We start from the raw sequence: 71,717 nt of genomic DNA, 5'->3' as shown, positions 1-71,717 counted from the left end.
GATCCAGAAGTCTCTGTAAGACGATGACCAAGGTGCACGCCACCACACCCCTCCATGGTCCTGCTCAAGTCCCTCCTGAGCCCCGAGGGCAAGGACAGCCCCCGGGAGGGCTGACCACAGCATGCTTCCATCCACATGCACACTTCTTATGTTGGCAAAGGCAGAACTGAGTGTCGCCCCCACTGCAGCCTTTCCAAACCTTTGCTGGGGATCTCCTGACTCAGAGCTCAGTTCAGGGTCTGCAGGCCTTCAGGGAAGATGGTTCGATGTTTATTGCCTGGACATTAAAGGATTTGAGGGTCTTTGCTCAAAGAACTAAAATGTAGCATTTTCGTTGTTACTCCATGATACGGCCAGTGATTGGAGGATTTTGATTCCCAGGGTGGCTGCATCAGATGTGCTGAGTGTGAAGCCAAAACCCCAAAGCCAGCAAGAATTACATCGGCTTTGCTTTTCTTTATGAGAAAATGGCCTATAAAATGTTATCGCGCAGCTCCCAGTGTGGCCAATGATGCCTAATTAACAGGAACCCCTTAGGTACGGGAGCCAGAGGTGGGCAGCCAGCAAGTGTTCTGGCAGCCAACACCCGTCCTCACCTACGTCCAGCGCACCTGCGGCCAGCTTCACTGAGGCAAGGAGTGTGGTGTGCAAACTGGAGCGATGGGTTGAGAGAGGCCAGGAAAGCCCAGTGCCAGTGTGGAACGAAGTCATGGTGGCGAGCTGGCCTGGACCAGCCGTGCTGGCGGCCCCCACTTGTAGCCAGGCCAGAAATGAAGGTCCAGGCCAGGGCCTGTGACAGGTCACATGTGGGGCCTGGGGCCAGGAGGGTCAGAAAGCCCCCATTTCTCCTCTGAGAGGATGTGTTCTGAAGGATGGTGGTGCTAGGAAGAGGGAAGGCTGGAACTTGAAGGACAGCTATGTGACGCCCTACCCCCAGTCGCACAGGGCGTCCTCTCGCAAAGCATGCTCTCCCACACCCAGCACCGCCTGGAGAGCAGCCCAGGTCCTGCCGACACTGGGGCCTCGGCTGGGGGCTGTGCCGGGCTCCAAAGATGTTCACCACCCCCCTGGCTTCTGCAGGCTTGCTGCTAGCGACATCCTGCCCAGCCACGACCACCCAGGCTATCCCCAGACATTGCCAAATGCCCCTGAGGGCACGATGAACCCCAGGAGAAACCCAGCATTGCATGCTCTTCCGAGTGACCGCTCTTGCCGAGAACAGTTCACTCCCCACATGGTGAAGCCGGAAAACCACGTCTTCCAGCGTGAAAATAAGCCTCTCGACAGCAGGCGGGGCTGAGGGTGTGAGATAATCACTCTTCTCTGTTGCCCTCAAAGGTTCATCACACCAGCTGAGCTCAAACACACTTTTCTTTCTCAGAGGTTCCTACCGTGGCCTGTCCCAGGGGCCCGTGCTCAGGGCCACTGTTCACAGGAAGGAACTGGGACAAATCTTCCCCCCTTGCAGGCAAATCACAGAGAAAACAAGGCGAGGAAAGAAGAGGAGAGAAAATATGGAGAAATGAGCCTGAGCAGGAGGAGGCGAGGCTGATTGCAAAGGCGTCCATGCTCACCGCTCAGGAATAAAACCCGGCTTCCTACGAAGGCCAGTCTGTGGGGCTCTCATACATGAAGGTCAGTTCACGGTGGACAAAGGAATGTACAGGCCAGGGCTGCAGGCCTTATGCAACCTGCGATGACTTGGCTTGCCACCAGAGCGGCCCAAATTAGTTGTAAGGCAGGAGGAAATGATGGCAGCTTTGGAGAGACCCAGCGAGTCCGTGGTCCAGGCCTGGGTGCCTTCGCAGCCCCGACCTACATCCACAACCGTGAGACCCTCCCTGCTGACCAAGCTTTGCCTCCAGGGCTGGAGGAAGCAAGTCTGACATCACCTGCTGCAGAAACCGTGAGCTATCAGGACAAAGTCCGGACCTGCACCACGGTGGGCAAGATGCACTCGGGCAGGTTAAGAAGCAGGGGGGCCAAGAGAGTCAGCGTTGGCAAGGAAAGGCAGTGCTCCATCCCTGAAGTGGTGGGAAAGCAAGAAAATGTAGCCAGGGCCCCGGGGGCCTCCTTCCAGCCCCAGCAGCCCAGCAGGACACAGTGAGAACAAGGTCATCTCCACGACATGTTGTGCTTGGAAGTTGGCGGAAGTTTCCAGGGTCTTCTGACCCGCGTGCCTGAGTGGAAAACAGGCCCCATTTCTTGTTCTCAGCATTTCACACATTCATAAGGTGTGAGGTTACTGGCTGAGCTATTCGAAAGAACTCAGAAGAGCAGAAAAAAGCCTCGGGCTACAGACTGCCAGGAAGAGAATGTAGCATGTGCAGAAAATAAGGAATTAATGTCTAGCATATATAAAGAGCTCCTAGGAATCAATAAAAAAGCCAAACCACCCCCCAAAATACATTCATCTATGCAGAGGTACAAATAGCCCACATAAAACACGACACTTTCAATATTATTAGTTATCAGGGAAGTAAAGATTTTAAAAATATGCTCTAATTACCAGATGGTCAGAAATTCAAAGGGCTGAAAAAAGCAAGTACTGGAAAGACTGCCTAGAAGGAGCACAGTCTCGGGGGGCATTTAAATGAGTGAAGTCTGTTTTCCAAGGCAATTTATGAGTTCAGCAGGGTGTGGAAAGGCATCAGTTGTAGCAAGGGATGACAAAGGCAACAACCTACATGTCATCGATATGAGTTAAACAAACTAGCCCAACACCCAGTCTGGAGGACCTTATGCGGTTTTTCTCAAGTGAGTGCACCTGTACGTTCTGATAATGCATATGCTCCAAGTCACAGGAGGTTTAAAAAGCAAGTTGCAAAAATATATGTATAATCAATCCCATCTGTGCTAAAATATTGACCTCGGATCACGTATCCACGCAAACACATGGAAAGGTGCCAAGGGGGCCGGGGGTCGATGGGACCCTCAGGATTTGTTTGACGGGACTTCTGATGGTGACTTACAGTGTGGGAGAGAGAGAGGGGATCATGGAATGTGCGGGATGTCTTACTTCCATGGGGGGCCGCGTGTTGTCATTCCGGGACGGGAGACCCTGAAAGGACACGTCCTGGGCTCTGACGCCAGCCAGGGAGGTGTCGCTGGACTCAGGCCACAAAGCGCTGATCTACACTCTTCTCAGGTCTCGTTTAAACTGTGGGTTATTTCTTTTTAAAGGAATTTTCATCATGCATTTGATGAAATGGGCATGTCATTTCTAAGAATGTCCAGAATCTCCTGACAGCCCTGCTCGGCATCTGTCTGCTTCTCCGGAGTCTAAAGCACCTGCGTGTGACTCCACAGCACGGATATGTGGCCCCGTGCTCTGGGGGACGACCAGAGGCCGAGGCGGTGCAGTGTGGCTGGACAGGGCACGGCGACGGTGGCGATGGGCAGACAGGACACCCGGGGCTCGGACTCCGCCCGTGTGTGGCCCGGCCCCTCCCGTGTCGGAAACACACGTTCCTGCCATCCTGCCGTGAGGCTGCCTCATGGACAGAGGGAGCGGACACACTTACCTGCATTGGCACCTGGATCCCCTCCCCCAGCAGAGCCGCCGCCACAGTGGCCATGGGGGCCAGCCGGCAGGCACAGCCCCGTCCAAGCACGGTGTCTCTTGTGGGAACATGGCCTGTGCCAGGCCCACCTCGGCATGGAGCATGTTCTCTGTCCTCCTGACTCACTCCCCAGTCTCTACAGTGTTTTCTTCCATACTTATTTCCAGAAAATAAAGGACAGCAATAGGCAGGTCCCCAGTTTCACATGTCTTATGAGGACCACAGGTTTCATGGCTCGAGACAGAGCCTGTCTGGAGGCCACGTGAAGGGAGCAGCTCAGCAGAGGCCAAGGGCAGTGGTCTGGCCTGGGCTAGGGCTCTGCTGACTGTGGACAGGGAGAGGACAGTGTGTGGCTGTCTCAGGACAGAGGTCTCCTCCCAGCGGGGCAGGCTCCCCTCCTCTCTTAGGTCATGGTCCCCAAATGGGGCTGGGCGGTGGTCAGGGCGGCTCCCAGCACTGGGGATGTCCCCCGGGACCTGGCAAGGGCCCTGTCTGCTCTGTGCGTGCTGCATCCCCTACAAGTGCCCTGAGGGAGTGGTCCCCCTCTTTAGCACATGCTTTATCCCGGAAGGTCTCACAGCCCAATCCAACCTGCAATGCTTTCCCCATGGAGCTGTTATGAAGATCATTGTGTTATTCCCCAAGACAGGGCTCCCTATTCACTGTGGGACAAGAGGCTGCCCTGGAATGGGGCTCTGGAGAGCACAGTTACTTACGCACGAGCCCCCAGTGGAGGTGTCTGCACCCTGCTCTGGGCCGGCCCCCAGCCCAGCCCCCAGTCAACGCCGCGGGTCCTGGCACGGCCAGCGGAGAGCTGGGACACCACAGGAAACTGCTCCACTCAACCTCCACACGGCCCAGAGGGATTTCTCCTCACCTACTGTGTAAATCAACTGGCTCACACCTCAAATGGGTGTTTCTTCCCTGTGATTCAATTCATATCAAGCATTAGCCAGCGCTCAGGATGAGAACTGCCATGGTAGACCAGTATAGCCCACCCGCGGTGGGAGCCGGCCGCAGCCCTGCCCCGAGAACAGACGGGATGCGTGTGGGTTCCGTCCCTCGTCCCTGGAAACACCAACCCCGCCTCTTACCAAATAGCTCCTGGTCGGGGGCTGGTGGGGTGCTGTCTGTGGGAGCAGCAGTCTCCCCTGTACCTATCCGTGATGACAATGGCTTGTCCCTCCAGGACCCAGCCCAGTTCTGGACATTCGGTCCATGTGGAGCATGGAGGGGCACACTATCAGAGTGGGACTTTCCATGCACATAATCCTGGGTGCTGGGCCCACATAGCACAAAAAAAAACCCGGGTGGGAAGACTGATAAGGTGTGGCCCTCCCTCCTCCCCGCCTCCCCATTCACCGAGGCCTGGGTGGCTAAGAAAGGACTGGGGCCAAGTCGTCCCAGGGAGGCGGAAGCAGGTGGGGCATCTCTGTTGCCCTTTCCCCCAAAACGCAGTTTGAAAACATACAGTAAAAGAAAAAAACAGGAGTTTTTAAGATCCTATATCAATTACATTAAAAAGTCCAACTGGTTTTTTCTTTCATACCAGGGATGAGAGCAGTTACTCTCTATCACACAATCGCTTATTTTAAACCCTGGGGAGTCACCTCCGAAATGACAGGTCCTCAGTGCCTACTGAAGCCTCTTCCCACACTCATCCACGCCACTCACACAGCCAGTCTCCAAGGCATTTGGAGAGACTGAGCCAGAGGACACCATGAAGTGGGAATGGATTCTGGATGATTTAAACACAGGAAGTGAAAGAGAACAAAAATGATGTTCTCCCTGGAAGTTCGGTTTTAAAGCTGGAGAGCGTCTTGACAGAATTCAATCTTCCTACATTTTGCAAAAGAGAATTATTGGCAATAACAACAGGTTTTCTGCTCTCTCCTGAGTCACTCGCTTCAAATGCAGAAATATTTACCACAATGGCGGGAAAACAGCCCAAAGGGAAGCCATCATACAAACACGGACCAGCGGTACCCGGAGGAGAGTTTTCCGTAAGCACACGCATGGGTTTCCAGATGTCTCTTTAGTCATGTGGTGGGTTATCTCGAATTACGGGATGACTACTGGTAACCCAGCCATCCTACAATGTGAACGCCCTCGTTTGCACACCCCAGACGTCGAGGTCCCAACTCCTGCTTGGCCAAATCAGCTGCCGCCCAAGAGACCAACGGCCTGTTTGAGACCAAGAAAATGCAGCCTGTTTGCACAACACACACGACTGTGCTGAGCAAAGCGAGGTGGGCTGATGTTTCCCCAACACCCAAGCCGGGTTCAGTTTGCCCTAGAAGCACCCGTGACCCCCAGCAGAGCTGAGCGGTGGACCTCCAGGTCTGTGAGCAGTGGGAGCAACCTCCCGTGTCTCTCTCAGAGCTCGGTATTGCAGGGAAGGGGGAAGCTCTAATTCATTTCAGATGACACTGACAGCTGCCGGTAAGGATCCCTTCTGTGATCTGTCATATTTGTGCTGAGTCACCACAGGAAAAATCGTGGGAGTTTATCCTGCTACCTTTTTTCCTCTTTGGTGAAGTATGAAAAGGGAAAAATGTGTTGATAGTTTGGTTTTGTTTTTTTTTTTCTTTAAGCAAAATCCAAGTAAGAATATTTAGAACCATGTGAAAGAGAGGCTGCTCACCTGATCACATGTGTTCTGCTAGAAACAGGCAAGCCATCAGCCCCAAACTACATCGGCACCCAGGAGAGGTGCCCAGTGAACGTGCTTCTGGGTCAAGAGTGGGGCATCCAAGGGAGGGGATCAGTGCCGTGCAGGGGATGAAGTTTTGGGGCTGGCTTGGCTCCAATAGCCAGAGTTGGGGTGCTCTGGGTTTCTACTGTGAGGTCAGGACCTAAGTGGGATCCTGGAGATGAAACATAAGGAAAACATAACTCCTGATATGGAAACAAAAGTGTGAGCCAATGTGGTACATGGTTTATTGATTGCCTGTGCCAATCTCTTGATCTCTTGGAGAACAAGAAAAGCTGGTGAGTGACACCGTCTGGGCTGTGTGATGGAGATGAGGGGGACAGACTGGCCGGCCACCTGACTACGGAAAGAATGGGACTTACATCCTCTCCTGATGCAGTTCCCCATGGCCTCCCACCTGGGCAAGATGGAACAGGCAAGCCTGCTCCACTCCTGTTCCTATAACCCATTCTCTGAGGGCAGCACGGGGGTTCTCAGAAATCCCAATCGATGGTGTGCTCCTGCTTAAGACCTTCCAAAGCCTTCCCAGTAAGAATTGAACCCAGATTCCTGCGGACCTCTCTATCTGCAAACAGCCTCCTTCCTCTGATTCACCATGCCCAGCCACGAGGACTGCTTGTCCGTTGAGGACGTCTGGTGCATCCTCGTTTCAGTCCCTCTGCCTGTGCTGCTCTCTCTGCCAGAAATGCTCAGACTCAGGGCCTGAACCCAACCTCCTCAACCCCTAGGACCTGTCCTGAGCTCACAGTCAAAGCAGCAAACAGTCCCCATCACACCACCCTGCTTTCCTCTCTGGATCGCGCTCCCCTGCATGAAATCATCTTGCCCATGTATTTACTTGAGGGTTTTGCCTCTCCTCCTAGAATGTGACTCCATGAGAAGAGAATATGAGCATAAATGCCCAGGAAAGCACTGGGTCGAAGCAGGGGCTCGATAAACATTTGCTGGACGGAAGAGCAGAGCGTGCATAAGCGTGACCCCGAGGAAACAGGTACCTTGCACAGCTCCCCTTTTGGGTCCCGGGTCTTTCTTCACCACCGTGGTACCCGCCTTTGCTACACACAGAAGTCACTGTGAAGGGCAGGACCCCCTCCTCAGGAGACACCAATGGTGGACACCCCGACCGCCGTCTTTCTTGCTCCCCACTTGACCCCCAAGTGTACGGATGACTCCAACTCTTCTTGTAATTGTAGTTAAAGGTGAAAGTCAACCGGGCAGAGTGGGCTCTCAGTCAGAGGAGACACATAAATCAGCAGCAGCGTCCCAGTGAGGACGCCCGACGCTGTTCCAGACCCGGCGCCCAGGTCCTCCCACGGGTAGGGCTTCTGCATCGACACCGGCTTCTCTCAGCTCCCACTACACTCCGCTGTGTAGAAACAAACCCTGACGGTTCAGTGAAACATTTTATCCCCCGTGAAACATGACTAGGGAATCACGGGGATAACAATGCACGTAAACACTGGAGGGTCTGGGTTTCGGCAGAGTAATACGTGCTACGTGGTATCAGGAGGCTTCAAAGCTACTCTGGGTAAGGGAAGAAAGAAGAGAATGGCATGCTGTCCGTTGTCCGCTTCCCCGGGGGAAAACCATCCCGCGGACAGAGGCAGGCGTCCTCTGACAGGTCAGTAAGAAGGGAGACAAGGAAGGCTGGCACAAAACGCACGTACACATCTACTCAGGTTTCTCATCGGGAGAATGTTAAGTCTTAGGGGAATTTGAACATTCACCAAGGCAAAGCCCAGACTGAAGACAACAGAGAGAGCGTCTCTGCACCCAGCGTCACGGTACGTGAGGGGCTCTACCCCAGGCTCCTCAGACAGTCTCACTTGCCACCCAACAGGATGGAGCATCAGGACTCATGCAGGTCCCCAGCTCTACTGGCAAACCAGCCTGCTTCAAGGCAGTGTGCCCTCACCTCGAGATTCAGTGACTCACCCTCCTGTAGTGCTGCTGATTTTGACCCTGACCTCATATCACCAATTCTAGATGCAGGAAAGCCTTACCCTGAGTATGTGTCTACGAATTTGTGTTAGCATTACAGAGATCACCAAGAAATAAAAATATTAATGCCAAATACAGGACACCAGGAAACAAGGATTCAGCCCAAAGTGGCAAAATGAAAACTTAATATAAGAAATGTCAGAATGGGGGCTCCTGGGTGGCTCAGTGGGTTAAGCTGCTGCCTTCGGCTCAGGTCATGATCCCAGGGTCCTGGGATCGAGCCCCCCATCGGGCTCTCTGCTCCGCGGGGAGCCTGCTTCCTCCTCTCTCTCTGCCTGCTGCTCTACTTGTGATGTCTCTCTCTCTCTGTGTCAAATAAATAAATAAAATATTTTTTAAAAAAAGAAATGTCAGAATGTATAGAACTTCATAAATTAATAAGCAAGAGGGAAAAGCACCACTTCCTTCTTTATGAGTTGGCTGTTTGGCCCCTGGCTACCTTGTCACCGGGAAAAAATGGCAAAGCTAAACCCAAGAATACTGGAGGACATTCACAAGAAAGGAACAGACATGAAATGCCCCCAAGTTGCTGCTCTCTTTCCATTTTAGCAACCTTAATGTACATCCGTGTTTTACTCTAAATTACCTCGAATCTTTTTGGGATGTAGACAGAAGAAGAAAGACAAACAAATATGGAAAACCTGAAAGACTAGCTAAGCCATTCCCAATGCTGAAGCAGTTCCAGGGAAAATGTGTGAACTGGGGGCATAATCAACAGGATTCTCCCTCACTGCGATCCCGGAGGGAGGGAAGCCTTGGGGCGAGGACCTTCACGGAGACTGAGGACCATGGAAATACACAGAGCAACCAAGGCCCGTCCTAGCGCTGCTGGGAGGCCAGCATGAGCTCCTCTCCCTCCACTGGGCGCTCCCTCCCCCTGCACCACCGCTCTTGGAGAACTGGCAGGGAGTCCCGGGACCGCTGGGGTCTGTCACACCACCACAGCTCTGTCCAGAAGCCGGCGGCGTGCTCTCTTCACTCCTCACATGGGGAAAATCCTTTACATCTAAGTCTGGATTTCAGGGAGCCTCTCGCAGCTGTGCCCCTACAGAGGTTAGCCTCCTGTTCCTCCAGCTGATGGGACTGACTGCTGTCGCAGCGACCGGCACTCTGCCATGTGAGACACATGCAACGGCCCGTGCCCTCTTGGAGCAGAAAGTCTAGGAAGGACACATCAAAATTCACTCCTTTGACAGGACGCCTGGGCGGCTGAGTCCAGCTGAGTGTCTGCCTCTTGGTCTCGGCTCAGGTCATGATCTCGGGGCTGTGAGGTCAGGCCCTGCATTGGGCTCTGTGCTCAGCAAGGAGTCGGCTAGAGTGTCTCTGCCCCTCCCCCTGCTCGCACATGCGTACACAAACACTCTCTCTCTCTCAAATAAATCTTAAATAAAGGGATCTTTGAAAGGCACAGCCACCAGAAGAGCGACTAACAGTTTGAGCCAAGATGCCAGAACAGAGATGACATGGAGGCCGCCCGCAGCACATTTGTGAGCAAGATGCCCCCCTTGTCACAAGCACTGAGGGTCTGGGGTCATCTGCTCCTGCAACCATAACCTCCTGATGCTGACCGATGGCAGACGGTGGAAGGTTTTTATGCCGGAATGGGGGTGCAGGACGCAGGGACACGGGAATAATTACACAAACTCTTGCTGCAAGATCTCACACACACGCACACGCACACACACGCACACGCACGCACACGCACACACACAAGCACACGTCTGCACGTGTATTTTCCCACGTAACTATCTAAGAGTTCTAGTTAAATATTGTTCTTTTTATGTTCTTGGCTCCCAGACAACCTCTTGATATCATCGGAATGAAAATTTCTTTTTGGCAACAATGACTAACCTGGAGTTTCTTTGACCTTAATTCACAGGCCTTCAGCATCTCGTGTTCTGGCCTAGAAAGGTATCACCGACTCTTCCGCGTGACACCTGCCAGGTGAAAACAGTCCTCGGGAACACAACGCATCCCAGACAAACAAACAAATGCTCACTCTGCAGGGGCGGCTGCTGCGAGGGCGCCCACCTCTGAGGCGATCTCACAAACCGGCACACATGGGCACCCGCAGAAAGCGGAGGTCGACTCCTCACGGTCCATCTACTTAGTGACTAACGTGGTCATCTGTGAGGGTCAGAGAGAACGCAGACTGGACAGCATCAGGCCATGGCTGCCTGATTTCAAATATTTAGGATTCTTTGAGTCCTTAAAAAAAATAAATAAAGGCTCACTGTACAACTGCGTAAATTTCACTTAAGATGCCTCCTCTGTGTCCAACCCGGATTGCCAGGCAGAACTGTAGAACAGGGATCCTTCACACGCGAATCCATCTGCCTTTCCTAACCAGGTGCCCCCAGGCCCGGGGGTCTGGGGGAAGCACTGTCAAGTCCAGAGATGACCAGAGGGGTGGCCGTATGGGGTCATCACCTTCTGCATCTGGCTTCCAACCAAGGCAGAGCAAATGGTCTGATTCCTAATGTCTGATCGTTATAACCTGCGCTCTCGCGGGAAGCTGGAGCACACTGGCCTTCAGACCCGAGGCACGGAGCTGGCTGTCATCCATAATCCGGCACAATGTCAACTCAGCCGATGGGCCTCATGCACGACAGCCTGTGCATTTTAAACAATTTTACGAGCCCTAGGCCCTTGGATTAAACAATCAGGCTTCAGTACGCACCCCGCCATCCCCTAGAGCCCAGGCCAGAAAAGGCGCCCCTAGTCCTTGGGAAACACTTATCCCGCAGCCTGCTCGGGGGAGGTGGGCGGGCCTGAGCCCTGCACACTTGGTCTGGGCACCACACAAGCTTCCACTGTGCGCCTTGAAGATGTCCTGCACCAAACATGGTCATGAAAACGTAGCCAGCAGACGGGTTCACGAGACCTCCACAAGTCCCTTCCCATTATTCAGCGTCTATTAATAGCACACAGCAATTAACCAACAATGGTGCTTTCCACTGTGGGGGGCAAGCTTCGTACAGGTGATGTACTTGCCAGTGTACTTGTCTGCCAGTTCCCGAGGCTGCCGGGACACACGATCCGAGCTCCTTCCTCAACCTGAGTTCATGTTAAGTAAATATGTGCACATGGACACGCGGGAAGCCTTCTCCTGGCTGTTCAGCAAACAACGGTAATGCCACGTTTTGGCTATTTCCCAGCTCCCCGACTGGGTCACGGTTAAGCCCTAAGACTGTTTTCTTTGTCACTGGAGTCATCTCTTTCTGCCCTGAGTTCACTCAGCTGAAGTGAAAATTCAATAAAACAACAACTGACATCCACGGGACCCAGCGATGGGCTGCATTTGGTGCCAAACACCGTCCCACCTCTCTATGCATCACAGCCAAGGGCAACACCGCCACCAGTAACGTTTCCTCCTGCGAAATGTGGGAAGATTCCTGGAGGCACCGGCAACACCAGCTGCTGGATGGAGCGCACGTGCCCGGGGCTTCCCCTTCGTCACCCAGATCAGGAAGGGCACTAATGCACAGCGGGGGACCCTCCCTCTCAGGAGGAGGGACGGCCGGACCTGGGGTTTTCTCGAACGCCTCCTCTCGGGACCTCATAGGGCTGTGGCCACTTGCCGCTGCCGCGCTGTGGAAAACCGTCTGTGCCATGGAAGACACAAGGAAACACCTCAAGAGTTCACAGTCTACACTTGATCATGGCGCTCTGGTTGGCGTGGACCTCACTGGGCCCAGCACAAGACAGGATAATTCAGACTCACTGTGCATGGCTCTACAAGGAAGGGGCAGCAAACATAACCAAAATGGGCCACAACCATGCTTCATTTTAGGGCGTACTCTCAAGGATTGGTCCAGCGATGGTTTTATGATGAGTGCATTTTAATACCAGTTCTCACAGGACCAGATCTGGGAAATTCAAAACGCCATGCCACGGACCAACCCCTTTGGCAATACCCCAACAGACGGCACCTAACCTTGCTTTACTCCCCCAAATGGCGGCTTCATTACATGGTAAACAGGGGCATCGGCCGCTGCCGGCGCTGGAAGGCCCTGGGGTGAGGGACTCGTCTGTGAACATCTCCTGGATGGCAGCCGTGCGTTTCTGAGATCTCTGGGCCAGAGCGACTCTCCTCCTCTAACCACCTGCTGTACCCCAGATGTCTGTCCCTCCCTTGCTCATTCTCCTTCCACACCTCTGGACCCTCTTGCTGGGATGACTTATATTGTGTTGTTGCACAGTATTTTCCAGTCGCCCCTTCAATTTCAGGTTTAAATGATGGATTACACTTACCTGGGATTTTAAATTATGTCAAAGAGGCTTTCTGGGAATTACGATTTCTTAATTAACTCATCTTCTTAAACTCACTAATACTCTTTATATTCATAAAATGAGCCTGGAAACAATGATATGGCATTTAAAATCTGCAAGCAAGTAACTCTTTAAAGGTTGTGACTAATTCTGAGGGCTTTTCCCTTCCGACACCCTAAACTGGCTGCTGTAGATGGGGTGCTGAATTCACCGCTCTGACCCGGCAGGGGGAGGGGTCCCTTCTCAAGTGCTCCATCAGACGATGAATCACTCCGAGCCGTACAATACCCAGCCATGCCCAGGAGGGAGGGGGTCTGGCTTGAGGAGACACCAGGATGCCCACATCATAGGTCTTGGGCAAAGCAAGAAGACAGAGCTCTTCTGGAGAACACGTCTTTACAGACAGAACACACACCCTTCGTCATCCTCCTACTTCCCTTCTCGCTCAAGTCTTCTTCACAATCACTCGATCTGCCAAAATGGAATGCCCTCCTTTGAGGTCCTAGGTGCAGGAAGAGGCTTTTTCTCTCATTCTAAACCTCCGATTTTCTTCTCCTCAACTGCATCCCAATGTCCTTCCTTAAAGTACCCTTTTAAAGAGTTTTGAAGCAAAGTGCGTGGAAAAGCAAGGGTTGAACAACTGCTCTACAAAATGGCTATTGTTTCTCTCCTTGGTCAAACTAAAAAGGCAAACCTTGCCCTATGGCTTTCTTGCAGACAGCTAGAGGTGACTCCAGCCTTCAAATCTCTCCTTGTGCTTGGCTTCTTTGTGAGCCCCGTCACTCTCCTGTCCAGCCCTGTGACTGAAACCTTGCAAAAGACCCCAGTGAGGAGTTGGAGTCCTTGGATATTTGCCCGGTTAATAAGAAAATAGTAAAGGCCATTGTGAAATAACCAAACTAAATAGCCCCCTTCAGTTTGAGAAAACTAGAAACTCTGGGGCAGAAACTCACACATTTCAAAATTATCAGAGGAAGGAAGGAAGGAGCGCCATTTCTGTCTTCACAGCAGTGCAAGTCATCGGTGCAGCATGGGGACAGAGAGTAGGAAAAAGCCATACAGTAAAGGAAATATTGCAGCTCAAAGAAATAAAAATATCAAAGATGACAGAGGTCACAGAATGGGATGTCAAAATTCCCAAAGATTACAAGGCACCATGGTGTGAGAGTAGGGGGAATGCCCTTAGAAGACAGACAGATGATATACTCTTGAAACATGGGAGAAAATTCAGGATTAGACCCAAGGGTATTGCTACCATCATTACCATCTTCATCACCATCACCATCATCATCACTGTCATTATCACCATCGTCTTCATCACCATCTTTGCTATCTGCATCATCATCACCATCACCATCATCCTCACCATCATCCTCACCACCATCATCTTCAACACCAGCATCACCATCACCACCATTACCATCACCATCATCATCACCATCTCCTTACCAGCATCATCACCATCACCATCACCACCATCATCAGTACCATCATCGTCATCATGACCACCAGCAGACCATCATCATCATCATCACCACCATCACCACCATCAGACCGTCATCATCATCACCACCATCACCACCATCAGACTGTCATCATCATCACTACCATCATCATCTCCACCACCACCATCATCACCATAACCATCATGACCACCATACCAATCATCATCATTATCACCATCATCACCATAACCATCATTACCATCACCACCATCATCTTCAACAGCAGTATCATTATCACCAACGCCAATATTACCACCATTACCACCATCATCATCATCATCACCATCACCGCCACCATCACCACCCAACAAAGCACTCTGCCAGCCATACTCAAGAAAACAGCTGATCAGGCTCTCAGGAATCCCCGGAAGGTATTTGCCTGCACTACCCTGCTTCACCGTGAAGCCCCAGCCCCTCAGAAAACAACAGCGGCTCACCCAGGGCAAGGAGAGCTGAGCCAGGGTTCCACCCCTCCCACCCATTTCCTCAGGCCTCACAGAGAGAGAGGGAGCATGGCTATTTCCTATCTTGACTGAGGCTAAAATCCCAGTGCCACTCAGACTGTCTGTCCTCACCACTCCACTTATGAGTGGCTTCACCTCTAAGGGGTTTTGTTGCCATGGAAGAGAGACAGGAAGGCAAGAGACCCTTACCTATAAGGTCTCACAGCAAACATAGAGCAAACAGGGCCCAGGACTGCAGAGTCAGCTGAGAGTCAGTGACTTGGACCCACCTGCCCTCTGCAGGAAGGACTGGCGATTCTACATCAACAACCTCCCCTGATGTGGATTAAAAAGAGCTGGTCTCTGCACATACAGAATCCTGGAAGGCACTGGCCTCTTCCCCACAAATGTTAGTGAGGCGCTACTGTGCGCACAGGATTGGCACTAACCAAGGGAGGGGATCCTTCCTGGAAGGGGACAAAGGGATCGAAGAAAGACCAGGTACTGTGTTGGGGAACAGGTGCCAGGAGATAACAGGCCCCTGAGGATAACTGGATTTAAGACCATCAGTGCTGATGGTGGAGGAGGAAGCACACCTACTGTGTGCTGGGCACCGGGCCATGCTTTACACACGTGTCGTCACAGTGCATCCTCAGGCTAACCTGTGGGGGAGGCGGATGCTGTGTTGACCCCTGCTGGGTAGATAAGAAAGACGATTGTCTTCTGGACCTCACTGCCTGGAAGGGGGGGGGTCATTTTGGGTCTCATGGGATTTAGACAGGCCTAGATGGAGAAGGCACCCCAAAAAGGAGATGCCCCCAGCAGGGGAGATCAACAGAGCCACACCTTCCTCCAGGACACATCCAGGCCAGGTAAGGAGGAAAAGGTAGACGAGCTGCTACAAGGCAACAGTGGTGGGGGAGGGGGTTCTGGTTTCATCGGGAGACAGGCTAAGTCAGGGCTGATTGTCCACAGACACGCACATCTAGCTCTAGGACTCTAATCAGATTAGAGACGGAGTCCCCAGCAAGTACAGACAGCAGCGGGGGACCAGCTCCTACCAAAGTCACCCTGGAAATGCCCACCCACCCAAGACAGGAGGCAAGAGCCCTCTATGCCTTCCTCCCCAAAACTGCCAGGAGTACACTGTGGCCTCTGGCTCCTGGGCCCGTGACCCCTCATGTGCTCCAGACATCACAGAAGCACAGGAAAGGAGCAAGTAAGATTTCTAAATATGAGACCGATCCACTGGGATCATATAGAGCTCTGTCTGCGTCTTACTCCTAAGTTTCCCAACAAGTGAATGCAATTCCCTTCCATCTCCCTTGGGCCGGATCACGGCAACCCTGGCTGTTAGGCGGACCACAGATGGAACTGCTGACTCGGCCCTGCCCATCCTCCAAAACTGGTTGGGCCGCTGGGGTGAGAATCGATAGAAATACTCTCACAGCCATCCACAGCCATGCAGCCTCTGCTCGCGCCTTCATGCAGGGGATGGTGCTAAGCCCAGACTCCCCAAGGGACAGGGAATTGCCAGATACACTTCATCTCATTAGCGGCCCGGAGCTGTGCTATCGCTGCCGCCGCGCTTCTTAACAAGACGCAGGATGCCTCTTGCATCTACCGGGGTCTCTGAGACTCCGTGGTGATGGGAGGCTCCGGGGCTCCTGCACCTGCTTCGGGGGGGGGGGGGCGGTCTGGGGGTCCATCTTCGTTCTCCTTCTGGGCGTGTTTCCTGGACAGGGTGTGGTCTTCCGCTCTGCCCCTGGAAGGCACGTCTCCTTTCCACACCACAAGGCAAGTGCCCAGTGGGGGGGGGGGGGGCGGGTTGGGGCATCTCCCTCACAATCACTTCGAGCTCCCGAGTCCCCAGACAAGAGGAGGCAGGGCAAGCCCAGGGAGTCATGGTATCGCTCCACGCCTCTCCACCCAGTGGGGCCAAGCACCGAGCAGAGAGCAGCCAGCAAACAGACACATCTCTGCCACAGCGTGTCCCTTCGCAGTGAGGACAGCAGACAACAAACAAACCTAGCAACAGGGGGGTGGTTTCAGGGTCTGACGAGTGCCCTGCAGCCCCAGGAAGACCATGGGTGCAGGGAGTGGTGCGGGCGGCAGGGCTCAGGTGGACCGCTTCAGACACGCAATACCCACCAAGGGGGCGTCTGAGCTGAGACCTGAGAGGACATCAACTTGGGGAGTCAGGAGAAGGGCACCAGGGGCCGAGCAGAGTCATTGGGCAGGCCGACTCCCGCAGGGGCGAGGGGAGGGGAGCCGGGGGGAGACCGGCGGGGTTGTGCACTTGAATGGACGTGTGGGTCACATTCCGGGCCGTGGGAGCTGGGGTCCTGGACACCAGGCATTATTCCAGCAGTTTCACAGGAATATAACTCAGCTGCCATCAGGTTCACACTCTGAAAGCCAACATCTGACTCTTAGTTTCAGCTCAGGTCACGATCTCAGGGTCATGAGTTCAAGCCCCGTGTTGGGCTGCTAGCTGAGCACGGAGTCTGCTTAAGATCCTCTCTCCCTCCCCCCCGACTCCAGCCTTGAAAAGGAAAGTACACGGTACAGTGGTTTTTAGTTCATGTAGAGAGCTGTGCCACCATTACCACTAACTAATTCCAGAACATTCCACCATGCCATCACAGTGGCTCCCCGGCTCCCCACAGCCTAGTGCCGGTGAGCACGGATCCACCTTCTGTCTCGAGAGACTCACCTGTTCTGGACCCTTCACAGGAATGGGGCCACCCCGCAGGGTCTGCTGCAGGGCCGGACCCCACTGAGCAGAAGGCCTTCACGCCTCACCCTTGCTCCAGCGCGTCGGGATTCACTCCTTGTTATGAGCAAACGATGCTCCCCTGAATGCATTTACTGCGTTTTATGGATCCAGTCACCCGCTGATGGCATTTGGGTGGCCATCACCCAAATGGCCCATCACCCAAAAAGGGGGCAGCCTCTTGTGCTGCTACAAGCACCATGTCCCAGTCTGTGCAGACACGGACTTCCTCCTCTTGGGTGCATCCAAGGGTCATGGGGAGCCTCTGGGTTCACCCTTAGGAAGGCTTTGGGGCTCGGGCTCCTGGGCGGAGACTAGCTCTGGGCAGCGCATGGGGGCTAACCGCTGGCTCAGAGGCCTACCCTTCAGTTTAGAATGACGAGGAGCCCAAGGCGCGGCTCTCAGACGCATTTGGGAAAGTTAGGCAGTTTGCCGTGGGGGGAGGCAAGCGAGGGTACTGGGTTCTTAGGTGTGATCCAGTGTGACCCGGAGGCCGTCTTGCCACGGGCTCTCCAGCCCAGGTCGGCAATTCTAGGGAACACTCGGGGCATGTGAGTATGTGTGTACGTACAGACACATGCAAACATACAGACACACGTGTGTACACACACAACTCACATGTGCCCACACATACACATGCTCAAATGCATATGTATGTAACACACACCCAGACACACAGGCACACAATTCACACATATACATGTATGCACAGATACACACACAGGTGCATGCCATACCACAGTACACACACAGGTATGCACACATATACCTAGAATACACACACGCATACAGACACATAGACACAAACATGCATGCACACACAGGTGCGCACAGTACACACACATGTACACACACGAACACACTTGGACCCTTCCCTGACGAGCTCTGACCCAGAAGCTCTGCGAGGGTCCTGGAGGCCGTCACTGGCTTGTCCAGCACAGCCAGGCATGGGAGCCCCCAGCCATCCTTTAGGTGAGGAAACTAACAGCCTGAGGCCAGGGCACACCCCAGATGGGCTCCTGCCCAGGTGAGGGGCGGGTGAATGAGCTTGTGGTCAGCCCCGCCTTGCCCTCAATAGCCCACAACACTCAGGACATGAGGCTCGGCGGCACAGTGACCGGGGGGGGGGGGCGGGGGGGGAGCACACAGGTGTCACCAGGCGTGGTGGCAGGGCACCCAGGGAGAAAAGGGGAAACTGAGCAAGACAGAAGTAAAAGGGGGCTCCCACGGGTTCATCTGCCCTGGGGCTCTCGCGGAGAAGATCACAGTGCAACTGCCTGAGGCCAGTCTTCTGCCACGGGACACACGGTCCCAGCTGTGAGCGGAGCCACCGGGGGCCCAGCTCTGGCCCGTCAGGTGCAAACAGCAAAGACAGCACCCAGAGTGTGCACAATCCTAAATGCTTTAGCGACAAGTTAAGAAAGAGTCAAACTAAAGGGGGGGTGTGTTTTACTCGTGTGTTTTATTTAGCCCAATGCAGCCAATCTAGTATCATTGATGCAAGCACCCTACAGAGATGTGGCGAGAGGTGCTATTCCCTCTGTCCTCATGCTGAACCCTGCAGCTCCGCCAGCCTCCTCCACCCGCTGTGCAGTGCTCCTCGTGCTGGCCGGACCATACGGGATGTCATGGAGCTCATGCTCTGGGAGCATCGCTGGAGGGTGGTGCCCTGGTTTTGAGGTCGGGGGCAGAAAAACTCCAGCCTGAAAGGGAGTGGGGGCAGGGGAGCGGCGCCTCTCAGCAAATCCGAGCTCTTCAGTCCTGGGGCTTCCCCGGAGCTGGAGGGCAGAGGCTGAGGTTACAGGGAGCGAATGTCCGTGCCCGCTACGGACTGTGACGTGCTTCACCTGGGTACAGGGAGGAGCACAGACTCGGGCCCATGTGCCACTACACCGCCTGCCACTGTGAGACTCCAGGTGGGATTTGACCTCTGTGAGCCTGAAGGTCACCAGGAGGAACGACAGCTGTGCCTGTCCCTCAGCTTGGCAAGAATTACCTAAGGTTACATGTGACACAGACGGGGTCCATCAGGTCAGATGAGCCTTCATAACAAATAAGAGAGTTAGAGACAGTGGCAGCAGGAGGGAGACTGGGCTGGGCTGGGCTGGCCAGGGAAAGGATCCGATGGGCCCCTGGACAGCACAGCCCAGAGCACATCTTGGGTTCAGGCCCGCTGCGGGGGCATGGTTCCCTGGAAATCGTCCACTTCCCCTGCCCCTACCCTCCCTCTAGAGCCCGTCTGTGCCCTGAGCCACGGCTGCAGCCCTATCCCCAAGCTGGGCTGCTCCTACCCCTGCCCAATCTGGGCAGGTGTGTCGTCCAGAAGGGGAAGGTCTGTCCACCCTCAGCCCGGAGCAGTGAGGACCTGGCCACCATCCCACCCACTCACTACCGAACACCATCCCCACAGCTTCTAGGCTGCGAGAGCCCCTGCAGAGCACAGCAGGCAGGTGCCCGCCCCCTGGCAATAACCATCTAGGGCAGAAGGACCCCAGAGAGGAAATGGTAGCCATAGCAACTGCTTGGGGCCAAGGACAGGGGCCCTGACTGCAGGGCCAAGGGTGTGGGGATGAGGAGGGGCCGGCTGGAGAGCTGGAGAGCAGGAGAGCTGGAGAGCTGGAGAGCAGGAGAGCTGGAGAGCTGGTGGCAGTGGGTGGCCTTCCAGAGGGAGGGAACAGAGGAACAGGGCACGTTTGACAACAGCAGAGACAAGAACATTCTACGTATGACGGAAGGGTGGGAAGTCTGCCTCCGTGTAACCCCCAAACTCCAACAGTGACCAAGCCACCCAAGCACCTAGCAGGGCATCTGTCTTGCCCCCCGAGCTGGGCCGAGTGAACCTAAGCCCCCTTTGGTGGGGCAGCAGGAGGGCTGGGTCCCCTTTCTGGTCTGGAAAGGTCAGGCTCACACATTATGCCTGTTGTCCTCCCCAAGCGGAATGTCCCCTGCGACCCGGCCACCTCATGCTGCCCCCCCGGCCCGTTGCTGAGCGTCCCCAGGCCTCCGTGGTGGAGCGGGCCTCGAACGCAGCACAGACGTTAATTCCGACCACTCTGACACAAAGCAGTCAACTTGACATCATCACAAGCTTCGGCTGAAGTGCCGACCTGGGGCTTCGGCGGACGGGCCAGGTGTCTGCAGTCACGGAAGGCGGTTCCCTGCAGCCAGCGCTCCTGTCCTGCCAGGGGCCCCGGGCCACCTCCACCCGCATACGGGCGGCGTCTCAGGCTGCGCCACGATGGCCTCCTCCCTTACCCAGCCAGACACGGCCCTGCCTGCTCCTTCCGCCACCTGAGTAGTAAGTAAGCCCTGCTGGGGGCTCATTCGGCCAGCCCCACGGACACTCCATACAGCCGCACCCCTGCAACACCTCCCATCCCCGAGGGACGACAGCTTAGACTTGGCCAAACGTTCCGTGTGCACACGCGTGTGTGTGCGACGGTGTGTGGGGTCGCACCTGCCCTGGTTTCTTCTCTTTATCCAAGATGCTGAAATGCTCCTAAAAAATGACTGCAAGAAATTATGCTGAGCGAAAAAAGTCAAGCAGAGAGAGTCAAGTATCATATGGTCTCACTTATTTGTGGAGCATAACAAATAACATGGAGGACATGGGGAGATGGAGAGGAGAGGGAGTTGAAGGAAACTGGAAGGGGAGATGAACCATGAGAGACTATGGACTCTGTAAAACAACCAGAGGGTTTTGAAGGGGCGGGGGGGGGTGGGAGGTTGAGGAACCAGGTGGTGGGTAATAGGGAGGGCATGTACTCCATGGAGCACTGCGTGTGATGCCAAAACAATGAACACTGTTATGCTGTAAATAAACAAATAAACAAATTAAAAAAAAAAATGATACCTGTTCTCGAAATCCCTGCCAGCGGTCTCCACCCAGGCGGGCCTCGCAGGACAGCACTCCCCTCTCCACACACAAGTTTAGCCTCGCCCAAAAATACAGACTCCCTGGCGCAGAGGAGGGGCTGAGGCTTTGTTTCCAGAGACGCTGGGCAGGACGGTGGGGGAAGGGAAAGAGCCTCATATCCGTGTGGTGATAAGCACTGAGGTCACAGGCTTGTCCCGGAGTAGCGGGTGTCTGAGACCACAGGGTGGGGCCCAGGAGGGCTGTGGCCACCGCAGGGAGAGAGAGGGACAGCCCCAGCCCATCTCTTGCCATGAGATGCTTGAGTGAAGAGCCCGGGGCTTCACAGAGGGAGGGGCCGCCTGCCAGAGTCCCCGCATTAGCACGGATGGAGCCCATGTGCAGGTTGAGCCCTGGGCCATCCCCACGGCAGAGGGAAGCCAGTCTGAGGGCACACAGCCCAGCAGATGACGCTGAGACCCACGACAGCTGCTGGCCCCTGGGACACATCAAGAACCACCTCACCCCCCTAAATTGCAGTCAGAGAGGAAGGAGAATGCGGAGGTACCCACCTCTTGGCTCAGAGGGTCCCATGGGATGGCTGCAATGGGGACTCTGACCCCACGCAGGTGGGCTCAGTGCTCTGCACCCCTCCCCCCATATCAGGATCCCCGCCTGGTGGGCTGGCATCACGGGAAGCCTTGGGTTCTCTACAGACACAGCCAGCCCCAGTGGCTCTGAGCCCACAGCCACGGGGCAGCTCAGTGCCTGGAAATGTGGGATTTTCCTCCGCTACTTCGCTGACTTGGCTCTGCACTCCGACCTCTCCCCAGGGAGGCCCTAAGACATGCCTACATTCCAGCAGGCTCTGAGGCACTCAGAACAGTAATGGCAGCAAGTGGGAAGGTCTTGTCCCTGTTCAGCATGGATGGCATAGTTTCTGGGTGTGTCTGTGTTACCACCGAGGACCGGCCTCTGCCCATCAGGGAAGAGCTTCTTGGGGCCGACTAGTGCCCGGCCCCTGACCTGGCTCTGCAGATACATGGCAGGAAAGCAGACAGACACCAGCACGGTCCCATGTGGGGCCTACAGTCTCGGCTCTCTTGGAAGAGTTTATGCCTGCCCTCGAGAAATGCTGACCAAGGGCCCCTCTAGCCAGACACCGCTAAGGATGACAGCCAGGCCTCGAGGTCCAGGCGGGGAGAGAAATAGTGAAGCCAGATGGTTTCAGATGTAGATTAGTACTAGAAGATATGAAAACAGCAAAAGGGCTGACACCAGGCCTCACCCCGGGGGTGGGCATGGGCCGAGATATGGACGACAAAAGGACAAAAGGCAGCCGTGGCCAGAGTTGGGGAGAATATTCCAGCTCCTGGGGACAAGCTGGACAAGTGTGAGGAATAGACAGGACCAGGTGGGGGGCACGAAGAGACTGGGGAAACGTGCTGGGGCCAGGCCAGATGGTGAGGGTGTGCCTGGGTTTGCCAAGCGCAATGGAGCCAGGTCGGACAGGAACACCAGAAGATTCATGCTTTTTAAATGGTCCCTGGGACTGCTGTGGGCAATGGACTCGGGCAGCGGTGGGGGCGTGAGGTCGTCCCAGCGGAGGGGAAGACAGGAGGAGGAGGAGGAGGAGAAGGAGGACTCTGGGGATGGTGTAGAAGCGGTCATGGCAGGGTGCACCCGGACCAAGCATGGGGGGACGGAGGCATAGAGCCCTCCCCACCGCCCAGCCGGCAGAGATCTCTCCTGCAGCGAGGGTCAGGAGCGGATGTTTTTGATGGCCACTGACAACGTCCACCAGGGTGGAAAATGCACACAGCCTTGGACCCAGCCATTCTGACTCTGGGAATGGATTCTGCGGATACACTCCTGGATGCCCCAGGTCATCCCCACTAGGAAACTCCCACTCCCTGTGCCCTCTCTGGCGGGAGCTGCTATAGCCAAGTACTGAGACCCACAGGGCAAGACACCAGCAGCCACTAAATGCAACAAGGCGTTACTCTATGAACGGCCGTGGAACTTCGATCAATAACTAATCTTAAGTGAAAAAAGCAAATTCACAAGGCATTGCACGTGGTGACCCTGATCATGGGGACGGGGGCGTCCTGCCAGGGCGTGCGTGTGCCGTACCCACACGGGTTTGTCCAGGCAGCACCATGGGGCCACAGCACAGCCGTGGCACCCCCGCCGGTGTGGCAAGTGACAATGCCCTGGGGCACTGGGGTGGGGCTGTGGGATGAGACTCTCTTCCTGTCACTGCAGCCAGAGCTCGGCTGCTCTGGTGACACACAGTCCAAAGCGACCATCCAGGGTCGGCCGATGTGAGTGAGGATCTCCGGGAGGCAAACACACCCCCACCTCTGATGCCTTCACAGGGACTGGCACAGGGGAGAGACGGTGGACGTGGGAGAAGGGGGGCTCTAGTCTCATCGCACCTGAGAGCAAGGGGTGGACTGCCTCATGACCACCTCCGCTCATGGTCTTGCGGACACTGCAGCTGTGCATGCCCAGGGGGGCCGGGAAGCACATCGCCCGCCTGCCCACCCCTCAAGCTCTAGGCCACCCAGCATGTCGTGACCCACACGGGCGTGAATCAAAACGCATGAGGCACGTGACTATTTCCACTACTTACAGAGTATAACGGGACTTCAGGCCACCGCCGGCACCGCCTAGAAAAGCCTCACTTCCTCCTTCAGCAAACTGCTGTTTAAATTAGCAATTTCATTAAAAACCAATTCAGAGTCACGTAAACCGTCTAAGGTAGGAAGTAAACACCCCCTTCTCATCCGGCTCCCCACCCCTGCTCCACAGAGGCGTGTCAGCTTCTCTTATACCCTCTGAAAACGCTCCATGGACATATACAAGCACAGACACCAGCCAAGAGAGTCCCCAACAAATACACATCTTGCGAATTTGCTTTTTCACATGACATGAACAACTAGTCAAAATCCCACAGCGGCTCATAAGATCCCACCCCCTCAAACCATGAAGGCCACCTGGCTTCCTGCTCCGTACGAGCTGAGACTATTCTTTTTTTTTTTAAATATTTTATTTATTTATTTGACAGAAAGAGATCACAACAAGGCAGAGAGGCAGGCAGAGAGAGAGAGAGAGAAGGAAGAAGGCTCCCAGCGGAGCAGAGAGCCCAATGCGGGGCTTGATCCCAGGACTCTGGGACCATGACCTGAGCTGAAGGCAGAGGCTTAACCCACCGAGCCACCCAGGTGCCCCGAGCTGAGACTGTTCTTGGCAGATGAACACTGGTCTCGTCTCCAGTTCCAGTGATCAGAACCCGCTGGTGAAGACGGCTGCCTGGGAGCACCTGCGGGGTAAGTTTCTGGAGGTGCTGTGGACCACGGGCTGTGTCCACAGCACCATAGCCGACGCTGTCAAATGACCTCTGGAATTTTGACCGTAAACCTCCACCAGCCACCTGCACAAGGGCCAACAGCCCCACACCTCCGCATCCCGCACCCCCTTTTCCTCCCTGCCAACCCAGTTAGAGAAAGGGTGCATCACGGTTTTCATCGGCGTCGTGGTGCACGTGAGCACCTTTGGAAGTCGGCTCAAGCAGCTAAAACCCTTCTCCGTGAACCGCGGGTGCCTGAAGCCATTGCTTCTTCAACTACCCCTCCCCGCCGTCTGCACCAATATGAGCCCCTGGTCTCCTCTCATTGATTCTAAAAAGAACTTTACTTATTAAAGCACTGTCCAATATAGTAAAGACATTTTCCCCAAGTGCCTATTTTTTTCTGGAAAACTTGAGCGGTACGCTTTCGACAGTCAGGAACATTAAGTGTCACACAGTCAAATGTCACGGTCTTTCCTCACGTGGCTTCTGGGCACATGGATCTCTCAGATAAACTAGACTTCCAGCGGACGGGGCCAGGCAGCACCCCCAGGGCCCGAAGGGCCACCCCCTCCCCCCCTGTTGCGGGACCCCTCAGGGAGAGAAGGAGCAGGATGGCCACTCTCATCTGGCCACGGCGAGTCCCAAGCCTTCCAGGCGGTGAAGCCGCAGTGGACAAACCAGTCATCTGGAAATGACACACAGGAAGGCGGCAGCAGGAACGGCCAGGTCGTTGCCGCCGGCCATCTCTCGGTCCTTCATATGCTGGCGGATTACTGCGATGACAAGTCATAAGAAGCAACATGCCTTGTGTCTGGTGACATCTTCTTGCCACTGAAAACCAAATAAATTTTTCTTGCAAGGAAGTGAAAAGCCACTCATTTTTTTGTGACTGATTCATGTGACCTAATATGTAAAATGCTCTCACCCCAGAACGCTCCGGGAAGAAGTCCGCTCACCCCGTACGCAGCAATGCCGAGCCCACAGCCTGCTCCCTGGGCAGCCACGGCACCTTCCAGGATTCCTAGAAGCCTTCTGGGCCAAGGAGACAAGTTTTATAGTCAGTGTAATTTTAATACTGATTACACTTCCTTATGCGGAATCGTAGGAAGATGGTCATTTACTCCATATATTGTGACATGCTCGGGCGCCCACCCACCCCCTCCAACTGGCCCAGACAACAAACAGGCTTGCATTTCCATGGCGCTCGGAAACCACATGGCACATTGGAGAGAGAATTGTGTATTTCATGAGAATAATCCTTTTTTTTTCCTCATCTAGCTTTCTGTTATGCATGCAGTTTTACATGAGTGAGCCAATATAGTTCAAAACATGTCACTCACTCATTTATGCTTCTGATACATATTCACGGAAACCTTCCACACGCTCAACTTTGGGCAAAGCCCTTCCTAAAACAAGTCACTCATGGGAGGGGTCTGGAAGGGACCCTCACGACCACCTACACAAAGATTCCACGAGAGGAATGGAAAGGGGTGACCTCGTCCCTTCACTGTATCTGTCCCCTCAAGTTGCTGTCTGGAAACAGAAGGGGACGGCATCGTTACAGCAAGTCCCCCCTGCTCGGTGTCCCTCTGGGGTCTGTCTGGATCTTCAGAAAAGCAGCCACTTGATGTCTGACGGGCTGGCAATGGCGCCATCACCATGGGGCAGTGGGCGTGTGGGGACGCGGCGTTGTGTGGACCAGGCACCACAGTGGAAAAGTAGGTTCAAGCTGTCCGATGAAACAGCTGTGACAGCAGCAAAGGCCTTGTCGAGGTTTTCTGGTAATTTCCTGACCAAGACAGTTGACACTCACAGAGGCAGCCCTACAGAGCTCATGGCTGTGGCTGCTTCACGGAAAGAGCCGCGTGGAGCAGAGAAGACCAGCACCTGCGTCTCTTCATACACCCAGGACGCGCCTGTGGACAGAGCACGGCACCCGCCTTCCTGTGCATGCCTCTCCCCAACCTGAGCCAGCGCTCCCGGGCCTTTGCACTTACTGCGAGACACAAACTCTATCCCTCCACACCTGCTCCTTCGGTCCCAGACACACTGACGCCATAGGCCGCTGCCAGTCCGAACTTCCTATCCCTCCTGAAACACACACGACCCCCCCACCGATGCTGCACAGTCTTACTCCTCATTCACCTTTTGTCAGAAAAGAGAAATTCCGAGGCACTGCGGTCTGCAGGTAAGGGAACATTCACGGGATTTAAAAGAGCAGCTTCACACGTGATGGGAAGTGTGTCTGTGGGTTTTCCTCATGCGGATGTGATGTGGACCCTGGGAACGTCGGGGTCCCCTGATCAGCTTCAAGAGACTCCGTGTGAGGAACACGAAAGCCAAGGCTGCTCTTTTCAGTGACCCCCCTTATTTGTGACCCACACAGGACAGTGTGTGATCTACACAGGAGTGATCCACACAGGAGTGATGCCAGGAGGCCCCCGAACCCCCAAGCCCACTGTCCTCTTTTCTGCTGGCTGACTCTGCCTGGAAGCGGGCACAGCTCCTGTCCGCCTGTCTCCTTGAGGTTCCGCAGAGGCCCGGGGGGAGGGGCACAGAGCTCCTGCGGCTGATCTGAGGCCCCGGCAGACTCTGGCCCTGCCCGTGCCCCGTGAGCCCAGTGTCAGAAGCCAGGACTCACTGAGCTGCTTCCTCTACATTGAAGAGAAAAGCTCACCAGTGATCCCGTATCTCCCTATTTGATGGCCTTCTAGAGAGATCCATGGCCCAAAGCTCTCAGAGAACGAAAGGGTACACCTTCTCGGGGTGCCAGCCACTCTCCCTCTGCTCCCCTTCCACATGCAGGGAGGGGCAGGACGCTGTGTTAACAACATCTCCCCAGGTTCAGGTCCATCTGGAAGTTCAGGACGTCCGTCCTCTGCCAATACGGTCCTTATGGATGTGACCGAATGAAGAGGAGGCCGCACCAGGTTAGGGTGGGCCGCACAAGGTTAGGGTGGGCCGCGCCAGGTTAGGGTGGGCCGTGCCAGGTTAGGGTGGGCCCCAATCCAGTGAGCGGTGCCCCCGTGAGAAGAGGGAAATCTGGAGGCAGTGTCCTCTCAGCCATGGGGAGGAGGTCGCGTGCTGAGGGATGTGGGGGCCCAAGGGAAGGTCACCAGGCCAAGGGGTCGCCAGGGCCTCTGGCTGTCCCTGAAGCTGGAGAGGCAGGAAGGACCCTCCCCCGTGACTTCCAGAGGGAGCACAGCCCCGCCCACACCTTGACTTCCCAGAGTCGAAGAGCCTCCAGAGTCGCAGGACAGACCACATCTGTCATTGAAGCCGCCCAACACACAGTGATGTGTTAGAGCAGCCTGGAGATGCCCATGCACTCAGTCCCAATGTGGCATCCCAGCTCCTCCAGGAAGGTCTCCCGGGCCTACGGCACAGACAGAGCCTCCATCACGGATCCCCCAAGCCTCAGGGCACCATGATCCCTCCAAAACCATCCTCCAGGACTGGCACCTGCAGGCCCGGGGACATCTGGCTATCCTGAAGCCTGTCCAGCATCTCGCACATTGTCCCAGGGAAGCGGCAGTGGGCAAGGACAAACGGGTTTTCCCACAGAGGTAAGTGGAACACGTGCTGGGTCAGGTTCCAGCTATAAATGCCTCTGTGGTCTCCCTCCAGGTGCTGACAGCAGAGCGACCATCATCCCGTGACCTCAGGAAAGCAGGCCCTGGCTAGGGGTGGGGCACACTGTGAGCTCCTCCCTCTCCCTCCATGTCTCGAGTTCGCTATTTCCCCAACAGAGAGGAATTAATTGCAATGAGCCTCTTTGAAAGGCCCCAAAGATCTATGGCAGACGTAGTCTGCATATACCAAAGGTCACGAGGCTTGGGTACTCATGTGGCAGGTGTTAGGGTCCGTGATCAAAGGAACGAGACTGATACAAAGCGAAAATCAAGCAAAGTTTTATTTCGCGCCATGCATCAGAAACCAAACTGCATCAGAAACCAAACTGCATCAGAAACCAAACTGCATCAGAAACCAAACTGCATCAGAAACCAAACTGCATCAGAAACCAACCTGCATTAGAAACCAACCTGCATTAGAAACCAAACTGACCGGTAGGTGCCCGAGTCTTGCTGGGGACCACCGCCTCCCAGTCGCTGGGGTCCCTCCTGGAGGCTCCCTGCCTCACCCTCACCATACCACAGACCCACTCCCGGTGTGGCTGCACCGTTGGCTCCTGAGAGGCTGCTCCTGATGGCGGCGCTGCCCGAGGTGGCGTGGCTGCTTGCGGCGGCGCTGCTGCTGTTGCTGCTGCTGATGCTCTGGCTCAGGGCGGCGTCACTGGCAGCGGCGCCGGCCAGGGCGGCGCCGCTTGTGGTGGCGCCGCTGCTCTTGCTAAAAAAAAAAAAAAAAAACTTCCCACTCCAGCCTCACAGACCATCTTTTATAGTGGTGGTGGAGCCCGGCCCACACACAGGTGGCCAATCGGATTTCAACCTACCACAGTTAATATATGCACACCCCTCTGACTGAATAGGGCTATCTGGCCTGGCCCGCCCCTATATCCGGGGTTTTCAAGTAACTTCTTTTTGCTAACCAGGCCCCTACACAGGCAGGCCACTCGTCTGCCCCACAGCCTCGCTGGGGACCAGGACCCAGGACAGCCACAGTCCATGTGACGCATGGTCCCCATTCAGGAATCTAGAATGAGCTCAGATGGCCTGGTGGAGCTGGTGGCTCGACCCACGTGCACACCGGCTGGTTCAGCTAGTCGCCGCCTCTGGGCACAGGGGCTGTTGGGCCCGGGACACACAACAGCGTCAACGGGACCCAAACATCAGAATCAGCGTGTTGCTGTATTCTGTGTTCAACGCACTGCTGTTCCGGTGCTCAGACTCACCCCACTGCACAGGTCTCTCCCCACAAATCCGCAAATGTGGAGGGCGTGGGCACTTGAGGCCATCCCTGCACAAGGAGCCTCCAAACCTTCATCATGTCAGGCTGACACAGGAATGCTGGAGAGTTCCAGCAGAGGCCAAGACGAGGAGGGGGACTGACCCTGCCTTTTCCCCAGCACCCCAGAATCATGCCAGGGATCATTCTCAACGTGGACAGCAGGACACCTGGGCAATTCCGGTCCATTCCCAGACAGCTCAATGTCGCGGGGAACCCTGCCCACTCCTGGCACCCACCTGCCTCTACCAACCTTTATTAACATTCGGATGCTGGGAGGCGAGGGGCATGCTGGGCAGCAGGTGTGGGTGGACACGTGGGGCTCCCCAGGTGGACTTGAACCCACCTCTCGCCCTCATGGGTCAACCCCACACGCGCTGGGGCCCAGTGTCTGTATCTGAGGGATGCACCTAGGTGACCCGACCTCCCGACAGCCTGGCCAGCGCATCAAGGGGACGACACTGACTCATGTTGCGTCCTGCCCTGCACACGGAGCTCACCAGGTATGTGCTCAGGAAGAGCATGTTCCGTGGAGACAAGCCTCCACGTCTCGCCTCCCCAGCCTCCACGTCTCGCCTCCCCAGCCTTCACGTCTCACCTCCCCAGCCTCCCTCCAGCCTCCAGCCTCCTCCCTGCACTTGAAACACAGCTGGGCCGCCTCCTCCTCGTGCTTTCCTGTCTCGCTCTGTGGGTGAGTGCTCTGTCCGGAACCCTACCCTGAGGAGAGGCAGGGGGGAAGGCACCACACTGCATGGCTGGCACGCGCCCCCGTCCGGAAGGGGTGTGGGACTCTGGGAACAAAGCTACTCAGTGCACAGCTGCGTCTTGCCTCAGCCCATACCAGGGCCTCACCTACTGCAGGGACACACAGGACGGGGTCCCAAGTATGGAAGAGGGGGCCTATCATGAACCCCAGGACTCATCCTGAGGGGCACACCATGTCACCATGTGACATTTCACGTGGACCAGCCTTTGTCAAGGGACACCAGTGTGTGGCTGTACCATCCAGTCGTGGCAATAGCCAGACGCAACAGAGCCAGGAGCCCTGTGTTCTCCACACGGTCTGCGTGGAGGTGTCAGCGTGCAGCATGGTCAAGAGTCAGGAAGTCACACAGCGTCTCCCAGATCAACTCGCTCTGGGTAGAAATCCCCACGTTCGCACACATATATGCACATGCACACACACACACATGCATGCAAATGCGCACACACATTCACATGTATGCACACGTGTATGCACACGCAGTAACATACATGCACACAACCACACTTGCATACACACATGCAAACACACAACATGCACGCACACACATGCCCACATGCACCTACATGCGCATACATACACATGTGCATGCAAATGTAGGTACGTGCACTTGCACACATGTGCATACATTCGCATTTATGCAGACGTGTACATATGCACGTCTACGCATGTGCACGCATATGTGCATGTATGCAATTATCTGTGCAGATGCACACACAGGTATGCACACGTGTGTGTACACACAGCCACAGGCACACGTGCAACCACATGCACACCGACACACACACACTTGCCTGCACATGCACACACATATGCACATACATGCATGCACGCACACACACATGCACACGTACAACTGTTCATATTTCTAAATCTGCTAAGAGAATCTTAGCACCATCAGCATTTCAAAGTCCTACATTTTAGAAGACCTGGAAAAAGAGAAAAACAAAATGGCTGCGATGACTGTGGCGTTTTTGGTGAAAAAGTGATCACCTTCAGAATTCACGGGATCAGCTATGCTTCCGCTCTGTGCTCCCCAGGGAAGCTGCAGTTCCCTAGGTTGTCGAGCAGACTAGATTCGTTTCCCAGGACACTAACAGGTGTAATTTGCAGAGTTAAATAAATGTCAGAGATCTCCGACCTCAATCAACCCCGTTGAGACCACAGAGCCCTCACCCCACCCCGCCCCCACCCCACACCTCTCTCTCTGAGAATATGCAGTGAGGCTAGTTGTAGTTTTTAACCAGCCAGGTCACACTGCCTCATGGAGGACGCTGGTGTCTGGGACCTTGGAGGAACCAGTGAGTACGAAGCTGGGGGCAGACAAGGCAAGCGCACCGGCCAGACCAGAGGCCACTCCCCAAAGTCTCCCACCCACATGTCCCTTTCTCAAAGCACGGTGCCCACCCCTCCAGCCACATGGCCATTTTTCCAGTTCCTGTTCAGCCATGTTCCCCCCACCACAGGACCTTGGCATGGGAAACTTGCTTCCCTCTTCGTGTACTTGGTTCCTATTCATCTTTTGGAACTCAGCTAAAGCCGGGCTTTCTGAAGCTCTGCACGAGGAACACGTTGCGCGGATAATTCTGTATTGAGGCATCCTGGTACTGTAGGATGTTGGCCAGCATCCCTGGCCTCCACCCACAGGATGCACACAGGACCCCGCCCCCAGTCTGACTCGAGGAGTTACCAAGTGTCCCCGCCCCAGCCCCTGGAAGAGGCCAGAGCCTCCAGGTTGACCCTGTCTCCTGTCCATCCCAGCCCTGCGGTCTTCATGGTACCCTCGCCAAGCTCAAGTTCTCCCTTCACGGGCGGGGGCTCTTCTGGCCCCGGGCTTCGAGCTCCCAGGACAGGAAGCACCACGTTAGTCCCTGTGAGAGCGACGTCTAACGCGAAGAAGCTCGAAAATGCTGAATGACTGTCTGAGTGTCCATGGAGCCAACACCAGCACCAAACAAGGAGCCAGAAGGACACACACGCCCAGCCCCCGAGAGGCTCGGGAGCCCACTCAAGGCCCCTCCTGGGAACCCTCTGGTGTGGCCGAATCAGCCACGCAGAGCCCCAATCCATCCCGGCCTTCACCTCGGCCCACCCCGAGGCACTGCAAAAACAGCTTTTTATAACTGCAGAAAGAACGCGCAGCAGGAGACCTATTCTCCCACCAAGTTCCAGGTGCACAGCCGCGCCGACTGCAGCGCCTGGTGGCAGAGCCCTGGAACACAGTCGTCCTGCACCACCGCAGCTCCGCTCCCGCAGACGGCACCTCCCCGCTCCCCACTCCAGCCGCCGGCGGCCACCACTGACCACAGCATCCAGCAATCCCACTTCCAGTACTTCTCCAAAATAATGGAAATCGGGATCTCAAAGACATCCACACTCCCAGGTCCACCGCGGCGCTGTTCACTACAGCCAGGACCCAGAAAGAACCCAGAGTCCGCCGATGGATGAACGGCAGGTGCGATGTCAGTCGGCCGGGGTGACACACACTGATGGCGTGATCTGGCCCTACCTCCTGGCACAGCGGTGAAAGAAATCGGCAACAGCCCAACCATCCGACTTGGGAAGCATGAGAAATGTCCATGTGTCCTGCTGCCCCGAACACGTGCCTGCACCCGTCAGCAGGACCTGCAGTGAGACCAGTGACGGTAGCCAACGAGGGGGCTTCTGCTCATCCCCCAACCCCCACCCACGTCCAGGGGCAGGCACAGGACAAGCAGATGTGTGCTGCATGAGTACATGAGTGAGTACAGGAAACATTGCACACTGTAAACTCGACGTGATTCAGTGAACATCTGGGGCCTTCGTCCCTATCCCAAACGCACACTAGTAACTGATCACCTAAAGGAAAACAGGCTGGGCTCATTTCTGGGCCTTACGGAACTCACAATCTCCTCGCTGGGTGCTGGGCACCAAGCAGGTGCCCCAACTCAATCATCACAGACCCCCATCTTCCCGGGCTGGAGGCATGTCTCTGGCTCTGCCGGGTCCCATACACAGCACATTCCCACCCTGCCAACATGCACCCAGTGGCCCACTCGCCACCCAGGAATAAAGCTACTGGAGGGACAGGCTTCCTTGGGAGACATACAACATGAGTTCCAAGAGATAAGCCTAGGGACAAAGGCAAAGGGAATGCGAGTAATTTTCACACACTTAGTTTTTTTTTTTTTTTTTTAAAGATTTATTTATTTATTTGACAGAGAGAGATCACAAGTAGATAGAGAGGCAGGCAGAGAGAGAGAGAGAGGGAAGCAGGCTCCCTGCTGAGCAGAGAGCCCAATGCGGGACTCGATCCCAGGACCCTGAGATCATGACCTGAGCCGAAGTCAGTGGCTTAACCCACTGAGCCACCCAGGCGCCCCACACACTTAGGTTTTTAAATCATCCATAGCACATCTGGGTGGATCCCAACAAGGGACAAGACTGCTTCCCTTGTGGGGACCACGGTCATCTCCACGCTAAGTCCCGGAGCTTCACCCTGATGGAGAGAGACACACACGAAGGCAGACGATGGAACCAGGGCTAGTATTCTTACTGTCTTCAGGGTGTCCAGGGCTGGTTTTTGAAGACATTGCGCAGATGCAGAGAGCCAAGCATACACGCCTCGCCCCTCACGTGAGGTCCAGATAAAACCATCTGCAGCCCAGATGGTGGGACTCTTTCGGGGCAGCACCCTCGAGGGGCAGCACCCGTCCCCTCAGGCTCGCTGGGAACCAACCCGCCAGCAAAGTGCTCCCAATGCCTCCCCTTGCAGGCACAACTGGGACATTCTCTTTTTTCCCCCAAATGCCACGGGCATTCCACTTTTATGCGACTTTCGGACCTATCCCCTCATAGGAAGCCAGCAGACTGCCCCCTGCCTGGCAGGACAGACACCCACGAGGAGACTCAAACATGTTCCTCCCTGGTCGGCTGTCGCGAGGGGGTCCCCTAGAGCCATCGCCCGCCAGCTGACCCCCGGGCAACGGAGGCCCAGGAAACGGAGGCCCCTCACCCCTCCGCTGCCCCTGGGCGGCGGCGCTGCCCAGCCTCCCTCCCCACCCCCCATCTGGAGCTTCCCAAGGACTCAGCCTGAACAGGGCGTGTGGCCCTGAGACCACGTGGGCCGAACAGTGGCCAAGCTCAGTCCAGGCCTCTCTGCAAACTCAAGGTTCTGCAGGCAGGGCAGGCCCTCCTCGTCTCCCGGCCACCCACGCCGGGCCTCACAAGGCAGCACCCCCGCTTCTTTACCGGCATCTACCTACGCTTTCCTTGCTTTTTGTGGATGGGGCCAGTTTCCGGACCAACACCAGCCCTGTATCTAGAGCTGCAGTTCTTGGCCAAAGAAATACCTGCCCCCAGGTGACCCTGGGCCATGTCTGGAGGCGTGTTTGGTTGTCATAACTGGGGAAGGGGCTGCCACTGGCACGGAGTGAGCAGAGACCGAGGACGATGCTGGGCATCCTGCAGAGACACCCTAAACCAGAATTGTCCAGTGCTCGTAGGCTGAGAAAGCCAGTCTTGAGCCAAGACGGGGCCTGTGGCCGCGTGGGTCGGCCAGCAGAAGGCACAGCGGCTGCAGCCCCCTTCCCACGGGGGGGGGGGTCCGGCCTCACTCACCCACACGCCAGGTGAGGCACGGTCTGACAGAATGTACAGCCCAGGTGCTCAGGGACCCTGCTGCCTGGGCACCCAGTTCTGGAAATAACGGAGCCTCCAGAGACGTCCAGCTGTTCTCTGCAGGAGGCTGGGAACGTGCAGGTGAGATGCCGTGCTCACCCAAGGGGGACGCTGAGGACCCGCATCTAGACCCCGGGGGGCTGCTGGGACCCACGTCCAGCAGGAGCTCACAGAACCCCGCCCCATGGAGCCAAGCGAGGGCATGTGGTGCCAGGTTCTTTCATGCCCTTGTCGGGTCAACGTGCACCCAGCATCAATTAGCCCGCCTGTCGGATCCCACCCCACTCCCGGCAGTCAGCAACACCGTGGCCTCCTACTCAGTTAATTGCACTGAGAAATGTCCACTTTTCCTTTAACAGATGATGCGATGCTGGCTCAGAAGACGCCGCATACGGTGCACGGGCGCGGGTGAGAGGCCGCGAGACCTGGTAAGGCCGCGGACGGCTCGTTCTCCCTTCCAGCCGAAGCTTTCCTCTGTGCCGCTGGGACAACACATTTGTTTTGCTCCTGAGTCTGGTTTAGGACTTTCTCAAACTCCGCTTAGCCTTCGGATTATCGACTTCACGACCGGCGGTCCCCATCTGCGAGGAGCAGGGTCTTTTCCACCCCTGATGTTCCAGAAAACCAGATTTTTCTTTTTGTAACCTCTCCCGATGGAACAGATTTTGAAAAAATGCAGATGCATCAGAAACCTTACCTGGAAACACCCTTCCGCTTGGAAGCTGAGCTTCCACTTCTCTTCTCATGGCTTCCCTGCCACGCACCCGTCCCCGCCCTCATAGACCGGCTGGTACCGGGAGGGAGGGGAGCAGCACGCTTGTCCTCCACCCGCAAGAACCCCTCGCCACCGAGGCCTCTGAAGGAGCATCTTTCCACGGAAACGCTCAGCCTTCCCTGGGGACTGACCACGACGTCCTAGATAACGGGTCCAGCCCGGGGCTCCTTCACCCGCCTCCCCCTGCCTGGCCCCGGGCAGGTGCTGGACTCCTTCACTGCTCATGCCCTGCACCTGTTTCTGCAGTACGAGATTGGAAACCGGAACCCGGCCTGCTTCCGCTGACTCGGTGTGCTTCTGAGAACCCAGACCTGGGCCAGCTTCTACCCGCTGTGACCCCTGTCCCTGGGACCTGCTTTCTCTCTCAGCTCTGAGCTCTGTGCTCCCTAAAGCATCACTTCCAGGGGCCAGACAGGAGGAGCTTCGGGCCCAGGCATCTGGAAGCTGAACCCCCTCACGGCCTGGTCCGATCACAGGCCCGCCCCCATGCCATGTCCATGTCCCAGAAAGACAGGTGCTGCTGGACCAGGCAGCGTCCCACATGGGCACCTGAGCTATGCGGACCCTCCACAGGGCACGTGGGCTGGGAGAGGCCACCCTCAGACACGCGTCAAAGCTCTGGGACCAAAGATTGGCAAATGGGCAAGGAATGAATGAACCCCCAGTTCCTAAGGAGCGGATCAAATTCCTCGGAGCACAAGGGGTACATCCACGGCCACCATGCCCTAGGCATCGACACCTCTTGGTTCCCTCCCTCTGTGGTCTTTCTTGTCAGCCAAAGAAAATCAGAGCCTGTTACGTTTGCAAGGGAGTTCTCTGGGGCTCCCAGCGCAAAGGCCCTTCTCCCACACACAGGTAGTCAGCTGCCACTCATCACTTCCTATGTCTGGAAGAAAAAGGCTCGTCGGTTTAAAAAAAGAAAACAGACAAAACCACTTCCCGGATAGCCCACAGGCCAGGCGGTAGATCGTCCTGGCTGTCTCACTTGGCCGCAAACAGCTCTCCCTTAAATTGCACATGAAATTAACAGCTCCCTCTGTCTGGCCCTAAAAACATGATCACACAGGTTTATGCACCATGAGGAGTGACTGGGAGCTTCCCAACAGGGTCTGTCTACGCTGGAAACACTGTGCCAAGGGCAATCCAGGGGCAAGCGAACACATCAGAGGGAAGGATGCCTTGGATGAAGGCGATCACGCAGCTGCCCCGGCAGGGCTCCTGGCAGCCACCTGGGGCTCCCCCTTAAACCCACTCCCCAGCCCAGCCCCAAGGCTCCCGGCACTGTGGGCAGCAGGCGAGTTGCCGCCAAGCATCAGGCATGATGATCGCTTAGCAGGTCCCTTATCTGACACTCGGGCTGAGCCAGGCGCCGGCAGTACGGGGTTAAGAAGGATGAAATAAAGACTTTAAACACAGCTGGGCCTCGGTAAGTCAGTACATGAAAGTCACCCCGAGCAGGGCCAGCCTGTGAGATGGCTTTTCCTCCGCACCTGGTGAGTCATGTCCGTCGTGCACGGGCCCCACTTCAGTCCTGCACTCAGTGTGGGTGAAGTGGGGACGGGAGCACGGCGGGTGGGAAAGACCAGCAGGTGCAGGCCCAGCAGGGCTGGGGCACCAGAGAGGCCGGGCCCACGCCCTCCCCACTGCGCAACCAGTAAGACCCCGTCCACGTTCCCGTTTCTCCGTTCACGGAGGGCTGGACCTGGAATTCCTGAGTGAAAGCACAGAATAGTTGCTCTGGTGCTTGATGGATTTCGTCAACTTCCTCTGTGTCTCCTTATAGCACGTCTCCAGACCACGTAAAAATGCCAGCTCGCCAGGTACTGGGCCAGTGGTCGGTAAGGTCGCTTACAAGGGGAAGAAAACAGTTTGTTTCACTGGTTCGACAAAAGTGGAAAATTACCATTTTCAGGTCATTCCCCTGGTTACCCATAAAACTGCACGTTTTCCCCATTAGTTAATATCTGCTGTTTGTTAAGTTTCCTTTCTCGCTCTGGCCCCTCTTCTCACCCACCGACATCATCTCCTTGTATTTAAAGTTGAGAAATTCTCCGTTGTGTTTATCACAGTTCTTTTTCCCAATCTGTTTACCTTTCAGTGGAAAAACATTTCTTTAATCAAAAGGTTTTTTAATCTTTACTTTTTCCCAATCCAAATGTCTTTTCCTTTCTGATTTCACTCCAGGCTTTTCTGTTCAGCAAACACTTCCTACCCCTACTCAGAATCCAGACAAACACACATCCCTCCTGTTTTCTGGGGTTTGTTTTATAATGGGCTACCTCTAAGTGTCTGTGTAGGGAGGCTCTGTCCCATCCCTGGTGGGTGGCCAGAGAAGCATTGTGGGCTTCTCAGATGCTGCCTTGTTCCCTGCCGTACTCAGGGCCTGGCACTTGGCACACGTTGGGGAAATATTTGTGGGATGCGTGAACAGAGCAATCCACAAATTAATCTTTCTGCTACTGCAGCTGCCAGATAGTGTCAGTAAGGTCATGGGTTCCCTTCCAGCTCGTAGTGTTTCTGAATGTTTTGTAAGGTCTACAAATCGTTGCCCTTCCTTTCCTGGCTGTTACATTTCTTTGTTTTACTTTGCCTCCAAAGTGTTGCCTTGTTCATGACAGCCTGCCCACCCCTCCCTAAAGCCTCTCCAACAAAGGTCCAGAGGAGAGCAAGGTGGGGCCCACCCCCAGGGCCGCTGGAGAGAGGAGAGGACAGCCCTGCCCTGTGTGACTAGTGCTGGGAGCCCCACAACCATTTCCCGCAGTTCAGGAGAAGTGTTGGCAGATGCCCATGCCTGAGCTCCCTGGCACCCCGTCCCCAGCCAGAAGATCCAAGGAGAGCCAAGGGTCTCCTGGGCCCTGGCCGGCCCTCACATGGCCGGGCTCAAGACTGTGCACTGAGCTCGGTTCAAGGCTCTGCCATCTTGAAACTCCTCATCATTATATAACTAGGGACCCCAAATTTATCACCAGGCCCTCCAGTTTGCAGCCAATCCTGCTCCAGCCAAGAGCTGTCCAATGGGAGCAGTCCGGGCACTTGCCCAGCTGTCAGAACCCAGATCCAGCAGGGATCAACTCTCCTGCCAGCTGCGGGCCGCCAGCCTGCTCGCCTGGCCCAGCCTCTGATCAGTTCTGAGAGGATTCAGATGTGTGCGGGGGCTATTTCGGGCACAGGGACGGGTTTCTGGCAGCAAAGCCTGACCTCCAGAAGCCAGAGCACCAGTCGCTCCTCCACCAGCCATCAGCAAATGCACTTTTAAGGCAAGACCTTGGGGAGCTGCCCGAACGGGTTCCCATTATGCAATGCAAGCCAGGCCCCCGGTAACAGGATGCGCTGCCCGTTTTATCTGGCTCGTGCCAAACAGTGAGCCCTGGCTCTCCCCACCGCCACCGAGCCCCCGGCTCAAGCGATTATTCCAATGAACAAAAGTGGCAGAAAATTCTCAAGACGCTGCCGGCGTGTCTGACTTTTGCCAGGATTTGCAGGTGGACAAAGATTAATTGCGCAGCTTTCCCACATAATGGGGCAGGAAGGAGGGTGTCGCAGAGGCCACCACTCTCCGCCTTCCCCTCCCCACAGAGGACAGTGGATCCCACTAATTCAGTCTCCGCCAAACCAGTCCCACTCCCGAACCTTGCGACTCAGGGTGGTTTCGTGACAGCTTTGGTTAAGTGTGTGTATGCATACAGTGTTTAATATTAAAGGCAGCCTCTGCAGAGCCCTTGGAAACCACACGCCCCTAGTGTGGTCCAGATGTGTGGGAAAATACTCCACATACACTTAAAAGCAAGAGGCTGAAGAGGCAGCAGGCAAAAGAGGCAGAAGCTGCGTCCTCCCCGGCACTGAAGCTCAACGCTGACACACCCCACGGTCACCGCTGCGACGTGCACTCTGCTTCCGGAGTCCCGGCCACTCTGTTGATGCAGGGAATGTGTTCCCAAGGGCCACTGCGGAGGCGTGGCACAAGGCTGGGCCGTGGGCCCCACGTGCCATCACCTGCCATGGCACCGCCCATGGAGACAGGGCAGAAGGGCGTGGCGCCTCTGCAGGAAGGCAGGCTCCACAGGAAGAGGGGACCCAGAACACACAGAAGCCGTCGTCTGGGTGATCCCGAGGGACCAGAGAAGCCAGATGCAGGAGAGTCGAGGCCACGGGCCTCCAGTGACCTGAAGTTCAAAATCAGGCCACACGCAGGTGGCGCAGACCCTCCAGGAGGGGAGACTCTGGAGAAGGGCCTGGAGGGTGGGTCCCACTCTGCCCCTTAATACGTCGGTGCTGGTTACACGGTGTGCTCAGGTGGTGAGGTTTTGTAGTCCAGACACTTGGGACGTGCCCCCCGCCCTTTTGTCTTGCATATAGCAATACATCAGTCCAAAGTTTTAAAAACTCTGTGACATCATGGCCACATGGCCAATCAACCACTTCCTGTAACTGGAAGTTTCCAAGGAACCCGGGATGTTTTGCCAACCATGTTCTAAGGCTACTTGTTGAGTCCAGATTCATGATCATTGCCCCTCCCAGCATGCTCTGAAAGGCTCTTAAATTCAATAGGCAGAATGAAACCCAAGCAATGAAAATACCACAAGCTCTCAAACTTCTGACGAGTGACAGCGAGGGACAGAGCAGACACACAGCCTCCTCCTGCTTGGACCTGGAGGCATAGCAGCGTGGCCGGCCACATCCTTAAACCACGAACAGACCAGAGAATGGCAGGATGGCGCCGTTAGAGGACCCATGGGGCTCAAGAGGAATGGCAGGCCCGTCTACTTACGATCCCGTGGGATCAGTCTGTGCCCGTGCCCACACTTGAAGCCAGATGCAGCCACACATGAGCTCGGAGTGCCCACACGTCTCCCTGCAGGTCCCTGCTGAAGTGTGTGCCGAGCCCTGGGGACGCAGACACATCCTTCATTCCGTCTTTGGCCTCTTCTTGACCTGTGGAAATGACGATGCCAAGTCTTGACGGCTTGTTCTCATCTTTATGTAACACCAGCCACGCTGTTGGTTCTGAGTGATCAGACCACCCTCCAAAGAGGGTGTGGTACCTTCATTCAGACCAATGGGGAGAGAGAAACTGAAGGCCAGAGAATGGGAAGGAGTTGGGGGTGGTTACAGTCTTGCGGGAATTGACACAGGGACTTGGAATGATGCCAGGAGGTTCACAACTGCGGGTGGCACCTTCCAGATCCCTGCGGCCTAAAGGGGGCTCCCCACCCAGCAGCAGCGGGCGGTACGGACCCTCAGGCCCTGGCCCAGAACCTCGGAGTCAGAATCAGCGTCTTAACTGGATTCTGATAGGATCTGTAGACATTTAACCTTAGAAATTAAGGTTGTGGCAACGGATCCAAAGGCCTGTGTTATACTCAGCCCTGCAACACTCACTCCGGATACAAAGTTTCTTTCTCCCCGAGATGGAGGGAAACATCACAGATGCAAAGACAAGATGTAAAGCACGGAATATGTACACAGGGATTGTCCGGCTCAACCTCAGATGTCGCCGGAAAATACAGACACAGAAACACACTCATAGAACACACACACACCTGTGCACACACCTGCGCGCACACACCTGTGCACACACACCTGCACACACACACCTGCGCGTGCACACACACACACATCTCCTGTCCTCCAGCAGCTCAAGGTTTCAGGAGAAGACGGGGAAGCATAAGGTGTAAATCTAAGATAATAGAACGTCACAGAAAACCAGTTTCAGAATGAATGAAAGTGACAAATATTGAACAGGTCAGTTGTGACCTGGGCCAGTTGTGACCCAGCCCCAGATGTTCGCCACAAATCAAGGCCCAAAGGGATGATGCTGGCCAATCTCACCCAGATTTCAAAGGGCCACCGACACTTCCCGCAGGCCGCTGTTTGGGGCTTTAGTCCCTGCACAGAATATGCTATGACAAAGCTCCCGTCAGGCGGGATGCGGAGGAACCAAACCAAGGAGATGAGGGTGGAGTGCTATGAGTGTCCGGGAGGCTCTGGGGGATGACATGCCTCTTGTGGGGCCACCAGGAAACCCAGAGATTCCGGACACAAGGCCCGCTGCCTGGACGGGGCAGCTGCTCCATCTCAGAGCGAGCGGGGACAGAGCACACCCCCCACCCCCCGGGCAGACGGTCCCTTCTCACTGAGACGGGATGTCAGCAGCACACAGGAGGACCAACACCTTCGTGCTTGGCTTTCCAGTGCACCCATGACCGAAACACCACCACGGACACGGCAGCTTAAAGCAGAACGTACCATTCCCAGCTCTGGAGGCCGGAAGCCAAGTCGGGCCTATTCTCTCTGACACCTGTGGCAGGGTCCCGCCCACTCCTTCGAGGGAACCCCCTGCTCCCCTGTTTGCAGACGCCTCACTCCAGTCTTGGCGTCCACTGTGACCCGCCAGACCACTGGAGGTAACGTCCTTTCTCGTAGGGACGCCGCTCATGGATGCAGAGCCCGTCCTAATCCAGGAGTACCTCATGTTAACTTAAATAAATTTGCAAAGACCCTTCTCTCCCCAAATAAAGCTACACCCCAGGCGGGGAAGACGGCAGCGCATCTGTCTAGGAGACTCCGTTCGGCCCGTTATACTCCGTGACGTTCTCACCGCAATCTCTGCCACCAGGGCTATGAGTCCGCACTTGTCAGAACCCGCTCTGCCTGTCCTGAGCCTGTGTCAGCTGCAGACTCAGGAGCACTGTCCTGTTCAGGGCACACTCACACACACACCGGCACACTGTCCTGTTCAGCGCACACTCACACACACACACACACACCGGCACACTGTCCTGTTCAGCACACACTCACACGTACCCCGGCACACTATCCTGTTCAATGCACACTCACACACACCAGCACACTGTCCTGTGCAGTGCACACTCACACACACACACGGGGTGTCCCTGTGACGTCACGCTGCAGTGGAAAGGGACAGGGCTCAGGGCTCACAGCCCCGTCAGTGTCCATCATGGTCTTCATTTTCAAGACGAGCTCCTGCAGGCTGAGTGAGGACCGCCTGTCCCTGGGTGTGTGGCAAGGTCACGGGCATGCACCCACATGCACACACTCGCACACATGTGCACACATATTCTCATGCACACACACATGCCTTTGACTTCTGGACACCGAGAGCACTGCGACCCCTGAGAAGGCCGACTCATGGAGGGAACTCGGTGCCAGGGCCATGAGTGGGGAGCAGGGACCCCACGTCTGCATCCCACCTGGAACGACTGTTTTACACCAAGCCTGATGTTTCAAGAAGCACAGTTAAGGAGTGTGACGTCAGCCGTGTGTAAAATGACGTGGGCCGGCTGTTCTGGTGTCAGCACTGCCATCCTTCCACCTGGACCCCTGACCACGACTCCTGGGCTGATATCAGTCCCACTGCGCCCCAGGAAGCGGGCCCAGAGGATGGCTGCGTGTTCCCGGAGAAGTAACAGATGCAGCTCTGAAATCTGCCCAGCGAAAACGAACCCGTCAGCGATTCGGGGGTTCTTCGCTGCAAGCTGGCACACACATCCCTCCTCATTGTTTTATTTTCGGTCTCAGTGTCTTGTGAACCAGACCAACATGCAGGGGTGTTGAGAAGCGTTTTTGCAGCCATATGTTTGTTTTCACGATGTTGCCGAGCAGAAGTGTTTGCTCATAATTTCTCTCCTTGAGTAAAAGCATTAGCTACCAAACACTCTTGGCTTCTGAACTGCCACCAGCAGCTCCCCGCCCTCCGTCTCAAGTCATGCGAGAAGAACACGCCAGCTTCAGTCACTTGATCTGGAAGGTTCTATCCAGTCCTGTGCAGAATGGCTAAAAAACCTGGACTCCTAAAATCCTGTTGTGGGACGAGTGTGGTGCTGGAAGGGGGGGGGGTGCAGTGCTCCTCCCGCACACCCTTGCAGCACAGCTGGGGGCCTGGCTTTGGAGGAGGGTGCCCACCCCAGCTGCCTATGGAACAGAGCCCAGGCGGCTTCCCCCCCTCAGCTCTCTGCGCAAGGGTGTGGGGAAGGAGAGGACCCAGCTGCATGCAATTTAGTCAACACGCCATCAACCCAAACGCTTGTCCCCTCATCTCTCAGTGCCCTGCCAGGAAAGCGGGAATGGGCAGTGCCAACACCCACCGCCACAGGTCTGGGGTGCCCCCCACCCCACCCCCCCCCGCCAGCCCACGCCACCCTGCTGGCCGGGAGGGAAGGGATGCTTGGGCGTGGGAAGGAGGAGCGGCGGGAAGGGTCTAGGGCCCTGGAGAGGAGCTGGCTTCCAGCACCGGGGGACAACCTCCCTGTGAAGGCTCCCATGCCCCCACGAGCAGCCCCCACTCCGAGCAGGTGAGCTGCGCGACATCACCCCCATGGTGCAGGCTTTCAGGGGAGTCGCGCCCGCGTCTCTAACGAGGCAGAACATTGACATTTGGATCACACGACTGTGGAGTAATCCTTTCATTTCCTTACCTGGGATGAACAGAGCAAAAAGGATGTGAGAAATTGGTTCATTCTTAACCCTGGATTTGCAGTTGCAGATCATTAAATTGGAAACTGAATACACTATCCATCAGTGGTTAATAATGTTCCATTTCCTTTCTCTCACTGTTCCAGCGCCGTTAGGGGTCTGCCCGACACGAAGCACCTTGGCAGGGCTGGAGGGGCCTGGCCGGGCTCGGGGTGGCTCTGTGTCTGCGTGTCCTTGTGTCCTCCAAGGCCCCTCCAGCCGGCTCAGGCCTTGGGGGACACACACTATGGCCTCTGGCCCCAAGACCAGACCCCGCTCTGAGCCACACTTTCCACGGGCAGCCATGGTTCCTCATGACCTTGGCCACGTCCTCCCAGCTTGCTGGTCTCAGCTTCCTCATCTGTCGAATGGGACTGAAAACACCGAGCTTCAGGTGGTGGCTAGGAAGACCGAAGAATGAGGCCTTTGGGGCACGAGGTCCTGGCCAGGGGCCCTTCTCTCCACGTGTCCAGGAGAAAGGAAAGTGAAAACAGGAGGGTCTGGCAGGAAAGCAGGAAGAGGGGACTCTGTGTCATGTCGGGTCCAGTCCCTGGCCTGGAGATGTGGATAACGTTTCCCTGGAACAGAGCCACCTTTCCTTACCACCTGTCCACGGCTGGTTTTGTGCCACAAGAGCAGTCGTGTGGGTCCTCCAACATCCGGACAGCAGAGCCTGAAAGAATGACCATCAGGCCCTCTCCAGAACACTTGGGCCACCGGGTCCCGTGGCTGGTTAAACTCTCAGCTCCGGGCCTTAGGGAGCGACACTGCCTTTCACAGAACCTGTGGAGGGGCTCCAGCCGGTCCGGATGGGTTTTGCTTACTTATTAATACAAACAAATGGTCTGGATGAGAGAGATCCATCAACCACCCGCTTCAGCACCTCTGAGCCGGGTGCACACGAAGCCCACGTCGGCACACACTAAGCAACCAGGGCAGATGAAGAATGCACTGAGACTAGCCGAGTAAGAGACCACAGGACCCCCCTGAGGAATGCCAGTGGCAAGGGGCTCCCAGAAATGCAAGCGTGTTTGCAGCCTAAAGACAGAGGTCGGGTTTCCCCAAAGGAATCCCTACATCCGTGTCAGCCACGCCCATCACCCCACAGTCACCTGCAGCGGGAATAGGAACAAATGCGGACGTGCCATTTTGAAAAAGAAAGAGGAGGGAAAAACAGACTTTCTGAATGGCCAGCCTCTCCACTGACTAAGCAAATGCAGGGCAGTTGATGCCACCCCTGTCACTCTGGTCACACCGGTCACATCGGTCACACCGGGACACAGTTTTAAAAGAGTGGTCCCACTAGTGCAGGGACACACACGTCCCCAGCGTCCTCCCCGGGAACACAGATCAGCACCAAGTCTCGTCTTTTAACCAAGTGCGTCCTGGACGGTGTCACAAACACAGGCTCTAACCAGAAACTCTGAATTCTCTTCCTAATGACCTGTCGCGAAGAAACGAGAGCCGTGCCGTAAAAGGAGTTTGCAAAGATCTTCGCTGCAGCGTCAAGTCTGGCCGCAAAGACCTGGGAACATCCTGTCCCACCACATGCAGGCCGTACGTGTGTGTGGCAAGCCATGCGTGTGCACACTCAACCACACCACGCGTACACATGTTTGTGAGCACCACACACAGCACCCACATCTTCGCACACACGCTAACACGTTCGAGCCCACGAACACACCACAGAGGCACTCCCATGCACAAAACACATGCGTGTGTGTCTGTGCACACACACGTGGAAAGAGGAACATGCCGGTCACATGAAAACTTGAACACACAGCACACATGCACCTACGACACATCCCAACTGTGCAAGTCTGTGCACACACACGCGCACACATACAAACGCATGCACACATACGACACGCCAAATGAGAAAGTGCTTTCTTCAGGCGTGGGAGATAAAGTTACGCTGAATTTTCTTTGTATTTTTCTCTTTTTCAAGTTTCCAAAAAATTTTTTTGGCATTTTAAAAATACAAAGTGTTATGTTAATATAAAAGGGAGAGATGAAAGGCACTTTTTAAACGAAACTGTCTTCTCCGAAGTGTGTTATGTTCATTCTTGCCTTACTTCAACCTCCGTCCCACTCCTGCCGGGCCGCCTGCTCCATGCCCCTCCCCCATCCCGGAGCAGTGGGGGTTTTCAAAGAAAGGTTCAAATAGGTGGGAAGTGTGGACAGAACCTGCGGGGTCTGCAGAGGCCGAGCGTTCTCCCGTGTTTATCATGTGGGCGGTCGGGCTGGGAGAGTCGACGGGGGGCCCGTGATGAACGCACAGGTCTGGGGTCTCTCCCCTGACATGGTTACAAGCACGTGTCCCCTCCGGCTTTGGGGTCGGCTGCGTGGACAACCCTGCCATGGTTCGTGGTGCTGTCATGGAGGGGGTGACACGTGCACATGGGGCCACACGCCACTGCCTGGATCCCGGCATGCAAGGGGGAGGCCTGCCCACCACAAACTTTGGGTCAGAGCAGGTGGACTGCTCAGAGCCACGTGTCCAGGCGGAGAGAGCATCATGTGCCCTGGATTCCAGCCGAGGGACAGACCCTCGGAACCATCATCCCTCCTATTCTCTTTAGCACTCGTGACTTGCATGGGGAACACCTCATCCCCATGGGAAATCAGCCACGGGGGCTCACCACCAAGAGCATGGAGACGGAACAGAGCTGGGAGGCTGCCGCCTGCTCACCCGTGCAAGGTCAGACCCCTGGGGAGGTCATCCAGGGCCCCAGCCCCACCAGGGTGGCAAGCACGCACGTCATACATGGACGCCACGCCCTGCGGTCCCCCCACGTCCCCTCTCAAGTTGGACCCTGCTTCTGTTCTCAGGGACCACTCAGCGTACGGAAGTACGTGTGTTCAACAGGGAGATTTATAACAATGCCTGATCTGCTCTTACACAAGCCCGGTAAAAGCAAAAAACACCATTAAATCTGTGCTGCACACCTGGCCCCACTCTCTCCATGAGAAATCAGGTTTGCAGGAATCAGGACGTGCAGACGCTGTCCTCAACGCTGGGAGAGAAGATGGGGGTCTCCGTCACTGGAGGACCCCGTCCCTGGCACTGCGGGCGTTGTGGGCACTATGACAGTCCCCCAGCTGTGCCACAGGCCCCACACGCAGACCTGATGCTTGGGGGCCTTCAGGCGCCAACAGCCTGGGTTTGAACTACACTTGTTCAAAGTGTAGTTCAAACCCACTTTTCCTCCTTCATGGTAATTTAACACCAAAATAAGGTTCCTACTCTTGCTACCTACCTGCACCCCTGCCCCTGCTTTCTCTGCACCAGGCTTCTCCCCTCACCTCCTTCTCATGTGCAGCCCCAGGGAACAGCCACCTCAGCCCAGCCATCCCCAGCAGCGAAGGCTCACGGCTAGTGGTGGGGGGTGTCCCCAGAGCATGTCACAGGTCCAGGGCACAGTGGGGGGCTACGATCAGTGTGGATGTCTATTCAATGACCCCAGGCCTGGACTCTACCCACTGGAGGAGGGTTTCTGCCTTGCAACCATGGCCCTAAGATATCCCCTTCTCTCCAGTTACCTGTCTTCAAGACCAGAGTCAGAGCCTCCCATTGGTGCTGGCCTCCACACAGCCACTGTGTTACTGGAAACAGAGCTGGACCCACAATCATATGTGGAGGCCTGCAACTTGGCCAGCGACCTGCTGGGGGCTTGACTCCCAGAACATCACAGGCTAGAGATGTTCACATCAGGGTTCACATCAGGGTTCGCTCTGCTCACAATCCCTGGGCATTGGGAGCTCAGGCTACATCTGTGTTCCCCCACAGGGCCTGGCGAGGGCACTACCTCGGAGGGGATGCTCCCGTTCCCAGACCTCCCCCTCTGTCTCCCTCCAGCCGTGGGTGACCAGCCCCACAGGGGCTCGATGGTGGGGGGCGGGAAAAGGGAGAGCGGGCCCCTGACCTCCCCAGGCTGCGCCCCAAGGAGGCCCCACCACAGCAGAGGAGCCCTCTCCACAGGTGTGGGGAGGGGGTCCTGGCCACCGGCGGGGGCCGGGGCTCTGGGGCAGACTTGACACCAGAGACTAGGCGAGGTGGGAACTCCCCAGGGAAGAGCAGAGAAAAGGAATGAAGGGCCGAGAGAGCGTGCAGGGGTCAGGGAAGCAGGGATGTGCACACAAACCCCGCTGGGGAGCACAGGCCCCATCACCCGCTCAGCCATCAGCCCTGACTGGCTGTCCCCGTGGGCTCAGCCTGCTTCAGGCTGGGGTGCAGCCAGAAGTGGGTGTGTGTCTCTGGGAGACCATGTCACGGTGCAGGGAGGGTGACAGGTGACGGGCTCTGAACAGCAACCCTGCCGCATGGGTGTGGGGGCCGAGGGGGCGGAGCACAGCTCTGAGCAGAGGCACAGGGTGCCTGGCTGGGATGTGGTCCCAGCAGAGGCCCCCACACAATATGAAGCAGGAACCAGGAAAGCACCGGGAGCTCGGTGTCGCAGAGAGCCTGACGGAGCAGGGAGAGGGTGCGTGGGGCCTGCGGCAGCACGCCACAAGTGCCCCTGGAACCCACTCCAGCTCGGCCTCCGAAGCCTCTTCTGGCTGCACCTGACAGTGAGAGCCAACAGGCGGCAAGATGCTGTGAGGACACCATGAGCTAGCAGGACGTGTCTGACTATGCCAGCCCCGGCCCACCTTCTAGAATGTTCCTGGCTGCACTCTCTGCTTTGGAGGGATGGCTCTTGGGAATGGCAGTCATGGCCACGTGGCTTCTCAACCTGGAAGTAAAGGAATGCAGGGCGGCCCCGGGAGGGAGGAGGGGGCCAGCACAGAGACCTCCACCCCAGGCCTCAGCCCTCGACCCTTGCAAGTCTCAGTATTTCTGCTGCAACAGAGGCTCTGACCATCTGTCTCAAAACGTCCACCAGTAAGGAATGATCCCTCCGCTGGGACATGAAGCCAGCCCCCACTTGGGAAGTGAGTGCATCAATTCAGCATTGATCAGTGACTGTGAGTGCCTGGGGCGCTGTCCTTTTTCGGAGGCCTCTCAGACTCCACAGGCCATCATCAGAGACCCAGCAGAGCCTGGACTCCATCCTTCTACAGCAGAGAGAACATGCTTCCTGGCACTCCCACTCCCCTCCACATTGCCTGTCTCTCGTGCCTTCTGAACTTGTCTCCTGGGAAAAGCAAGTGAGCCCTGGGCAGACGTGCTCCTGTGGGCTGAGCACCAGGATGGGACGCTGCCCCAGCCCAGCGGCCACCATGCAAGGCAACTGTAGACAGTACACAAACACATCCTTGATGCAGAAGGAGCACGCTTCAGTATCTAGAATGAGTGTGTGCATAGCGCTGAAACACCACATCACTGCCTCATCTCAGTAGGCCTCTGGCTCGACAAGCCCAGGAGAGGGAACGGATTGATGAAATGGGGTCAGTCAAGCAGCTTGACTCCTGTACATGCAGACACACAGGTGTCTCCAGATCTCCACTCCCTGAGACCGACATCGCTTGGCAGAACTACCGCATCCTCCAGAGAAGTGCTACCCGCAGACAGGGCCATGGTGGCAGGCAGGATGAAGAGTCAGGTAACTAAAAACCTAAGGCAGAGATCAACAGGTGGGCCTCCTTGGCACCCTGACCCTCAGATGTGGAACTTTCTGCTTTGCCGACATCCAGACCAGCCAAGTAACCCAGCAGGAAAAGTTTACCAAATGGCAGCCCGTGTGCTTTATAGCTGGGTCACAGCACAGGCCCCGAGTTGGAGAAAGGCACTGGGGCCTGAAATGTGAAGACTCTGTCAGGCTTCTGGCCGGCACCTACCCTGGGGTTCTAAGTCGGAACCGGAGCTGGAAAAGTCAGCCTCGTGTACTGCGTTGTGTGGATAAAGGGTGGGGCGGTCTGGCCCGAAGACCACGTAATAACCACCGCTGTTATCCAGTTATGCTCTGGACACCTGCAGCTAACACAGCCCACAGAGGGGCAAGTTCATTAGACAAAGACCCACTTGTCTTACTTGGCTTTGATAATGGCTTAATAAATACACTGAATGAGCCCTAACACAGAGGTGCAAAATGAAAAACACTTTTGACTTTTCCACTCGATGCCCACCCTTCTCTAATGATCATGCTCTCACATTTTCTTGCTTATCAATTCCAGCCTCTGCCCCTCCAAGAGGTGCGAGAAAGCTCGTCTCCTTTTCCTGCAAAGAATCCTTCCTGGGAGGGAGGCTTCGTAGGTGATCTGGGGAACTGGCACCGCTCTCCAGCTCCCTAGCACACCTCCTCCCACACATCTGTAGCTCTAATGCCACACACATACATGTGCACACACACTCACATTCATAGCATGACCACAATTCTGTCAGACGTGGAGGAGAACCCAAGAAACTCCACATCATCACATACTTTAATAAAGCTATGAAACAACGGAGGTGAAAATAATTAATCTCACTTAGCTCAGGCAGAGGGACAGGAGAAGGCAGCAGAATGGGGCTCCATGGAGAAATGGGATTGGAGGCAGCAGCCCTGGAAGGTTCCCACAGATCAAAGGGCAGCTAGGGCAGCCAAAACAAAGGAGCAGAGCAGCAAAGGAAGGGATGTCAAGTTTCAGCTGCTCCAGCAGGTGGCTCCATGCTGGCCCCAGAGGGGGTGGGCGTGGTGTGGAGAAAAAGGGAAAGGGGCCCTGGGACCATGGCCTGGAGAGCCTAAGACCCCCTGGGACCCCTAACTAATGGGCCAAAGAGTGATGCAGCCGCTCTGGTATCTGTGGATCTGGTATCCAAAGATCCACATGCATTTCTGAAGCTAGATGTCACCACCAACAGCAAAATAAACAATGTGGAATATTAATAAGGTGTGGCATCTTGGGACGCCCACGCCTTTCTCTGTCCAACAGCCCTTGACCCCATGGCCTTCTAGAATAACAGGCCCAGTCTCCATTATCAAGCATCGTTTAACCACCACCTGGGGCCTCCACGGATATCCATCCCACAAAACACCAGACGTGGCCACAAGGGAAACAGCAGTGTGGGTGAGCCTGTGTGAACACCGGCCCCGTCATTGCCCTGTGAGGAAGAAGGGGACGGCGGGAATATGGGATCACACTGATCCACGGAACAAATGTGGCCTCTAATCCTCTCTCCCCCAATCCCCAGGTAAGACACCAAGATTCACACCTGGATCAGGAAAATCCTCCACAGATCAAGCTACTTAGCAGAGTCTAACCAGATTACAGTACATCTAATCTCAGCCCTGGAGATCATTTACAAGCAAAGGCATCAGCTCATGATTGGTGTAGAGTCCTGGAAACATGTTTAGGTCGGCACTGCAGACATGCACTTCTGGCCCCACGTTCTAGCTGAAGAGTTCAAGTAGGAATGAGGCTTTAATTTATGCTCAGGAAAATAAAAATAGATTAAGAGGATCCAAGTCAAGCCGCTAGAAGAGGTTTTTCTGTGCTAAAAGACAGGCACTGTGAGTTTCCCTAAACAAGTTATCATTTTAACATTGTAAAGCACTAGACTTATTTTTTAAATAGCAAAACTACAATTCTCTCTGCACACCCGTATTGCCGCTCCGCTGTGCTCCCGTGTAACGAACCGACTCAGCGATACGGGCAGGACAAGCATGTCTGTGCCACACTAGACGGCCGGCCTTATCAAAATCCAGCGGCATTAATCCCTCCCTTACATCAAAAATCAAATGCCTTTCTGGAGAGAGGCTCCTGTCTCATGAAGAGCAGTTCCCCTGGGAGACAGTGAGTGGAGATGAACGGCACAATACGTTTGGAAATAAATAGATAAGGGTTTGCCTCCACAGCTCCTGCCTGGCTCTTGGAACTCGGGACTCTTTGCAGGAAGACACAGACGAGCGGCCAGAGTCCCAGGCGCCCTCCCCATCAATCTGCCCTCCTCGAGAGTGACCGGGGTCTCTGGCAATAAACAAGGCCATCATCTGGAGTGTCATTGACAACAACAGAAATTTGAACCTGTGTGGCATTTAAGTAAGACGGAAACAATATTATTTCAGAACCAATAAGGGAGAAATGCAGTGAGGCAATTTCTAGATAACCGCCAGGAGGGGGTGGCTTCCTGATGAAATAACCACCTTCCAGAGGGAGGAAACAATGCAATTTTCTGCCTGTGTGGAGAGCGGACAGACAGAGGGTGGGCTGCTGCCTCCTGGTCTTGGGAGCGGCCCCGGCTCCCCCGTAGTTGCTGGACATGATTAATTAGTGCCTCCTTGAAGCGGCAACCTAAGGAAGCCACCGGGGGACTTTTGTGGGCACATCCCAGAATGATATCCTTCCAGAATCCTCCTTTTAGAGGCCAACAATGGGGCATGTCTCCAGCAGTCCCAAGCCCCACGCCAGCGCTCCCGAGAGCGTGGAGGCCTGGCTTAGAAAGAACTCTCTTCTCGCTGCCTCTTTTTTAAAGGGAGGAAACACCACTCAGGACAGAATCCAAGAGAAAGGAGGCAACCGAGTCCTATTCCCAAGTACCCCTGCTCTCGGGCCGCCATCCTTCGGCCCCCTTCCCCCACCCCCTGCCCCCAGTCAGCCCACGTAAACCCAAGTGGGTCGGTCCCAAGAGCCCCAACCTATCCGGACCCAAACCTTGGTGTGTTGGTGAGGCCCCAGCTGCCCTCTGTTTTAATGTTTCCCCTGGGAAAAGGCAAAAGTAAGATTCTCTTATGTTGGGATGGGCCCATCCAGGGAGTGACACCTCCTCTCCCATCCCCGGGGGAGGTACAATCTCTCCAGGCTCACCCCGCTGGAAAATCAAGTTCCTTTCCTAGATTCTCAAGGCCTCATGCACCATGTGACGAGGACAGGTGAGAGGCACCAGCGCCATGTCAGGGAGGCCGAGAGACCTTCAGACACGGGAGCCTCTCTGCTGCGGCGTCACAACAAGCTGGAATTCAGCCCACGGCCCCGTGCCCACCCAAGGGGAATGTAAGGAATCAGGAAGGTGGCCCGCAAGACCCTCCGCTGCACTGAGTCAGCCAGGCTGGAAGCGAGGGCTGTCGTCCATCGCTCCAGGAGAAGCGGCTCCCTTGTCGAGAGCCTTGATTAAATCCAGCAGAAGACGCAGGACCTGCAGGACCCCGGGGAAAGTAACACCTGACGAGCACTTCTTCTCCCCGCTGGTTTTCTCTAGGTGCCCAGGCATCTGCTCTGCCCACTCAAACTTGCATCCAAGGAAAGCAAACAGGACAGGGGATGTGTAGAGGCTAAGATGAGGAGACCCTGAGTCTCCAGTCTCCCAGGTTCTCCCCGGGAGACTCCAGGAAGTTCCAGAATCTCTGTGTGCTGGAATCCCTACCCAAAGAGCGGAGACAAGCCCATTCTAATTTTAGGGGCTGTCACAAAAGGCTGTCGCCATCATCATGTTTAAAAAACCAGAGGTTTTTCTTGGAACACTGAAAAAATATAATAAAGCTTAAAAAAAATAAAAAAGAAATCAGAGGTTTTTAGGGACTACCGTGCTTACAGCGTTTCGAACGCAAATCCCCGACGCAGGGCCATCTCAAAGACCCACCAGCACAGGACACCTGTGCGGCGGTGGACAGGGCTGCCCAAGCAAAGACTCCAGGCCTAGGAATGCAGAGCGCCTGTTCCTTTTCGACCAAAAATTCCCAGAGAAAGACCCCGCCCCTTCGGAGACGCTGCGCCTTCCCGCAAAGGTGCCATCACTCCACCAGGAAGGAAAAGACCTGAAGCTCTCACCCTCCCCCCCAGTCATTTTCAAAGGATCCAAGACTTCAAATGGATTTCAAAGGCCTCTGTAATTTTGGCAGCATGATGTTTTCTGTCTCATAACATATTTTTATTAGCCAGGATTGTAGAAAATTGACGTTTACCAGCCATTAACCTTTTAAGCGTGTATTTTTTTCCCCACATGGAAGCGTATCTCACACTTCTCTGCAGATCAATCCTTAAGCTGTCCAGCTCCTTTAATGGAAAAAACCAGTCATCCTGGAGCCTCCCTGTTCTCCAGAAAACATAGGTTCTATCGTTTTGCAGACGTTTGATCACAGTCTTCTCTTCTGCAGCCCTTCCTGGTAATCTGTTGTTATCTTAGGATGGTAGGACAGATGAGGTAAGTGGCATGATCCCTTCTCCGCACAAGGGAAGGTCAGAAAGCACAAGGTGGTTTAAGAAACAAGCGCCCAGCTTTACAGAGGGCGACCCTGTGCGCCAACACCTAGCTCGGTCAGCTTCCCACCCCCCTGGTCCTTCCCCACCCCAGCACCAAAAACACCCTGAAGATCTAATCACACCAGAACCCTGTTAACAAGTAACCACAGTGAACAACTCAGGCTCCCGTGGCCCTCCCTGAGCCGACAGAGCTTTCAAGAAGCCGTAATTTGTTTATTCAATTTTTAAAAACATGCCTTTTGCCGAAAGGTCTCTGGCTGCACATAAAACACGAAAGGCCAAGAAGGAAAATGTTCCCCAACACATCCATAAAGACCTATCGAACAGAGCTGCGTCTAACAGAAAACTGACGGCATCAAAGGCTGGGTCCCCGCATCTCAGGGCTCGACCCTCAAGACGAGCATCTGAGCTCATCCACCTACAACTGGGGCTGCACCGAAAAGAGAGGCGCCCACGGCCACGGAGGTCCGGGCCCCGCATCAGGAATGCGGTGTTGTCTCAGAGGGTCTACTCCTGGCTAGGGCCTGCATGTGGGCTCCCCAGGGCCTCCAGGAAGCAGAGCTTCTGCCGACCAGGCTCTACTTGGCTGAGCGGCGGCAGCAGCAGCGGTGTGGCCCGGTGTTCATGCTCCCCAGGCCGGGCACCGCCCACCTGCATTACCCCACCGGCCCTCCAGACCTGCACCTGCCATCGGAACCACATGTCTTCTTACAGTGGGCGCTCTGGAAGGTTCCCCGGGACGTACACCTGCGGCCACACAGTGGATGGGAGTCCGGGCCCTTGGAAGCCGCTCAGACATGGACCACAGGGTGCCCCGTGTCCACGGGGAACATCCGAGGCTGCGGTGCCCACGGCAGGGGTGGCCTCAGGCGACAGTCTGCCCACCTCCACCCGGGCTCCTCGGCACCAGCGCAGGACCGTGAACGAGGGGCCCCAAAGCGGAACACATCGGCGTCCCCAAGCAGGGGAAGGGGGCCTGCCTCACAGGGTGGTTGTGCGGATGGGTCTGGCAGGCCCCAGGGAGGCACCAGCGCGGTCCCCAGCACAGAGGAGCCTCAACCTGTGGGACGGGTGGCAGTCCTACGACACCGGGACAAGGGCCAGACACCAGGACCAGCATGGGGCTTCCCGTGCTCGCCAAAGGCAGCCACACATGAGGCTCATCCTACGCACGGTGTTCAAACGCCCGTAGGTGTCCCGTCCGACCAGCCAGCCGAGGCTTCCCTCTGCCAGCATCTCACTGAAGAAAAATAAGAAAGGGAAATAGGGCGTCTTTCTCCTTGAAATCCCTCCAGACTGCGAACTGGCCTGAGCCTGGGACGGAGCAAGAAAGCAGCCCCTGGCAGTCCCAGCGAGGGCCCTTTCCCCTCGGCCCCTGCGACCAGAGGCACTCGTGGAGAACAGAAGACGTGACCCTGGGGCCCAGTGCGAGCAGAGCTTGGGGACCCAAGACATCGTGAGTCCAGCTGCCACAGTTCTTCTCAGGGAGGGATGGGCCAGTCCCACCCCAGACCCCACAAGAGTCAGGACAGCCAGGCTGCAGGACACAGCAGCCGCTGACTCTCCGAGGGGCCCTGAGCTCCCCCGGCACCCACACACCTGCGGACAGGGAAGCGACGGTCCCCAAGGATACACAAGGCCATCCCCATGCAGCAGTAGGAAAGGGCGGTGGCAGGGACTGGCCCAGAACAAGCGTGCGAACCTCTGCTTTTGGAGAAACCGAGCAGCCAGGCAGCAAAAATGCGGCTGCTGGAAGCACAGGGAACTCAACTCGCGGAGCCAGAAATAAGGCCTTTTTGCATTTGCTGGGCAAAGCAGTTTTAGGGAGAGAAGAGGCACGTTCTGTAAATGCCCGCGCCTTCCCGCCGGCCTCGGCGTCTGGACAGCAGCAGAAGCGAGCCCTCCTCCCCTGGAGCCCGGGGTTCCGCTGACCATGCCCACAGACAGACCAACAAAGCATTGATGACGTCACCACGCGATCTGCTCCCAGCTCTGACCCTCGTGATGATGGCATCTGACCAGGGATGCTAATGGGATGAGAGCAACTGTTCCATGGACATTTCAGTCCTGATGGCGTTGTTCCAGGTCACACTTTTGAAGACAGGACAGGGGTCTCTGCCACAAAGGGCCTTGTGCACCATCCCTGTGGGGTGGACGCTCCCAGCATTTTGCCTGCCGCCCGCCCGAGCTGTGCGCTCAGACGCCACCTACCACCCGGCAGACGCCCTTGGGAATAACGTGGTTTCTGCTGACCCTGGGATTCTGAGGCTAAAATCCCTCTTGACCTGAGGTCTTCGGCTTGAAGCAGCACCAACTTCCCTGGGGGACAGATCAATCCTGCAGCTCCCCAGGGCCCAGCCCTAGATTTCTGATGCACCGGGTGTCTGAGCATCCCGGGGCTCCTGTAGCAAATGACCACAAGCTCAGGGGGTTAAAATAACAGGAACTTATTCTCTTGATGTTCCAGAAGCTGGCGTCTGAGGTTCAAGCTGTGGGAAGGGTGATGCTGCCCCCGGGAGGCTCCAGGGCAGGGTCCCTCCTGCCTCTTCGAGCTCCCGGCCTCTCCAGCCATCCTGAGGTCGTGGCGGCATCTCTCTCCCTCTGCCTCCCTTCCTGTGGCTCCTCCTGTGTCTGTGTCTCTGCTCTTCTGTGTCTTATGAGGACACCTGTCCTTGGATTGGGCCCCCAGACCATCCGGGACAATCTCATCTCAGGAACCTTACTTAATTATGTCTGCCAAGACCTCTTCTCCAAACAAAGTGCCGATAGATGACTCTCAGGGTGTCCACCATTAGACCCACTATGGTAGGTCTGGGAGGGGATGCAGGGGCCTGCGGGTGTCACCAGTGTCCCCAGGCACGCAGCTCCCCAACCACGCTTGGACGTGCTAGGCCTCTGCTCTTCAGATAAGGAAGCTGAGGCCCACAGAGAGGAGGGCAGCCAGCCAGGCCCCTGTCCCAAGGATGCCCGTGACTTCCCCCCCTTCTCCCTCAGCCTTGCAGGCAGCAGAAGCCTGGGACCGCGTGCTTAGCAAACACGGACACTGAGGCCCCCCTCAGCTTTCCAGCAGATCAGCGTCAACAGTGTTCAAAGTTACATTTGGCAGCAAAATCAACGCGAGACAAAGATCCAACATTTCTCCATGTCGGGTGAACAAACAGGTGCACAGCCCCGAAGGAGGACTCGGGGGTGGGGGGCACCGCCCTCCTCCGTCCTGCTCAGAGAGAAAAGGATCCTTCATGGACAGACACGGGTTTGCACCCCCCACCCAGGGGCTGGAACATAACGAATCTGGATTCCAAATGGAAAATGCACCCATGGCAGGCCAGGAAGTCCTCCCTCCGCCCCTGCGGCTTCTCCTGGGGCCTCGGCCTGGGCAGGGAAGCTCCCGTCCTCCACCACAAGGACTGTCCTCCCCTCCTCCCATCCGAGGCAGGGGGAGGGACTCTTGTGCTAGTGGATATTTATCTGTGGATATTTATCTGTCAGCTGAAGGCTTACCTTAATCCTTCCTAAATCCCCACATGCTGCCGGCAGGAAATCAGTGAAGCCAAACAAGGAGCCTTTGGAAGCCTTGAGCTGCTGTGGGCTCTGCAGCCTGCTCCCCCCATGGCTCCCAGCGGCACTAGGGACACGGGGCATGGTGGGGAGCGGGGTGGGAGCCCCAGGAACGAGGCGGGACTGGATGAGCGGCACGGGGTGTCCGAGCACTGGCATGTCCTGACCACAGACTCTGCCCCGGGACCGCCAGGAAGAATGAGCTCAGCCCACGCCTTCACGGCCGCCTGGAGATTGGCCCTGCTGGACTTCCGGTTTCCAGAACAGCAAGCAGCTAAATTTGTGTCTATCAAGCCACTAACTATGCGGGCTAACTACGGAACAGCCGGATCCGCGACCCAAGAGAACTCCTGCCTGCGAAGGCGGGCGGGGGATTGCACAGTCACAGGGTGCTCTGCGCAGACCCAGCAGGGCTAGGGCAGGACCTGCAAATGCCCCAAGGCCCCAGGTGTCTCGGAGGCGTCAAGGGAGCAGGTGTGTCAGTGCCCGGGAAGTCCTCACATGCACCAGCTTGCCCCGATGGCAGTCAGGAAGGGGAATGGGAGAAAGAACACACCCACCAAAGATAACTACCTAGCTTTGTTGTTTTGTTCTCTTTTGTTGAAGCGCAGAAGTCAGGGAGCCAGCCTGAAACACCAGGAGAGGGCAGCCTAAAGCCAGGGCAAAAAGTCACCCAAATTCTGAACCTTGTGACAAAAGCAGGCCAGCGGGCAACTTTCCACGTCCCCCTCTGGGAACTAAAAGCAGGGAGCCTGTCCCATGAGGCTTCATAACACGTGAGGTGGGGAGCTCTACCGCCCTTGGTGCACAGGAACCCGCACGCAGTATGGTGTTTTGTCGTGATGGAATTCACTCGAAGTCAAACTTGCTCCTTCAAATAGAATAACCAGCACATTCTTTGGAAGGACGAACCCTTGCTTGTTCCCTTGTTCTCAGCTGGTGATTAGTTCTGGCATCTGCTTAAGCATGTTTCAAAGATGCAGAGATGGAGGGATTGCAGGGAGCGAGGGGGTAGACCTGGAGACCTATCATGGGGGGCCCTGGAGACACCCGGGCAGCCAGACCTGAGAGCCCAAGCGACCGCGAAATGGCAAGGCTGGCCCCAAAGACAGCCAGAGGGGCATCACCGTCTCCAGCGAGCGCTCCACAGAAGGTTCTGGGGGCTCCTTCTCGGGGACCCCGGAGATGGCTGCCAACAGAAGCCAAGCAGGTCTCAGTGCAGGTCTCCAAAAGGAGGGTTCCTCCGGCTTCCAGAGCAAGAGATGTGCTGGTGTGAGGCCAGTGGAGCCGCCGGTCAGGAAGCAGTCCTGCGTGGCCGCCCTCACCTCCACCCCTCGTGCAGCCGAGATCCCCCGGAGCTAGTCAGCACTGCAGTCAGAGACCCCAGGCCTGCTCCCCTTGCTTCCTGGAGGAGGGCGGCTAAGAGAGCCAGTGGAGACTGCATATTCCCCGATGGGCGGGGCAGACAGGCAGCCTGGCTTCCTACATTGAATGATTCATCCACATCCTGGCCCGGACACGAACGTGGTTGACTGTTCATTTCATCCGCTCGGCAAACATGTACCGAGCACCACGGTGTATGCTCTGCGATCCGGGGTGCTGGACATGGATTCGAGACCACAAGGAGCAGAGCCGCTACAGAAAGAGTAAGACCGAGGCCCAAGGAACAAAGGATGGGTAGCGGGTCCCCCCAAAGCTGGGCTCAAGTCAGAGGATGAAACGTGTTCCAGGCTTCCAGAGGGAAGGACAGCTACTTGCTGCCGGGCACCGCACTCGCTTCCCTCACCCAGGATCGCCTTCACTAAAAAGGACAAAAAACCCAACTGAGGTATTTCAGCCTTGGTTTTCTCACCTCTCAGGGGGACAACGAGCCCAGAGGTTATCTGGATGTGGTTCAAGCACGCCACCTAGGATCTAGTTCCCGCTCCACCATCCTCACAGTCACAAGATGGCTGCTGTGTCTCACACATCATGTCTGTCTTCCAGGCAGGAGGAAGAGGTAAGGGGAAAAGGCAGAGGGCAAGGCCAGATGAATAGGTTTCTCTCTACCAGGAGGAAAGAAGGAAAAAGGAAAAATCCTTTCCCAGAAGCCTCGTCGAACAGAGTAACCTAACCAGATGGTCCTAGCCGTAGCAGGCCATATTGCCACCGCGGTGTAACAGAGTCCACCTGTCGTGTGAGCATCGTGGACAGGACTGTGCGTACGCTGAACACAGAGTAGGAGTCTGAGGAAGACGGGGAGAGTGGACGCGGGACAGGCAGCCCGTGCGGGTGGTTTCTTATTAGTACTACCAGCTGAGTGTCCAAGCAGCTCCCCCTCCCCGGCAGGTGAACCAAGGGGGTCCAGATGTGTTACAGTGTCCACGTTCTTGGGCTCATTCACGATTTCATTTGAGACTTTCACTGCACAGCCACCACCGCACGGGTCAGGCCCAAAGCCAGGTGTGGCTCGGCAGCAGACCAGCTGAGCCTCTTGTCCTGTGTCTCCTGACGCCTTCTTCCCCAGTAAGAGCGACCCGTCTCACAGGGGTCAAGCCCACCTGCCTGGAGAAGTGGCTAGTGTCGCTATACTTGTCAAGATAAGATAGTGGTACCTCTGGCCCTGCCCATAACACTGTGCACAATTCTTAGGTGCTGATGCCAAACATCTGCATGTGGGCTCTTCCCCCATCCCTCCCTCTCCCATCCCTCCCTGTTCCATCTCTCCCTCTCCCATACCTCCCTCCCTCTCCCATCCCTCCCTGTCTGGGCCTTAGTATGCAAATGAGTCATTCATTCCAGAGTACATTTAGGGACTATGCTGGAAGCCACAGCCTTAAAGGGCAGACACCCATGCTTATCTCCTCCATATCCATTCCTCCCTCCTTCCTTCCTAAAACAGAATCTTACTTGCTCCAAGGAGATGGATCTACCAGGTGGTGGATCAAAATAGCTCTAACCCAAATACGACGACACAATTCTCTGCTTCCCAGCAATTCTCTGCATCCCAGCCTCCCCATCCCTCTCAGCTGGGAGTGGCATGTGACCTAGTTGTAGCCAAGGAGAACAGCAAGCATCTCAAGAAAGTGCTTGATCTCCTCCCGCAGGGAAGGGATGCAAATGGTGCCCCTCCTCCCTCCTTTATCCTGCTCCAAACTCAAATGCAATGGCCGGAGCCACAGCAGCCAGTTTACAACTTACAACTAGGAGGTAGTAAACCGGGCTGACAAGCCACAGACAGCAGAATAAAGATCAGGTAGTGATAATGGCGGTCACAAGCTGCTCCAGCCCCTGACCATCTCTCTTCACCATCACATGAGAAAAATTAAGCCCCTTCATTTAAGGTTCTGGTAATGGGGTTTAATCCTGTTGGCTGAGCACACTCTGAGATGATCTAAAACAGCACAGCAGAGTGCCGGAGCTGCTGCCTTCGTGAACCCTCCTGTTTCAGCAAGAGAGATGCTGACCCAGAGAGCAGAAGTTCTCCGAGGAGGAAGCAGAGTGTGGCTGGGCTGCCCAGGACTGCCCTGAGCTAAGGCAGAGTGGGAGCACAAAGGCTTCCCGAGGCAGTCTTCAGAAACAGCACTCCCCTCTTCTCTGTATTGTGAGGTTACCATCCAGACTCCACGCCCTCCTGCCCCCAGCAGACATGGCTACTCACACACCAACTCCTGTCCAGGACCCAGGGTTAATAGGACCCACGCGTCCTGGGCTCCCACTATACAGCCTATCACTCTCCCATCTTTGGGGGGTTTGCCACGAAGCTGGTCTGGGTTTTCCAGGACTCTGCTCACCTTGAGAGAGCAATGCAGTTCACTGCCTCAGCTGTGGGCAGGCTGTCAATTAGTAACAAAGCCGAGAAAAAGACAGCAGCTCAGCAAATGCCCCACACTGAACTAGGGCGCACGGAACGTCCCATTTTGGCCTAAGGAAAACGGCTTAACCATCCTCCTTTAGATATTACCACGCACCAGTGATCATGGCCGTAAGTGAACGATCCTGAAAACAACACTACTGCTAATGGTACGGGGCTACGCTTGCGAGCTGGCCAGAGAAAGCAGGCACAGGAAACCCAGCTCGGAAGGGATCCAAGAACACTACAAATCAGCCCAGCGGATGCCCCACACGGCTGGACTTAGAGGCTCTGCTGCTGACAAGGTTCACAATACCGTAGCGCCCGCTACCCTATTGGGGAAAACTATTTTAAGCCTAATTAGCATGAAATTTTTAGAATGCAAATGCTTTTCATTTAGACATAAAACAAAATGCCACGACATTTCTTCCATCCATTTATCATAAATAAGTTAATTACTGTGTAACAAATCGCTCCTTCTGGAATCTGGATGTTCGGGGCTGCTGGTAAGCTGACCTCAGGCAAAGAGAAGAAGCCACCAAGCAGCCGTTAATGGCTTTCAGGACACTTACAATAAAACCCTGACTATGGGAAGCTTCGCCTGTCAAATTAAGGTTAAGCTCTCTCTGTTGGAATAACTCAATTATAAGCAATCTATTTAACTTGATTCCTACCAGAATAACAGAAATATCGTGGCTTTATTTTATTTTGGATGTACACATCTTCCCTGTGGTCTTGTGGTTTGCAGAGAGCGTACATAAAAAGAGAAATTTTTATCTGCCCTGATTTGAGTGTGTGTCTGCGTCAGCTTTTGCCTCCATATAAAAAATTATTTCTAAGATATAAAACATCTTGGTCCCTGAGAACAGTGAGGGGAAGAGGATACACACAGGTGCAGGAGAAGCAACGGGGCTCTAGCCTGTCCCACAGGAGGGGGAGAGAAGGTCCCGATGCCTGGGAGACACCTGCACCTCCCCCCTCCACCTGGGTGGGGCTGGGCCTCGTCTAAGGGATAAGTACATGCCCCCACATGAGTGGTGCATCCTCAAGGGATGAAGGCTGGTCCAGGTTCACCTTCTCCGTTCCACACTGGGTGAAGCCTGTCCAGTTTAGGGGGCTGGCCAAGGTCCAGCCAGTAGCCAAGATTTCCCCTGACACCCGCCAAGAGCAGAAGTCAGTTCAGCCTGGAAGCACAAAGCAGCCAGGACGGAGACCATATGCCTGTTAGAAATCCCACATTTCATCATAAAAGGTATGAGAATCTGCCATTCGCTTCCACAGTAGGTAGCATTTGGCTTTACTAAGAGGTACTTTTCCTTAGGTTCCTGAATAAAACTGATACCCACGATCTTATCAAGAGCGGCTCCATCCCCAGAGAGGCCCAGGATGCCAGCTTCTGGACAAGGAAACGGGGGTACCATGTGTCCCTTGCTACGTGTGACACTACAACACTGAGTGTGAGAGCATCTTCTGGGCCTTCCCCGAGCGCACACACTGGGACACTCAGTAGGCTAATACACCCTGAAAGGTGGCCCACCCTCCTAAAATTCACAGAGCAGCGCCTAAAACTCTTACCAATATAAGCCTCCTTGTGCAACACACCCATTCTGCTTCTGGTCAACGGCTGGGAATTTCATTTTCATTTTTATTTTGGGGGGGAATAAACGAAAGAGTCAACAGCATCATACCCTTAGCAGCCAACGCAGACGACACCGAGCACATAAGAAGAGCTGCACTTGGAACCGCTCACAATCCTGATTCATACAACCAGGTGCAAACGAGGGAAGCCCATGAAGCCCCACCTCCGAGGAAGAGGACCTGGAAATTCGCCTCCTGCTGTGTGCGTGTTCTCACCCTCTCCCCACCCAGAGGAGCCTGTCAGCTCTTAAGGGAAAATCCCAGATTTCCTAAAACACAAAACTGGGGAGAAAGTCAGCCGCGTGAGGATTATTTAGTCATGAGCGCCGAAATTTAGCTCTCAAGCCTTATCCAAAGTTTGCTCCCTCCATCCCTCTGAAATCAGCTAAAAGCTGCTACTTCTGGGAAGGCGCACAGCTGCAGTGTTCGTGGTAGGATTTGGAATCCTCAGAAGGAAGAACGGATTTATTTCCCCTCCCATGCAAATGGAAAGTTTAATTAGTTTGTCTGGAAAGGGAAACAGATCAACATGCAGAATGATCTACTGTCACTTGACTTCTGAAGCTGCCTCTGATGTTCCCATCACAAATGTGGATTTAATCCTACAATTACGAGAAAGCTAATTGGTAGTTCCCTCCTGCATGTGTGTTTTCATGTTGTCAGTGGGGCAGTAATGAAAATGAATGCCACATTTGTGAACAGAACGTCTGTGGGCTTATTTATCGTATCTCCAACAACGTCTGCTTTATCATGCATTTTAAAGCAGGGATAATTTAAGAATCCAGAATTTCATACATAAAAATACTTAGCAAGGAAGTCTCTCCCTGCACATTATTTGGGTGACGTTACATCCGAATTCCAGTTTGTTGCCCAGGAAATGATTCACCTCACTCAAAAATGACAGGCATGCTGAATGCAAAATACCTGCGATGCAAAATGCTTTTGAGGTCCCGACTCCCCATCTCACTGACCTCGGAGCCATCATCTTGCAAAAAGCCCAGCTCAAAGGCAGCCCCACCTTGCCTGTTCCTGGAAAGGTCTCCCCCATCCAGAGCACGACGCGCAATTTCTTCTCACCCATCCCCAAGCCCCCTACCTTTGAGTAGACTCTCTCCTTCCAGAATGTTCTCCAAGATTAATGCGGTGTAGTCTTCTTCAGAGAATCCAGCCTTGCAGGTCTCCCTGGCTGTAAGATCCCCATTATGGGCCTGAGAACAGAAAGAAAAAAGGTTGGAACAAATATGAAGTGGACAGAAATTTAATCCAAAGCCTATGTTTACCAGGGGTTGCTACTGGCTGGGTCTTGCCTCTGACTAGGACAGAAACGCACAAGCCACAGTCTCTGCGGAAACCCAGCGCTCATCCGCTTCCCTGCTCTCACGCCTCACCTGGTTCAGCAGCCACCCCAGGCCCCATGGACCCGGGAAGTCAAGGGCAGAGCCACAGCCTGCAGGCAAGGTGAGCTCCCCTCCGCATGCAGGAGCTAGGCCGCGGTCAGGTGTCAGTGATGAACACGGCACAGCCAGGGATTGTCAGGAACCACGGAAGCCACAGGACAGCTGTCACCCTGTGCGGTGACCAAAGTTGTGCGAATGTGGTCTCTGGCTCTGGAAACCCCTTCTTGTCCTGTGCTCACACCCAGGTGTGGGCAGGAGGAACTGACCTGAGCGATGGGGCTGGGACCAGCAGGAGGCAGCACCTGACTTAGACCCCTCTGACCCTGCGTCGCGGAGAGGGGTCTCTGCTCCCGCAAGGGGCAGGCTGGAGGCCAGCTTGCATAAGGGGGCCCTGCAGGCTTGGCCTGGGGTCAGGGTGCTGGGTGAGGAGGAGGGCCAGCTGACGAGAGGAGGGCTGCCTGGGAGGACCTCTCCCGCTCCACAGAGGGCAGCATGTGAGGAGCACAGGAAGCCTCAGAGAGCAGGGAGCAGCGGCCAGCGGCATCCTGAGGACCACGCTGGGCTCTGGGTGCCGAGGGCCTGTAGGTTCACGTGTTCTCCGTGGGTCACCAGGACAGGAGGCGGCGGCAGAGCAAGAAAGGAGGACCTCCCAGGGGCGCTCAGCTCTGAGCAAGGAGGGAGGCTTCCCAAAGACCGGGCTCCACCCTCCAGGCCTCCCGCCTCTGCTCCGCTGAACGCTGGTCCGCCCTCGGAGCACCCATCTCTAGCGCAACCAGGGAGACAGCGCCTCGAACTGACCCGAAAGGGTGGGTGTCCGCCTGTCCTGGAGCACCCAAGGACCCTGCCCCGCGGAAGGCGCCGGAGGCAGCAAGGCGCCCCGGCCGGGCTGTGGGGAGTGGCGGCTCCAGGCCGGCCAGGCCGGGTGGGGAGCCATCGAAGAGACCGCGCGGCGCGGCAGGGACGCTGGGCCTAGACGACGGGAGCGCCGCAGCCCCCTTCCCCAGCCAGCGCACAGGGGCACCAGGGGCGCTGCTCGCAGTTCTGCCTCTGCGGGGCCTCCGCCCTCAAGGCCTCAACTCCACACTCCGCCGCCGGCCGGGGCGCCCCCCAAAAGCGCCATGGGGAGGGCGAGGGGTGCGGGTTCCTTCCTAGGGAAAGCTCCAAACCGCGGCTCGACTCCTCGGGAACGGAGCTGCACGGAGGGCCGGATCCCCGGAGGCGAGCTCGCCCGGGAAAGTTTCGCCCCGCCCGGGCGAGTGGCGAGCCACAGCCTCGGAGCGGGCCCGGAGGCGCCGCACTTGTTCCTCTCGAGGTTACAGCTTGTGCCGCCTGAAGAGCAGCGAGGCTGATCTGCCACGAGAGGGGGTTCCTGCAACTCCCGCCGCCCCGCCGCCTCTCCGGGGGCGCCACCCGGCACAGCCCAGCATGCCGCCCCCGGGGGCCGGCACCCGCCGCGCACAGTGGGTCTGGGGGCCAGGCTCTCCTGCTCTGCGGGAAGGGGGCAGACGCCTGGACCAAGCTCCCAGGCTCCCTCAGCAGGGAGCCTGCTTCCTCCTCTCTCTCTCTGCCTCTCTGCCTCCTTGTGATCTCTGTCTGTCAAATAAATAAAAAATCTTTAAAAGAAAAAAAAAATTGAAAAGAAAATCTGTTCCAATCCTTCTCAATTGCTCCAAAAAATTAAAGAGATTGGAATACTTCCAAAATCATTTTATGAGGTCAGCGTTACCCTGACATCAAAACCAGAAAGAGACACAAGAAAGTTGTTTTCACCAGGTAATATCCCTGGCAAATATGGATTAGCAAACTGAATACAACAGCACATTGAAAAGATGGGACAGGACACCAAGTGGGTTTTGTCCCGATGCAAGGATGGTTTAGCCTACAAACATCAAGTAATGTGACCCACCACATTAACAGAACAGGGGGGGGAAATCATATGGCCATCTCAATAAATTTGGAAAAAGCATTTGACAAAATTCAAGTCCCTTCATCAGAGAAAACTCTCAGCAGACTAGAAATAGAAAGAAATGTCCCTCAACACAACCAGGGCCCCATATGTCAAACCCACAGCTCACACCACACTCAGGGGTGGCAAACTGAGAGCTTTTCCCTTCAGATCCGAACAAGTCAAGGATGCTTGCTCCTACTGTTGCTACTCAACATAGCACTGGGAGTCCAAGCCAGAGCAATCTGGCAAAAGAAAGAGATGAAGTCATCCAAACTTCAAAGTTATCTGTTTGCAGATGACACGATCTTATATGGAGAAAACTTTAGAGACCACCCCACCCCCATGCACAAAGTAAAAGTTATAAGATAAAAAAATTCACATGCAGAAATCAGCTGAGATAGCCTTAAGCAAACTGTGTGCAAGCCAGGCTCCGGCTCAGGCTCTGCTTTCAGTAAATCCACCAGAGGCCAGAGGACCTAGTGGGTTTTCAGACGGGACCTCCTCCCAGAAGCACCCCTGCGTCGGGAAAGACTAGTCCCAGGTCTTGCACAAGTATACCAACAGACTCGGGAAAACCCCGTGCGCTGTCTTCCCTGAAGGTCATGGGAAGCACACATTTGGGCAGAAGGCAGGCAGAGGGTTTTAACTATATCGGCATAAAATCATAACGAAGCCCTCATTTCCAACCCTGCAGCTGACATTGGGCTTTTTCCCTTCCAGCATCATCAGAGTCAGGGAAAGCTCCCACAGAAATGGGAGACACAGGGTCTCCAACCCAGACCGTGTTTTCTGTTGTAATCAGAAACCCAAGGATTGTCTGAGCTTTGGCTGTTTCCCTGGGGTCTAGAAGGAAGTCAGGATCGGGCCTCCCATGCTACAGGATTCAGTGGCAGCCCGGCCACATCCGGGGGCATGTGTCGGCACAGCTTTCTACATAATTGTGTGTGTTCATTTACATAGATTTTCCTGTTGTGTGCAAAACACCATTGACTCCACCTATGTAAAGTAAAATTAATAGTTCAACCTAAGCCAAGTGTATTCACACATATTATTCATGGCCGCTGGGAGAGGGGAGCCAGTGGCACGCAGCTGGGCAAAGGGCTCAGCCATCTGCCCGAGCTCTGAATCTGAGGGTGGGCGTCGACTCAGCTGGGAAGAAAGGCTGCTGGATGCTGGGGGAATATCTACTTGCCTCTAAATCAGTAACACAGCGGGGGGGGGGGGGGGAGCTGAAAATGCTGGAAGAGGTGACATACAGTTTCAAAGAAAAGACCTTAGAGAAAACCCGCTCTCCGTTTTCATTTTAAAATGATACATTTCCTCCATATAATCAGAACACTTCGCACTCTGACAACCTGAGAGATTGCTTTTTACAAAGCAGAGCACTTGAAGGAATTCAAAGACTACCATTAACTCCGAAGCAGACTCTGTGGCTATAGGAGAGCCAAACCATTGCAGGAAGGGGTGGGGAGACTATGGCCCTCAGTATCCAGGGTCTCAGTTGTATTATCAAGATATCACCCTCCAGTTAGAAGAGAGTAAATTCCACCTCGTACTGGCTTATGCTAAAAAAAAATAGAATATCATCTATTGACTCAGGTAACTCAAAAGCCCAGACATTCTTTGTCTTCAGGCATGGCTGGATCCAGGGGCTAAATAGGTTTCTTTTGACCTCTGGCCTTTGTTTGGTTCTATACTGCACATATTAGCTTCATTTTGAATTACCGTTCTCCTTCTATTAGCAAGATGGCCACTGGCAGCCCTTTTGTACCCTCGTCAATAGCCCAAGCAACAGAAGACCTGACCTGACCAGTCATCTGAATACGAGTCCTGAAAGGACCAACCTGGTCTTTGTAGCCCTCCGAACTAGACACTGTGTGGGACGAGTCAGTGCTGATTGGCTGTGTCTGTGTCTCATGACCACACAGAAGGTGGGGTCGCTCCACCTGCCCCTTGCTGATGAGGAGTGGAATCCCCAGGTGCACACAGAGGGTCTGTTACCAGCAGAAGGGGTGGGGGTGGGTGCTGGGAAGGCAGAAACCACAGAGCTCCCCGAAAAGAGGGCAGCTGAGCCCAGCTCTCCAACCTGGGCCTGGGCTCCTGCCTTCAGAGCCCAGGACCTGTCTTCCCTTGAATGTGTGTCATCTGTGCATGCGTATGCCCGTGGCCCTGGAGGATACATTTTGGGAAATGAGGCTGTTGTCAAAAGGTCCATATATCTGTAATGTTCTTATATTCCATCTCACTTTCCTTAGATGCAGCATTAAAGAGAAGCAGGTTTGCTGTCTGCAAGCAGCTTGCCTCTTTAATGATTCACACAACCTGCTCTGGGGGCCCCGTCAGTGACTCCAGACAACCTTGGGGGGCAGCGTGTGAAGGGATTCTGCCCTTTCCTGGGGCAGCACTGCCTCTGTGTACTCACCTTGTGCGGGGAGATGTGGGTCCTTCTCCTGTCACCGAGCGGGACCTCGCAGGAGCCTGGGGGCTGGCGGGCAGCTCCTCTAAATCACGAGGTTGGTGACACAGCGACACGTCACCTTCACAGGGTGCGGCGCCCACAGAGCTGGCTTTGAGCAGTGAAATTGAAACTAAATGGAATTTCAGGGGTGACGGTGGCAGGGGCTCGGGGTGGTGAGGCTGTCTTTGTGGTGTAAATTCAGATGTATTATAAAAAAATACTGCCCGCCTCTAAAGAACTTGGCACGGGTCCAGGAGACAGGCAGACACCAGATTCCTGTTTACCCAGCATGTTTCAGCAATCTTTCGATCTATTTCCAGGTATGCATGACAAACTGCCTTGAATGCATGAGTTATTGGTTCTGCTATAAATGAAATTAATAATATGAGGTGGGAGGGTGGAGGGACAACACGTCACCCAAGCCAGCTGAGCTCGGAGACCGGAGACCAGCCTTCAAGTGAGGCAGTGGGCACACAGGAAGATCAGTAGTGGAAGCTATGTTGTTGTCCTCAAGCCAAGAAGGGTAGAAGGAACCTCATGGGATCTTCTTTCAACCAGATTCTTAAAGATTTCAACACCCAAGATGTAAAAGTATAATAAAGAAGGCAAGCAGAGGAGAACAGGGATTTGGAAAACTGGTTGGTTGCATTCTCTGGGTTTGGGAAAGATTCCTTCCTGTTAGCTGTATGATCTGCAGAGGGAAAGATCAGGCAGAGGAGAACATGTCAGATGCGCTTCCACTGGAAGTCAGCCCCAGGCCCTGCTGTGTGTGTCTGTGTGTGTGCACTGCACGTGCGTGTGCGTGAGTGTGTGTGTGTGTGTGTGTGTGTGTGTGTGTGTGTATGATGCCCGCCTCCTGCCAGAGAATGGAGGATTTTAAGGCTGTTGAGGAGTGAAATAGCTAGCATTACACATGTGACTTGCTCTGTGCCAAGCACATTTTTTAGTTAGCTTTAAAATTATCTACAGCTACCACCAATGACCAACCCCCTGGTGGGACAGATACACAAAGAAATAAACAGGCTTACTGAAAAGCCCACAGCGGTCACGTGAAAGAGTAGCACTGACACCCAGCACTCCTGCTGCCATCTCAGTAGCTGCCTCACCATTTGGCCTGAATCTTCATTTTTTTTTTTTAAAGATTTTATTTATTTATTTGACAGAGAGAAATCACAACTAGGCAGAGAGGCAGGCAGAGAGAGAGAGGAGGAAGCAGGCTCCCCGCTTGAGCAGAGAGCCCGACGTGGGGCTCGATCCCAGGACCCTGGGATCATGACCTGAGCCGAAGGCAGAGGCTTTAACCCACTGAGCCACCCAGGCGCCCCTGAATCTTCATTTTTAATGGAAAATGCAAAACTGTCCATGAAGATTATGACTGTGGCGCAGTGTCCCAAAGACTGCCACTGACACTTCATCCCCTGTGTATAAGGGATACTGTGCTGCTCCGTGGAGAGGGGGGCCTGTCCCCCACCCCTTGAATACAGGCTGGGGGATTGCTTTGATGCCTGGCCACAGGGGGCATCCCTGACTGACAGAACCAGATCTAGACTCTGCAGCCCCAGCTGAAGCTCCAGCTTTCTTTGAACTCAGGTGTGGTGCTGTAAGGGAGCTGAAGTAGCCTTCTAGAGGAAGAGCCTCATGAGAACAACGAGAAAAGTACATAGAATTGACTCAACTTTAAAATAGAGAAGTACAGGGGCACCTGGGTTGTACAGTTCGTTAAGCATCAAACTCTTGGTTTCAGCTCAGGTTGTGATCTCTGGGTCTGGAGAATGAGCTCTGTATTGGACTTCCAGCTCAATTTGGAGTCTTCTTAGGACTCTTCTTCTCCCTCTGCCCCTTGCCCCCTCAAATAAACAAAGAAACCTTTAAAAAATAAAGACGTACCTAGTTCTTATTTTCTTCAGGTTGGGTAAAGAGGAGTGATTATATGGACATAAAACATTTCAGAATTCAGGTGGTACAGAATTGCACTTCCAGCAGCCAGCCCATTACCCAAGAGATGACCTGGGAACCTGCCTCCTGAGGGTCATAGCCCTGGGGTCCCTGAGGCCAAAGCCATCCTTTCTGCCTCCTGGAAACATATCTTCCATGACTAGAACCAAGTGGAGCCACTGTCCACCTGCCCCAGCCATATTCCCCAGGCTGCTTCCCTGCTGCCCCAGTGGTGCTGTGAGAGCAGCCAACCATCCAGGCAGAGCTGGTTACATGTTCTCCCAACAGGCCCCTGGGCAAAGTCCTCAGCACTGAAATCTGTTCATTGGCTTGTGCAGAAGTAGGGAGGCCTGGGAGGTTTCCCATGGGAAGCTGGGGCTTGCTTTACATTGTAGGCCTGATGTTCATGTTGGAGGCTATAATCCACCAACGCCGCCTTTGACTCTTGCCTCCTTATATCCAACCACCTACATTACTCAGAGCACGTGGGTGCTCCTAGAAACAGCTTTGTTGGTAATGGACCTGGGAGAACTGCCTGCCCCCTATCAGCAAGACCTAGCCCTGAGTCACAAAATCTGTAAATCAGGTGCTTCCACAAAAGCCTTCAAAGCACTCTGCTTACCCACTCTACACTTGTCTTCAATGACATGCAGAGGTGATCTGTGGAGCCCCTCCTGTGTGCACAGCCCAGGGCTAAGGGCTGACAGCTTGACAAGGATGACCCCAACACAGCCCCTGAGCTCAAGCTTACCATGGGGGGAACAGGGAGAGGCAGAG

General features: G+C 55.2%; 1 long non-coding RNA gene across 1 annotated transcript; it reads right to left on the bottom strand.

Annotated features, from left to right (window-relative positions):
- Positions 1-40,493: 40,493 nt before the first annotated feature.
- On the bottom strand, positions 40,494-65,553 carry LOC123927194. Its single transcript, XR_006815382.1, has 3 exons — positions 65,398-65,553; positions 64,299-64,410; positions 40,494-40,515 (listed from the first exon to the last, which is right to left on the bottom strand). It is a non-coding gene; the product is annotated as an uncharacterized LOC123927194 (long non-coding RNA).
- Positions 65,554-71,717: the final 6,164 nt, after the last annotated feature.

Source organism: Meles meles, chromosome 16 (assembly GCF_922984935.1).
Source record: "Meles meles chromosome 16, mMelMel3.1 paternal haplotype, whole genome shotgun sequence".
NCBI classification, from domain to species: Eukaryota; Metazoa; Chordata; class Mammalia; order Carnivora; family Mustelidae; genus Meles; species Meles meles.
The sequence above is the reverse complement of the archived record's forward strand: the minus strand, read 5'-3'. Positions and strand labels throughout refer to the sequence as shown.